The sequence below is a fragment of the Lampetra planeri genome, chromosome 38, assembly GCF_965212315.1.
Source record: "Lampetra planeri chromosome 38, kcLamPlan1.2.h2, whole genome shotgun sequence".
In the NCBI taxonomy this organism is placed as follows: Eukaryota; Metazoa; Chordata; class Hyperoartia; order Petromyzontiformes; family Petromyzontidae; genus Lampetra; species Lampetra planeri.
Genome location: NC_136144.1, coordinates 4,868,242 through 4,919,220, shown reverse-complemented (window position 1 = coordinate 4,919,220; position 50,979 = coordinate 4,868,242). Strand labels below are relative to the sequence as shown.

The 50,979-nt window shown below is 51.8% G+C and overlaps 1 protein-coding gene across 3 annotated transcripts; it reads left to right on the top strand.

The window, feature by feature from the left end:
• The first annotated feature begins 4,119 nt into the window (after positions 1 to 4,119).
• On the top strand, positions 4,120 to 37,601 carry LOC144731224 (inter-alpha-trypsin inhibitor heavy chain H4-like). 3 transcript variants are annotated; one of them, XM_078612232.1, is made up of 17 exons: positions 4,120 to 4,391; positions 6,373 to 6,536; positions 7,809 to 7,919; positions 9,745 to 9,849; positions 12,280 to 12,422; positions 13,859 to 14,028; positions 16,102 to 16,218; positions 17,134 to 17,305; positions 18,401 to 19,240; positions 19,880 to 19,954; positions 21,857 to 22,099; positions 24,706 to 24,732; positions 26,871 to 26,921; positions 28,805 to 28,855; positions 29,685 to 29,792; positions 35,193 to 35,540; positions 36,889 to 37,601. In XM_078612232.1, exons 1-17 carry the CDS (start codon positions 4,308 to 4,310, stop codon positions 37,083 to 37,085), a joined length of 3,006 nt encoding a protein of 1,001 aa, XP_078468358.1. In that variant the 5' UTR covers positions 4,120 to 4,307; the 3' UTR covers positions 37,086 to 37,601. The 3 variants fall into 3 exon arrangements, with proteins under 3 accessions (XP_078468358.1, XP_078468361.1, XP_078468360.1); XM_078612235.1 differs by lacking the exon at positions 19,880 to 19,954; XM_078612234.1 differs by lacking the exon at positions 26,871 to 26,921.
• Positions 37,602 to 50,979: the final 13,378 nt, after the last annotated feature.

Here is a 50,979-nt window from a genome sequence, read left to right as displayed (position 1 = left end):
ATGAAATAATTAATATTATTACTTCTATTAATTATTTTTTTTTACCTACGTGACTTTGCCGAAAAAGCCTAAGAGTATGAATCCTTGCAGTCACGAACGCTTCAAATCTAGAATATGATAGGTGAGGCTCTGCCTCCCCTACCTCCCCTGACCGCACGTCCCTGGTGTCGAGGTGTTATCGGCCAACGAATCATTGCTTCGAGGTGTGTGGATGTGGGAGGTGGGAGGGGGGGGTGGTTAACCGGAGCACCTGGAGAAAACCCACGCGTGAGAGGGGGCAACATTCAATCCCCGTAAAGATGGCAACAGATGGAGATGATCTTCTTGGTTCTTTCGGTAAATTCACGTAGAAGGGAAGTAATAAAATAATAAAAATAAAACATAATAAAATAATTCTCACGACGTTTCGGCCACAACGCAAGCAGCCGTCCTCAGGTGAAGACCAGGTCTGTCGGGGAGACAGCGTCTGAATGAAACAGCACCATGCTTGGAGCGTATATTTAAGCCGGGTGGGAAGGGGGGGGAGGGTTCCTTGACAAAATAATTAGCATATCAAGAGGAATTTAGCATATTTATGGGAAATGCAGGTATGTGATTAGTACTACTTATGCCCGTGCATTATGCAGGATTAGCAGCATCAAAGGGAGGGGATATGGGAAATGCAGGTATGTGATTAGTACTACTTATGCTCGTGCATTATGCAGGATTAGCAGCATCAAAGGGAGGGGATATGGGAAATGCAGGTATGTGATTAGTACTACTTATGCCCGTGCATTATGCAGGATTAGCAGCATCAAAGAGAGGGGATAGGGGTAGCATTAATAAAGGGAAGGAGTGTTAATAGTAGATGGAGATGAGTTCACTCGACCACCCCCCTGACGAGCCAATGTTACAGGATGGCACCCTCCTCAAAGCCATGGGAAGGGAGATGCAACAGATTGAAATTTGCCTGCACTCTCGGCTTGCTACACTGCCTTTTACTGGCGATCCGGGGTGTACGGCGACTCCGTAGTGCCCACCCCGCGGGAAGGAAGTCTCACAGCGACATCTGAGTGTTTTGTGTTTCTCGTCCTTCGCCCGCACCTCCGATTAGCTATATATAAATGTTGTGTCGTTAAACCCGCCACCACCCGACACAGCCAACTACTAGTAAGGGTTGTCACGTAAACAGAACGTGCCAATTCGTCGATAGTACAGCACACTGGGGTGTTGGAGAGCCAAGCCACAACATTTACAATCCGAGTACGATTTAGTGATGATATTGTTGTTTTTTTTGTGGCTAGGCGGTTGATGGTATCTCTGTTGATTTTGGTATAGCTGCCATCATAAAGAAGGTCCTGAATTTTGTTGTTGTAAGTGGTTTTACCCATGATGACAGTGGCATTGCCCTTGTCGGCTGAGAGGATGACAATGCCATCTCTGTTTTTTTAATTTAGAGAGTTCAAAACGCTGGTCCTTGCTAAAGTTGCTAATGGGTTTCTTAGCGTTTTTGAGGATAGCAGCGATTTCAGATCTAGCAACGTCTGCCGGGATGTGTACCAAACCTTTGAGGGCTTCGTCGACCTGGGCAATTATATCATCCACTGGGATGTGTTTATGGGTGACTGTGAAATTCAACCCTTTAGCTAGTACCGATTTTAGGCTGTCGGAAATTGGGATATTACTATGATTGATGACAATCTTGTTAACATCTAATTTTTACAGGTAGGAACAACAGTTCCACACTGCCCACCAGGGATGATTTGTCTGTCGTGCATAGCCACGCCCTCGATTTGTTATTCATAGAGCGCTTCGGGCGGGCTCAGCACCACGTGACGCGCCGCCCCACGCAGCTTGCGCCGAGTGACACAGATCGCACGAATGCGTTGTCCAACCAAGTTCCTACCTGCCCACCCTGAAGGAACGTGTTTAACTTGTGGCTCTGGCTTTAACGTGTGGCTCTGGCTTTATACCTACGTGACTTTACCGAAAGAACCAAAGAGTATGGATTCTTGCAGTCACGAAAGCTTCAAATTAAAATTGAACCGCCTCTACGGGGAGAGTTTACACACATCTTTTGGAGTTTTTAACAGACCGCGAGACAAGAAGGCTCATCTGATCGAGTCGCTAACCTTTCTCAAGAGATGCCGCGATAACAAGGTAATACCGATCACATTTACACTCACATCTGCTTCAATTCTCCTAATGCTAAATGGATCTTGTTCAAAACTAGCCTATCGCTTATCTCAGAGAGAATAAGATTTCTCCGATTTGAACTTGATAATTTAGACAAGACTCTCTTACAATCACACTTGAAATTAACAGATTAAATGTCCACTTCTGATTGGGACCATGTAGATGACATGATCGTTTCTTCTGCTACTTCAATGTCAACGAAATGTAAAGTTAACTTGTTCGCTAAATTCAAGCTCCTGTCAAAAAAAAGCCAGAGCCACACATTAAAAAATTTGATGTTAACAAGATTGTCATCAATCATAGTAATATCCCAATTTCCGACAGCCTAAAATCGGTACTAGCTTAAAAACACATCCCAGTGGATGATATAATTGCCCAGGTCGACGTAGCCCTCAAAGGCACATCCTGGCAGACGTTGCTAGATCTGAAATCGCTGCTATCAACAACGCTAAGAAACCCATTAGCAACATCAGCAAGGACGAGCGTTTTGAACTTGCTAAATTAAAAAACATAGATGACATTGTCATCCTATCAGCCGAAGAGGGCAATGCCACTGTCATCTTGGATAAAACCACTTACAACAAAAAAATGCAGGACCTTCTTAATGATGGCAGCTATACCAAAATCAACAGAGATCCCACCAACTGCCAAGCCACAAAAACCAACAATATCATCACTAAATCGACTTCTCTAATTGATCAGACCAAGCAGAGCTCCCTAAAGCCTTCGGCTGCTAGACCACCCAGATTTTATGGCCTTCCAAAAATCCACAAAGAAGGTACCCCGCTCTGTCCTATCGTCTCCACCATTAACTCACCCACCTACAAACTGGCCCGATTTCTGTCAGAGGCCCTGCTTCTTTTCACGGGCAAGTCCACCTCAGCTGTACTTAGCTCACTTGGTTTCTCTAATCAAGGACATCTCACTGTCTCCAGATGATTTGCTTGTCAGTTTCGATGTATTCTCTCTGTTCACCAATGTATCTGTACCGGACACCATTGCAATCATTGAAGACTTGGTCCAACAAGGACTGAATCCAGATGTACCAACTTTGGTAAGGCACTGCCTTACCAACACATACTTCACCTGGAATGGTACATTCTACAAACAAAATAAGGGTACCCAAATGGCTTCTCTCTAATCGCCAGTGGTAGCGAATGTTTTCATGGAGAAATTTGAGACAGATGCCATCCGGACATCCTTCCTTGTGGAAGAGATACGTAGATGACACGGTCGCCATCTGGCCACATGGCCTGCCAGCACTGAGCCAATTTCTCAATCACATCAATTCCAGACACCCGTCTATCAAATTCACCATGGAAGTGGAAAAGGATGACAAGCTACCATTCCTGGATGTTTTGATCGAGAAGAGACCTGATGGCTCGTTGGGACATTCCGTGATGTCTTGCTTAAACGAGCATTGAGGCATTGGTGTTCACCTCCTGCTTTACAGTCCTGCAAAGCCAGTGGTGGAAATTCCACATTCCAAGGACAGGGGCGAGTCTCTTCATAGGAACAGCTTCCCCGTTTAAAGTGGCGCTGACCTTGAAGCCAGGATTCTGACTGTGAAGAGACGGAATTAAGTGTTAAATCTTCACAAAGAGGTGCCCACCCCTCAAGACTACAACAGCACTGAGCCCTCGGCCAAACTGAATCCAGCCCTTCTTGTCAACAGCGTGGGTTGTGGCATGGCAGGCAGCCAGTGTTGGCCTTGACTGGTATCTCATCTCAAATATTGACCCAGTTCCTCCACCTCCTGCTCCCATCACCCCCAGTGGTCCACGTTCCCATCTAAAACTGCGTGCGCGGGGCTTTTTTTTTAATTCCTGACAAAACAGCAAGCACATATCCCCTTTATGGGAAACGTGTGCAATCCCCACGCCGATGTAAAATCAACATTCACCCCCCACCTCCCAACCCCGTGACCACACACACACAAACAAAAACCCACACAACAGATCACTCTTTGTACTCGCGGTTCGGTAATCCATAAAACGAAGCGAGCACGCGCGTGTGTGTGTGTGTGCGCGCGCTCGAGAGAGAGGGAGCGAACGAACGAGCGAGCGATCGTGAGTAGGAACCGAGAGAGACGCTGCAAGAGGTGGGGAAAGCAACACGTGAGTCCAGGAGCCATGGCGAGACTTCGTCTGCTGGGCTTGTGTCTCGCGCTCGCTCTGCCGACGTGGACTGGAGCGGGTCCCGTCGACGGGAATGAGGTGCGTGTTGTGCTTTACGCAGTTCGTTGAACCCCTACTTAAAACTATTACGCAATTTTTTTTTTCTTTTACCAGGTAAGATCCCCAGGTTTTTTTTGCAGAAGCGACCCTAGCCATCGCAAATGACAGCTCGACGAGGTGGCAGCTCATCGTCATCACGTGGACATTTATAGCAGCATCCAAATACTCTAAACGCGTGACGTTGATTCTAAATGTGGAGGGGAAAACCGGAATAATAACTTCACTCCAGTAGGTGACATTGGTGGTGCAATGGTTAGCGCACGGCACACTTTGTACCCACCAACCTGGGTTTTATTCTTGGCCATGGCTAACGTCATTGGCGAGTGATATCCAAACCAGTCCTCTTGGGTCGATCCCCTCCCCTGTACTTGAACTGATCGGTGTGGTGAAATATGGTCAAAGAGCCCCCCACGACGAACACGAAGTGGGGAGAACCGGCGTTGGGATATGTGTATGTTCATAAGCTGTTATTGGCCACACTCAAGTTGCCTTTGAGCCTGGAACCTTCAGATTTAACTGGAGCCCAACGTTGCAACCTTTTTTTTTTAACTACTTCGATCTTTTCCTGGAGCTCATTGCCAACTCGTCGTTACTATTGCTGTGTCATCGACAAATGGGGCGCCACGGTGGCTAGGAGATGTTAACTACCTCGCCTGGTATACAGGAGGTCGTGGGTTCTATTCCGACCCTGACGCCTGCTGTATATTTAGAGTTTGCGCGTCTCTCTCCTCGTGGTCGCGTGGATTTTTCTTTGAGTCCTCCGGATTTTCTCTCCACATTTAGAATCAACGTCACGCGTTCAGAGTATTCGGCTGTTATAAATTTCCACGTGATAAGCCACTTCGTTGAGCTATCATTTGTGGCCAGGTCGCTTCTGAAAAAAGAGCCACGTGTTCCTTACCTGGTAAAGAAAAACAGGTAATCGTTTTTTTTCATAGTTTAAATCTGACATGGCTCATACTTAGCCCATTTTATCTTCTTGTCGCTTTTGTTTCTCAACACCATTTGCAACGAACATTTTCGCACGTCGCTGTCAGGAACTTTCTCGAAACCATGGCACCGCTTCCCGAGTCCCCTTCACGTGTGTATCTTGCAATTCCATGCCATTTCTCAGTGGAGCCACTCCATTTTCGTAAACGGTTTTCAAGTGTTTTTGTTTTGTTTTTTAAACATGAATCATTACATTTTATAACACCGCGCTGCACGGTTGTTCGCTCCTCGCTCCCGAGGAGAGAGAGAGAACGACTTAGGAGGCGCAAGAAACCGCAGACAAGTGGGAAAGGCAGCCAGGCGCTAATACGGTGCCAAATCCGCCCCCCCCCCTAAGGTCTGCGGTTCTATGTATATTAAGGTGTTGTTCCAATTAATTAGTTTTTATACGTGTGGGATGAAATTGGAGCACCTGGAGAAAACCCATGCCTTGTGCAAGGAGGCTGCACTCCATCCCCGTACAGATGGAAACAGGTGGCGATTAGTCCATATGCTGTACGCCGTCGTTTTGAAAGACATTGTATTCACTGCAGAGAACTGTCGCGACACGACCACCGCACTCGATGATAGCAGGCGCCAAACTGTGCCACACACCCTCCCGCATGGCCTTGTGGGAGCCTCGGTACGCCTTCTAACCTGAAGACGTACCGATAAAGATGTCATTTCAGGTCTTCTTCTTATTCCGTTCTGATGAGACGTACACGTACGAAACAACTGATGACGTACACGTACGTACACGTACGTCATCGAAAGGGTTAAGTCTGAAGAAACGTTTTCATTCCAACTGCTGCACAAAGGAGCCGAGTCTGTGTGCATTCAGCACAGGGCGGGCAATCGGCCTTTGCCCGACATTGGTGCCCTCTTAGACTTGGGACTTTATTTCAGCCGGTAAGACCCACTGAGCGAAACAGCTCTCTTTACGCGGACCGATCCTCGCTCACTGCGGCGGTGCGTACGTCCCCGCTCGCAGGACGCCACGCCGAAGATAACGGAGATGAGCGTCGTGTCGCGGATCACGTCGCGATACGCCCACACCACCATCAACAGCTGGCTGCTCAACACGGCCTCGCGCGGCAAGGAGGTCACCTTCCACGTACAGCTCCCGGAGGCCGCCTTCATCTCCGCCTTCTCCATGTGAACTTTCATTATTTCCGTCGTCGGTGGTCTGCGGAGCGGCGGCAGCGTCGCCAAAACAACGCGTAGACTGTCGACGTTTTGCCGCTGCCGTTACGCTTGCGTCGACGCGGAGGGGAAGCCTCGCCGAGTCTTCAGTCTCCGTTTTTTCGGGAGGGTCCCGTTTGCGCAGGAGGGGGTGGGCGGGCGGGGGGCGACGATTGCGATGTGTGAAAAAATTAAGAATCGGTTTTGCGCTTAGTGACAATAAAACAGAAGGTGTGAAACTGTTCAAACGCCAAATGGATACCTTTTGCAAGGAATCAGGTCCGCGTTAACGACATGCACTTTGTGGCAAAAACATGCATGCTAACAAACATGCTCACCGGTGTCACACCAGGGAACGCCATAAGGTGAACAGTACAAATCAGTTTCAAAGACAATACATACATTATTATTATCATCAGAGCGTGTTTGCATGTTTTTTTCCACAAGTACGTGTAGTTAATACAGACTTGATCCCTTGCAAAAGGAATAATCTATTGGGTGTTTGACCATCTTAACATCTGTTTCATTGTCACAAAGGGGAAAACCTGTTCTTATTTTTTCATACTTTGACACTGGCAAACAGTTTTTTTTATACGTATAAAAAATGCCTTAATACATTGATGATGTCTACAGTGTCATCATCATTAAGGTTTTTCCCGATACCCTGATTGAGCCCTCATATATGGCTGATAGGTACACAAATATATATTGCACTGTCAGTAACGCATCTCCATTGGGACCGCGTTATAGCGACCTCCTACAGCGCCGTTTCACACAGTGCGACGTTTACCAAGAATGCATCCTGAGCGCCGTAAGAGGCGTGGCCGTATTTGAATTGAGCAAGGTGATAAGAACCCAGGGAGGGGGGGAAGGCGATGGGTAGAATTCTATAGTGGAGGTGCGCGAGGGAAGAATCAGGAGGAGAAGGCTGTGTGTGGCTTGCTGTGTGGTGGTTGAACACCGTTGTGTGAACGAGACTCGCCAATGCCGATGGGACATGTTAAGATGATGAAGTAAGAAAACACGGACATAATTCTAGTAGTTACCGTCACGCATCTTGCGTGTGATCGCGGACTGCGCTTTAGCACTACATTGTACATTATTTATTACAACGCGATTTTTCCCATCATGCTGTGCTCTTCCGGAGCGCAACGACCGCCGCCGCTATAGGAGAACGCAGCCTGTAAGGCCCGCTCGTGTCGGACGATGAGGTGACCCCGTTTTGTGTTCCGCCGTGTTGCTCAGGACGGTACGGAACAAGACATACCCCGGCGTCGTGAAGGAGAAGGAGCAGGCCAAGCAGGTGTACTCGGCGGCCGTGGATCGGGGCTGGTCGGCCGGGCTCGTTGCTACCAGGTGAAAGCCTCACAGATGTCACCCCCCCCGACCCACCCACTAACTCACCCATCCACCCACCCACCCACTCATCCACCCCCCCACCCACCTACTCATCCACCTCTCCACCCATCCACCCACCCACCTATTCATCCACCCCTCCACCCATCCACCCACTCATCCACCCCTCCACCCATCCACCCACCCACCTACTCATCCACCCACCCACCCACCCCCCCACCCAACCCCCACCCACCCACCCAACCCCCACCCACCCACCCCCCCACCCAACCCCCACCCACCCACCCACCCCCCCACCCAACCCCCACCCACCCACCCCCCCACCCAACCCCCACCCACCCCCCCACCCCCCCACCCCCCCACCCCCCCACCCACCCACCCACCCCCCCACCCAACCCCCACCCACCCCCCCACCCCCCCACCCCCACCCAGCTGTGTGATTATACACACAGCTGAAACCCGGACTCGACCTCAGCAGTCTCGCTACCATGGCTACGTCCGGAGTTGTCATCCGTTCACCGCAATGGATGGTGAACGGCGGTCAATTCACTCCCCCTCTCTCCCCTCGCCTTGCCCCACACGCACTGTTTCACTGTCTCTCTCCTTATCGCTTTGCCCCTCGCAGATGGCATGCGAGGCTGGTGATCATTTGCTGAGCTGTGAGCTTCTGTCCACTAACCTTATTTGCCCACTACTCAGGTCAGGTTACGCAGGGATAAATCGACGGGTCCTGCGTTTATGGAATGTATTTTTTTCTAGCGGATTTTTTTTCCCTTCGGTGGCACTCTCGTTCTTGTTTCAGGTGGAATGATGGCCAAACACACGTGAAGGAAACATTGGGCTAGATAGATTCTATATATATGTGTGTAGATTGGGCTACATTAATTTATAGTGGTTAATCGGATTGGTTTGTTCATGTGAGGTCACAGACAGTTATGTAAGAAGCCGGGTCAGGTGACACACGAGATGGTGACTTCCTGTATCTTTTTCCGATGATGTGTGGCGCAGTTTAAAACCTTAATTCGTAACTAAACGCTAAATGTGGCTTCAGGGATCGTTTGTCAGTCAACTCAACCCGCGGCGAGCGAGCTGAAAAGATAAAAATAACAATCGTTAAACGCGTGTACAGTACACCACGTGATAATTGGATTTTTTGGCTGCATCGGGTGGTGGAGGGTTATTACGACACACATTTGGTCAGATCGTGACCACGTGGCCGAAACCGAAATTATATTATGAATCTGAACATTTGCTGCGAAAATCTACGCGTTACATCTCAGTGAATCGGCAGCAGCAGACGATACGACATATAACGACGCGAAGCCCGATCCACAAAGGTGAAGGAGACATTACAGCAAAGCACCACTCTGCTGCTCCTGATGCGGTTATTTGGCTTGACCACCTGAGTGTGAAATAGAAGTCGTTGCTCTGCATCTACGTCAGCCGTACGGAAGAAGAAGATGCAGCAGCAGTACGACAACAACGACGATGATGACAATAACGATGATGATGATGTTCGATGATGATGACAATGATGATGATGACAATGATAATGACGATGATAATGATGATGACAATGATGATGATGACGATGATGACAATGATGATGATGACGATGATGACAATGATGACGATGATGATGACGACGATGATGACAATGATGACAATGATAATGACGATGATGATGACAATGATGATGACAATGATGATGACAATGATGACGATGACAATAATGATGATGACAATGATGACGATGATGATGACGATGATGATGACAATGATGATGACGATGATGATGATTTGACCCCCGTGCCCCCGCGTGCAGAGAAAGGGAAACGGACAAGTTCACGGTGAGCGTGAACGTGGGTGCTGGAAGCCGTGCGCTCTTCACCCTCAGCTATGAGGAGCTCCTGCAGCGGAAGCTGGAATGGTGAGCGAGCGCCATGGCCAGCACGGTGACACACGGCACCAATTCACCACGACGCTCACCACAACAGGAGCACACGCCACCAACTCGCCAAGATGCTCACCACAACAGGAGTAGATGCCACCACATCACCAACTCACCATGACGCTCTCCACAACAGGAGTAGACGTGACCGCATCACCAATTCACCACGAAACTCACCACAACAGGAGCACATGCCACCAACTCGCCAAGATGCTCACCACAACAGGAGTAGATGCCACCGGATCACCAATTCACCACGACGCTCACCACAACAGGAGCACATGCCACCAACTCGCCAATATGCTCACCACAACAGGAGTAGATGCCACCGGATCACCAATTCACCACGACGCTCACCACAACAGGAGCACACGCCACCAACTCGCCAAGATGCTCACCACAACAGGAGTAGATGCCACCGCATCACCATCTCACCACGATGCTCACCAGAACGTTAGCACATGCCACCACCCAACTTGCTACGACACTCGCCAGTACATCACCATATGCCTCCACCTCACCAACTCAACCACGACGCTCACCTGCGCAACTTTTACCATAAAAGCACTTGCCGACAACTAAAAAAACTCACCACAACACGAACCAGAAGGCAGCGGCACCTCACCAAAACCGCCACTGCAACATCAACAACCCACCGCCGGTGTTGCCAACTCACCACTCGACCCCATCTCACCACGGGCAACACCACTCACTACCGCCCCCCCCCCCCCCCCCCAATACTCGCCAAACGTACTGATTGCAGCCGTTGACTTTTTCGATTCGGTCCCCCGCATGGCGGTTTTCAAGCCGGATATCTCCCGGTGCAAACAAATTACGGAAGATCGCAGAGCGGAGAGTAATTCGCTTTGGAAATTTGGTCGGGTTAAATGCTCGGCAGCCTACCGCACGAATGCACGTATTATGGACTTCTTTCGCACCGTATGTATTCAACCGTGTTATTCGGAGGTGCGGGGGAAGGACATCAAACAAGACACATAAAGCAGTTCTAAAGTAATACGTTTCCAATATAGATGCTTTAAAAGTGCGTAGCTCCAGTGGCTTCATAATATCAGATGGGGAGAGCATTCCAGACGGCTGCAGAAGCCGGTGTTGCGGTGACTGTCTTTGTTCGATGGCGAGCCAAAATCCGCTGCGGCGAGGATGACTGGAGTTTGCGTGATGCTTCACGCTTCTTGACGACATCAGCAAGGTATTGCGCTTCAGGCTAATCTCCTTGCGGCTCAGGGTTTGACAGCCTTACCGCCTTCACCATCGCCTCACTCCCACTGTTCACCGTCACCCCGACACCACAGCGAGCCACATCGCACAACCGCCAAGTCAATCACGGACCCCCAAACCAAGGCTCGGTTACTCTGTGGTGCCATTCACGGGCAAGGCCTCACGGCGCTCTACAGAGAAGTGCCAAACCGTGAACGACCCCTCACAAATATATTGGCGAATACAACTAAAAATGATAATTGTTTTTTTACCCTTTTATCTGGCAACAAAACTGACACCTTTTTCACAAGGAGTCATGTTTGCATAGACCACAATACCTGCAGTCATAATGCAAACAAAAAACATAACTCTGATAATGCATGCACTGTCCTTGAAGTTGATTGGTCCACACCCGAGACAGCTTTCCTTAGAGCCTAATCTCACATGGGTTGGACCAGATGACACCAAAAGGCGCACAACTCAAAGACAATGCACCATCAGAGTATGAGAGCTCGGGTGAAGCATTTACACCATTGGAACCTCATTTGCCAGTAAACTGGCAAATGAGGTTCCAATGGTGTAAAAAACATTTTTCTTTTTTTAAAACGATGTAGAAGGCCACGGAGCCTCCACGGACAGGTGGTACGCGCCAGCGAGAAGAGATACATTCTAAAATGGGGGCCCGAAAGACTCCACCGACCAGGAGTCCCTGGTGATGTCCTAGGGAAGAGCATTGCCCCACAGACAAGGCTCCTGGCTGCTACCGAAGGCTCTGTCGCCCACTGACTGCAGGTTTTAAACTAAAACTATTAAACAATGTTTTACTTCGCCAAGTAAGGATCACTGAGCTACGTAGCTCTATTTCGGATGCAACCTGGCCAAAATTGTTCACGCAACGAAGTGGCTTATCGCGTGGCAATGTACAGCAGCCACATACTCTTAACGCATGTGGAGGGAAAAACCGGATGGCCCAGAGAAAATTCCATGAGAAGAACATGCAAACTCGCAGTATACAGCAGGTATCAGGGTCGGGATTGAACCGACGGCCTCCTGTATACCAGGCGAGGTAGTTAACATCACGTCACCGCGGCACCCCTAGTCCTCGGCACACACAGCAGGCGACCGGATTCTCGGCTAGACCCGAACTCGCCGACTGCGCGGTAATAAAAGGCGAACCGTCGGTCCCTCCAGGTACGAGCACGTGGTGAGCGTGCGTCCCCAGCAGACGGTGGACAACCTCACGGTGGAGGTGTCCATCGAGGAGAAGGCTGGGCTGTCCCGAATCACCGTGCCTCCTCTCCGCACAAGCAACCTCATCACCAATGACGTCGGTGGTGAGTGAGGTGGTTGAGGAAGGCCTCCCTCCCTCCCGCGCGAGCACCCCAACACGACCTCAGCACCGTCGTTGTCGTCAGCACGGTCGGGCACGTGCCCTGGGGTGCAAGAGGAGTGAAGCTGAAACTGTGGTCACCGCCTGGACGTTCTTGCCAGCGCCTTAAGCAGTGGAAGCCACCAGCTCGGGTCGGGTCGCCACTTGCAAGAGAGGCGGCGCTTCGTGTGTCTTGTCACTGGGTTTCATTCCATCCGCTGGTTAAATTCGATTCCGTTTTTGCGCACGATGGCACTGAGCGTGGCTCGTGAGGTCTGCTTCGCCACGACAAGAGGGCTTAAGGAGAGAGAGAGTTCGTGTCGTTTTGCTGTTCCACACACAGTAAACCTACACACAGTAATCCCACACAGTAAACCCACAGTGTGTTTACTGTGTGGCTCATAGCTTGGTTTGCATGACCACAGTCTCACGACCATGGCTTGCCTTTAATGTTACACGTGTGACGGAGACGAGCGCATACACCTGCTGACCTTCTGATGCGGTGGATGGTTCCGCCAGTGTCTTCGAGTGCGGCGCTCCATCACACGTGAGTGGGCTTGGCGCAGGCCACGTTACTTATAAGGGACGAACGGCCAATGGTTCAGAATAATGATGGAGTGGCAGCCATGGGACGGACCATGCTCAGGAGAATGAAGGAGCGTCCGCTGTGGACATGGAGCGGATGGCGTCAGCTCATGTGCAGGAGCTGGGTGGATTGTTGCATCCTGGAATCTTGAGAGAGAGCAGCGGCTTGGGGAGGCCTTCATCCATTTGTAGATAATAGCTGATGATGATCACGATTTTGTTGAAATGGAGGCGCAATAATGATGGTACCTCCTTAGATGTGCAGATAGTAGTGTAAGGTGTTGTTTGATGTCGCGCTCCGTACATCTGGATCGCAGCACCCTTCAGATCTCACGTTGGACATCCTGCATCAAGTGCCCATGTCTCGTAACTTAAGGAGCTACCAAACGTCCTGGTCTTGGACGGATAAACCTAGATTTGAAGCTTTCGTGACTGCAAGGATTCATATTCTTAGGTTTTTTCGGTAAAGTCACGTAGGTAAAAAATGTTAATTTAAATTAATAAAAGTAAAATAAAATAAAAATCACGACGTTTCGGAGGATTTTTATTTTATTTGTATTTAACTTTTATTAATTTGAATTTTTTACCTACGTGACTTTACCGAAAAAACCTAAGAATACGGATAAACCTGTTTTTTTAAAGACTGTCCTGGTGCCCAGAAACGTTTGCAAAAAGAAAAACCATGATTTTCTCCCAGATTATCATTGGGTCTAATGACTCGTTTTCAGGAGGGTCCTGATGATGACGAAGTCGAAGATGATGATGAAGACGATGACGATAATTAATCCACGTGGTGTTGTGATTACCCCTCTGCAGTTGTCGCGGACCCTCCGCCTGCCACCTCCATCGTGCGCACGGCCACCTCGGTGGTCGTGCGGTTTCAGCCGAGCGTGGAGCAGCAGCTGGCGCTGGCGCAGGATGGAGTCCTCGGGGATTTCATCGTCCGTTACGACGTGGAGCGAGCGGAGGAGGCCGGGCAACTGGAGGTGAGAGAGAGAGGGAGAACAACCCAACCGATAATATTAATCGCAACACGACCACGAACCGCGAAGGGAATCGCCGCTCGCGGACCTCGAATCGCCATCCACTCGCTGTCAAACTCGAACCGCTCGCCACTCGCGGATCATGGACCATGAGCCACTCACCAATGATGGACCATCAATAACGATACACTCACAGTCAAACTCGAACCGCTCACCACTCGCGGATCGTGGACCATGAGCCACTCACCAATGATGGATCATCAATAACGATACACTCACAGTCAAACTCGAACCGCTCACCACTCGCGGATCGTGGACCATGAGCCACTCACCAATGATGGATCATCAATAACGATACACTCACAGTCAAACTTGAACCGCTCACCACTCGCGGATCATGGACCATGAGCCACTCACCAATGATGGACCATCAATAACGATACACTCACAGTCAAACTCGAACCGCTCACCACTCGCGGATCGTGGACCATGAGCCACTCACCAATGATGGATCATCAATAACGATACACTCACAGTCAAACTCGAACCGCTCACCACTCGCGGATCGTGGACCATGAGCCACTCACCAATGATGGATCATCAATAACGATACACTCACAGTCAAACTCGAACCGCTCACCACTCGCGGATCGTGGACCATGAGCCACTCACCAATGATGGATCATCAATAACGATACACTCACAGTCAAACTTGAACCGCTCACCACTCGCGGATCGTGGACCATGAGCCACTCACCAATGATGGATCATCAATAACGATACACTCACAGTCAAACTTGAACCGCTCAACACTCGCGGATCGTGGACCATGAGCCACTCACCAATGATGGACCATCAATAACGATACACTCACAGTCAAACTTGAACCGCTCACCACTCGCGGATCGTGGACCATGAGCCACTCACCAATGATGGATCATCAATAACGATACACTCACAGTCAAACTTGAACCGCTCACCACTCGCGGATCGTGGACCATGAGCCACTCACCAATGATGGACCATCAATAACGATACACTCACAGTCAAACTCGAACCGCTCACCACTCGCGGATCGTGGACCATGAGCCACTCACCAATGATGGATCATCAATAACGATACACTCACAGTCAAACTTGAACCGCTCACCACTCGCGGATCGTGGACCATGAGCCACTCACCAATGATGGACCATCAATAACGATACACTCGCAGTCAAACTTGAACCACTCGCCACTCACGGATCGTGGACCATGAGCCACTCACCAATGATGGACCATCAATAACGATACACTCACAGTCAAACTCGAACCACTCACCACTCGCGGATCACGGACCATGAGCCACTCACCAATGATGGACCATCAATAACGATACACTCACAGTCAAACTCGAACCACTCGCCACTTGCGGATCACGGACCATGAGCCACTCACCAATGATGGACCATCAATAACGATACACTCGCAGTCAAACTCGAACCGCTCACCACTCGCGGATTATGGACCATGAGCCACTCACCAATGATGGACCATCAATAACTATACACTCAGAGTCAAACTCGAACCGCTCGCCACTCGCGGATCACGGACCATGAGCCACTCACCAGTGATGGACCATCAATAACGATACACTCGCAGTCAAACTTGAACCACTCGCCACCCGCGCATCATGGACACACCAATGATGGACCATGAATCATGAACCACTCGCCAATCACAAACCGTGAGCCACTCACCAATCACTACCAAAGATTCACGAACCGCCCACTAATCATTGACCAAGAATCACGAACCACTCACCAATCACCGATCAGAGGCGATGTACCATTTACCAATCACAGATTACGTATTCACGCACCGCTCACAAATCAGCAACCACGGGCCACGGACTGCTTAACGCCTGACCACCCCACACCCCAGCGGGGGGTTCAGAGTTTAAAAAAATATTTCCGCGGTCCGCCGACACGTGTTGCCAAAGTACCGGATCAGCGTGCGCGTGAGTACGTCGCCCCGGAACCGTGTGTGTGTCCTGCACGTGGTGAATGTGGCACTTGCCGTGTCCTTGCATTTCAGATAGTGAACGGCTACTTTGCGCACTTCTTTGCGCCAAAACGGCTGAGCGCTTTGCCGAAGAGCATCGTGTTTGTGATTGACGTGAGCGGGTCGATGTCTGGGACCAAGATTAAGCAGGTGAGACGCCGAGACAGCATGGGACAAGGGATACCTGATGGAGGATGTCCAATGTAACACTTAAAGCCAAAATGCGTTGAATTTTTCCCTAATTCTAGCCTAACTGTGCTCTCCGTGTTAATGCCATGAAAGGAATAGTCCGTTCGTATGTCTCGCGGAGCAGCGAAGCACTTTGTGTCAGAGAACGGCTCGTGAAAGCGGATATCATTGAGCTACGTCTGAGATTCCGCCAAGTGATTTGGTCCATACGGTAGGAGACAGCCCTTTCCTGCTGGCCGTGCCGCGAAGAGTGCTTCGAGGTGTTGGTAAATGGCTGTAGAGCAACGGGTGTGGGCCACAGATTTGGCTAACTCACTGGTTTGAGTCAGGTTGTAAATTGAATCCGTATGTTGAGTGTTATCCCCTCGTGTGTGTGACGGGCTTTCTCCGGGTCCTCCCGGCTTCCACTCCCATGAAGCCAAACTCTAATTGTACGTATGTATGTTGAACTTCTTTCGCATCGTACGTAGCCAACCGTGCGAATGGCAGGTGCAGGCAAGGGTATCAAAACTAAATGCAAAAATCAGTTCTAAAGAAATTAGTTTTCAATCCAGATTCAAAAGTGTATAGCTCCAGTGGCTTCCTAATATCGGAAGGAAGAGCGTTCCAGACAGCCGCAGAAGCGCATCTGAAAGCGTGCGATGCGGTGATTGTCTTCGATGGACAGCCAAAAGCCGCTACGAGGATGACCAGATTCCACGTGATCGTTTATGCTCTTTGATGAGATCAGCAAGGTATTGTGGTTCATTTGTGACAAGCAATTTGTGTGTAATGAGTGATACCTTTTAACGTATTCATTCCTCAACCGGAAGCCAATGCAAAACCGGAAGCCAATCGTTAATGGCACATCACTAATCATTATGCGTTGTCATTTAGACAAAGGAAGCGATGCTGAAAATCCTGGACGACCTGAGACCAAAGGACCACTTTAACATTGTGACCTTCTCCTACGGCGTGAAAAATTGGGCCAGTCAAGGCCTGGTGAAGGCTTCAGCTGAAAACATCGAGGGCGCCAAGAAGTTTGTTTCTGCCATGGTGGCAGACGGAGGTGAGAGGCCAGGCACTGGTTGTTAGATGAGCCACCATGACACTCGGTTCCCCTGGGGGAGGGGAGGGGAAGGAGTCACGGGAGCCTCTCTATTGAGGACTAACGGGCTAATCGAGGCGTGGTGGCCGCGACACTTTTTCTGCCGTGGTAGGCTGGCGCATCAAAGACAGAGACAAATATCCCCCGTGTAGCCTTAACAGACTGTTGGGGCAAGTGCTGTTAGCAAGTAGCACCTATGATGGCCTGAAACGGTACACGAGGGGGTGGGTGGCCAGCACCACGCTCGTCCACCTTTGTTTCCCCCAGTGGCGATGTTTACACACCGCACCGGGTACTCAATTGAGGCCGAGTCGACCTAGGGGAGGTCCAGGATTGGTTCAAATTATCGTTACCGGCGTTGGCCACGAGTGGGAATCGAACTCGGGTCGCCTTTGTTCGTAGCGCGGCATAGCGCTAACTGCTACTACAGCACCGCTCCCCACATCAGACACAACCAGACACACGGCGGGCTGCTCGGGGCGGGGTAGGGCTCTGTGTCTCCTGTCTGTCTCCTATCTCCTGTGCGTGTGTCTGCTCTTCTGTTTCTCTTGCCCACCTCTCACCTGTGTGCCCCGTCCCTCCATCTCGTGCGTCTCTGTCCTGCGTCTCCTGTCTGCCTGCCTTCCATCTGCCTCGCGTGTGCGCTTCCCGTCTTGTGCGCTCGCTTCTCCCATCCGCCTCGCCTCCCCGTCCATCCGCCTCCTTTGCCTCTTACCTTTGCGCACTTGTCTGCTGCACATGACCCCACGCCAGAGGTCGCAACCGGGTACCCGATACCCGTACCCTACCCGATACCCGGCTACCCGTACCCGGCCAGGTACGGGTACGGGTACCCGTTTGCAACCCTGGTGCGGCCGGGTACGGGTATGGGTAGGCCGTGAGTCACTGGTGAGTAACCGTTTGTCACTCATTTCGGGTAGGGTACGGGTAGGGAACGGGTACCCGTACCCGGCCGGGTACGGGTACGGGTACCCATTTGCGACCCTGGTGCGGCCGGGTACGGGTAAGGAATCAAAACCCGTTTGCGACCTCTGCCCCACGCACAACCCCCCACAGGGACAAACATAAAGGATGCCCTGTCCGAGGCCGTGAGCCTCCTCAAATACCAGGAGGTAAGCAAGGAAATGAGCGTCCCCCTCATTATCCTGCTCACGGACGGGCAGCCGACGGTGGGCGAGACAAACGTGGAGGTCATCATCAAGAACGCACGCTCGGTCATCGCCGGCCTCTACAGCCTCTACTGCCTGGGCTTCGGCCAGGATGTCGAGTTCAACTTCCTGGAGAAGCTCGCGCTGCCCAACTCGGGCTTCGCGCGCAAGATCTTCGAGGACGTGGACGCGACGCTGCAGCTCAAGGGCTTCTACGACGAGGTGGGCACGCCGCTGCTGTCCAACGTCGTCGTCAGGTACACCGGCAACGAGGTGGCGGCACTCACGCGCAGCACCTTCCCCAACTACTTCAGCGGCTCGGAGATCGTGGTGGCGGGGCGCGTGCGGGGCGACACGGGCAGCCTCGTCGCGACCGTCGAGGGGCTGAGCGAGAGCGGCCCCACCTCGCTCGCGGTGGAGTGCGTCATGCCACCGTGGCCGCGGCCGTTCCCGCCGCGGCCGTTCCCGCCGCGGCCGTTGCCGCCGACCCCCGGGCCCCCCGAGCCGCCGAGCCACACGGAGCGACTGTGGGCTTTCCTGACCATCAAGCAGCTGCTGAAGGAGAAGGTGTCGGCGACCGACGATGCAACGAAGGGGCGTCTCGACAACGAGACGCTGGCGCTGTCGCTGCGCTACGGGTTCGTGACGCCACTCACGTCGATGGTGGTGACCGTGCCAGACGACGGTGAACAGGACAAGGGAGGCGATGAGCCCAAGCCGGAAACGACCCTCGAAGTCGAGGCCGAAGGCAAGTGTGACCCAACCGAGCACCAACCCGGCGTTGTTGGCTGGCAGCAGCGTGGCTCCTTTTGTAATGCCCGCGCTGCCGGCGCGGCAAGAAACCCGAGTTCAACTCACGACTCGGGCGCATTTCTGCCTGGCATTCGTATTTTCTCCACCTATTTTATAACCTAAACCAAGTTTCTATTTTACCAGCTATACAGTTCCTTTTGAGAAGCGACCTGCCCACAAATGATAGCTCAACGAAGTGGCTCATCACGTGGCAGTGTATCGCAGCTAAATACTCTTAAACACGTGATGTTGATTCTAAATGTGGAGAGAAAAACCGGAAGACCCGGACGGCAGGCGTCAGAGTCGGGCTCGAACCGACAGCCTCCCGCATACCCGGCGAGGTAGTTAACATCTCGCCACCGTGGTGCCCCATGGGTGTCCTCCGGGTTTTTCCTATTACCTTCCAGGACCCTCTTGAAAACAGAACCTTGAGACTCGGCGAGGCTTTCCTGGGTAAATGAGCACAATCGTTAATTACCTTCCTGATAGCTTAGTCGAAAGTAATTTCACGTTTGGTCACGGGGGCTGTCGTTAAAGCGAGAGCCGGGGAAGTGCCGCCCTCGCAACGTGCCGCCCCCTGCGAATCCGTCCGCAGGCGCCACCGCCACCGCCGATGATGTGGTCGATCGCCCCGTCGCTCCGGTCCGCGACACCAAGCTGCTCTTAACAGGTGCCTCACCAGCGGCGCGACGCGATCCTTGGCGCGGCTCGCGCCTGCACGCACCTCGGCCCACCGAGTTGCGGCTCGCTGTGCCCACTGCTCTCAGTCCCCGACGTTTGCCACTCCGACCCCTTATCCGATTGTCATCTCCCCTGGCGTGGGGGTGGAGGGGAGACAAAATAAGAAGCACGTTGCGGGACATCGGCAGTCGTCATCCTACGGAGAGACAACTAAAATTGGCCGTGGAAATGTGTAAGTCCGACAACCGGCTGAGTTTAACCGTGCGGAGTACCCGCCGGGGAGGTGGGTGACAGGACACAAGGCAGCTTCGCTCGATGGCCCGGCTTCGGTGTCTTTGTGTTTTGGTGGTGGCGCACATGGCCTGTAATCCGGCACCGTGGAGGCAGCGAGGGTTGGTGGATCACACAAGCGCTGTGAAATTCCCTTCCCGCGGGCGTCAAAGGAGGTGCCGTACCGTGGGTCGCCATGAGGATGCGGCACGAAAAATGTGAAACCCAACCGGTTCCGTCCGCATGGGATAGAGTGTTGCCCCCTTGCACGTGTGGGTTTTCTCTGGGTGTTCCGGTTTACTCCCACATGGAAACTCCCACGTGGACTAATCAGCTGATAACACCGTCATATATAGAGGACTACAGAGCTTGGGCGGGCAGGCGGGCGGGGGGGGGGGGAATTTGGGGTGGCGTGGCTGCCGCTGCCTTCCCGCTCGTCTGTGGTTCCCCCTCGCGCCTCTATCCTCTCGCTCTCTCTCCCGGCGAGAACGAGTGGACGGTGTGCGGTGCCGGCGTGTTACAGCTTGGGATCGTCATTGTCCAGGGAAGGTCGTGGTGGGGTAGGGACATGCACGGGGTGGAGGAGAATGAGGTAGGTGACTTGGGGGTTTGAATGAGGCAAGGAGTTTGGAGTCAATGCAAGTAGGAAGAGGGAGGAGGGTTGTGATAAGTGGGACACAGAAGCAGAATATGTATTTATGCTGGAAGAATCCGATGACCTATGAAGCTCTTTTTCACAAATGTCCAGTTGGGGCACGGGGTACGAACGTTCAAACAACCAACAGTTACAGGAACACGATAGTATTGCAAAGTACAAGAAAAGTAAACAAATCACACAAACGCAGACAAATACAACACTAAACAATCCCCACCCTACCAGGCAAAGCCCACTGATGTCTTAACTTATTTTCAGAAGCGACCTGGCCACAAATGATAGCTGAGGAAAGTGGCTTTTCACGTGGAAATATATAGCGGAAAAATGATATAATTAACTTTGATGCACGTTGCTAAACGTGGGGCGAAAAAACCGGAGGACCTGAAGAAAAAATCCACACGACCACGGGGAGAGAGAGAGAGACACGCAAACTCAAAATATACAGCAGGCATCAGGGGGGTCGGAATCGAAACCACGACCTCCTGCATACCAGGCAAAGTAGTTAACATCTCATAGCCACCGTGGAGATGATGAGAGAGAGAGAGAGAGACACGCAAACTCCAAATATACAGCAGGCGTCAGGGTCGGGATCAAACCCACAACCTCCTCCATACCAGGCGAGGTAGTTAACATCACAACACCACTATTACAGTCTCATCATCACCACCATCACATGCGTGTAGGGTTCGAAGAGGGAAAGTTACCGAGACGGGCATAGGAGTGGCAACCAGAGACTGACGACCAAAAGGGAAGAGAAGAGCTGAGATGGTGGTGGTGGTGATAATGATGATGATGGTGCTGTAATAGCGGTTCCTTTGGATGTCATCTCGGGTCTCAAGAACGCAACAACTCTTGGGATCTAGCAGAAGGAAGCGATGATCGAGAGGGTGTCAGGTTGAGCATCTCTCCCAATTTGCCGTGCCCCCCCCCCATCCCGGCTTTCAATGCACCGTGTTTTTTCGTCAGCTCGGGGAGGATCGAGCAAACACGTCGGCAGGCAAAGCGGCCGCTGGCTCTCCGGCAGCGGGCACATCGCCAGCCACCCCGGCAGCAGTCGGTCACGAGTGCATTCTCCACCAACGTCGCACAACATCGGCTACGCCAGCTTCGGGCAGAGGGGCCCACCTGGACCTCAACTCTTTTCAGTCCCTGGAGATACTTCTCCTCCAATGTGGTCTCCAGGGCTTCCATCCTTCGACACGATTGATGGTAACGATCACGCTCAGAAACTGACGCTACACACACACGCGCGCTGGCTTACACACACAGGCACTGGCTCCACACACACACATTGGCTTACACACGCTGGCTGTACACACACACACACCCCTACCCATTCACCCACACACCCCGACCCATTCACACACACACCCCGACCCATTCACACACACACCCCGACCCATTCACCCACGCACCCCGACCCATTCACCCACGCACCCCGACCCATTCACACACGCACCCCGACCCATTCACCCACGCACCCCGACCCATTCACCCACGCACCCCGACCCATTCACCCACGCACCCCGACCCATTCACACACGCACCCCGACCCATTCACCCACGCACCCCGACCCATTCACCCACACACCCCGACCCATACACACACACACCCCGACCCATACACACACGCACCCCGACCCATTCACCCACGCACCCCGACCCATTCACCCACGCACCCCGACCCATTCACCCACGCACCCCGACCCATTCACCCACGCACCCCGACCCATTCACCCACGCACCCCGACCCATTCACCCACGCACCTTGACCCATTCACCCACGCACCCCGACCTATTCACCCACGCACCCCGACCCATTTACACACGCACCCCGACCCATTCACCCACGCACCCCGACCCATTCACCCACGCACCCCGACCCATTCACCCACACACCCCGACCCATTCACCCACGCACCCCGACCCATTCACACACGCACCCCGACCCATTCACCCACGCACCCCGACCCATTCACCCACACACCCCGACCCATACACACACACACCCCGACCCATACACACACGCACCCCGACCCATTCACCCACGCACCCCGACCCATTCACCCACGCACCCCGACCCATTCACCCACGCACACCGACCCATTCACCCACGCACCCCGACCCATTCACCCACGCACCCCGACCCATTCACCCACGCACCCCGACCCATTCACCCACACACCCCGACCCATACACACACACACCCCGACCCATTCACCCACGCACCCCGACCCATTCACCCACACACCCCGACCCATTCACACACGCACCCCGACCCATTCACCCACGCACCCCGACCCATTCACCCACACACCCCGACCCATTCACCCACACACCCCGACCCATACACACACACACCCCGACCCATTCACCCACGCACCCCGACCCATTCACCCACACACCCCGACCCATTCACACACGCACCCCGACCCATTCACCCACGCACCCCGACCCATTCACCCACGCACCCCGACCCATTCACCCACGCACCCCGACCCATTCACCCACACACCCCGACCCATACACACACACACCCCGACCCATTCACACACGCACCCCGACCCATTCACCCACGCACCCCGACCCATTCACACACGCACCCCGACCCATTCATCCACGCACCCCGACCCATTCACCCACGCACCCCGACCCATTCACCCACACACCCCGACCCATTCACACACGCACCCCGACCCATTCACCCACACACCCCGACCCATTCACACACACACCCAGACCCATTCACCCACACACCCCGACCCATTCACCCACACACCCTGACCCATTCACACACCCAGACCCATACACCCACACACCCCGACCCATTCACCCACACACCCCGACCCATTCACACAGACACCCCGACCCATTCACACACACACCCCGACCCATTCACCCACGCACCCCGACCCATTCACACACGCACCCCGACCCATTCACCCACGCACCCCGACCCATTCACCCACGTACCCCGACCCATTCACCCACACACCCCGACCCATTCACACACGCACCCCGACCCATTCACCCACACACCCCGACCCATTCACACACACACCCAGACCCATTCACCCACACACCCCGACCCATTCACCCACACACCCTGACCCATTCACACACACACCCAGACCCATTCACCCGCGCACCCCGACCCATTCACACACACACCCACACACCCCGACCCATACACCCACACACCCCGACCCATTCACCCACACACCCCGACCCATTCACACACACACCCCGACCCATTCACACACACACCCCGACCCATTCACACACGCGCCCCGACCCATTCACCCACACACCCCGACCCATTCACCCACACCCCCCGACCCATTCACACACACACCCTGACCCATTCACCCCCTGATCTAGAGAGAGAGAGTGGAGTCAGTGTGTTCTCCATCTGATGTAGAGAGAGTGAGTGGAGTATGTACGTTCTCCCCCAGATCTGCACGAGTTTCCGAACCCGTTCTCCGATTTCCTCTCATAACTAAAAAACAACACCACCCCCACCCAATGTCACTGCTTTTGGCCGCAGCTTCCCATCGCTGCCCAGGTTACCTGCAAATTACTCCATGGGGCGGGGTTACTCGAGGCAATATTGCCCAATGGTGAAAGCGTGGCAGGACCCTCTTTAAAATAATCGTTGCAACTCAACGAGGCTTTTCTGTGTAAATAAGCAATTAATAATACTCACTGGCTGGCTCGTACTGGCAATCGTCGACTTATAATGGAGGGTGGGGGGGAATGGGGGTGATTGAGGGTTGGGGAGGCTCACACATCTGTCGTGTTTCTGTGATTTGCAGACGCGTTTGACATGTACGAGATGCAAGGTGATGACAGATGGACATCAGTCGTGGCTCGAGTTTAATAACTACACTCACCACTCACACTACACTCATCACTACACTCACCACTCACACTACACTCACCTCTCACACTACACTCACCACTCACACTACACTCACCACTCACACTACACTCACCACTCACACTACACTCACCACTCACACAACACTCACCACACACACTACACTCACCACTCACACTACACTCACCACACACACTACACTCACCACTCACACTACACTCACCACTCACACAACACTCACCACACACACTACACTCACCACACACACTACACTCACCACTCACACTACACTCACCACTCACACTACACTCACCACTCACACTACACTCACCACTCACATTACACTCACCACTCACACTACACTCACCACTCACACTACACTCACCACTCACACTACACTCACCACTCAAACTACACTCACCACTCACACTACACTCACCACTCACACTACACTCACCACACACACTACACTCACCACTCACACTACACTCACCACTCACACTACACTCACCACACACACCACACTCACCACTCACACTACACTCACCACTCACACTACACTCACCACTCACACTACACTCACCACACACACTACACTCACCACTCACACTACACTCACCACTCACACTACACTCACCACACACACTACACTCACCACTCACACTACACTCACCACTCACACTACACTCACCACACACACCACACTCACCACTCACACTACACTCACCACTCACACTACACTCACCACTCACACTACACTCACCACTCACACTACACTCACCACACACACTACACTCACCACTCACACTACACTCACCACTCACACTACACTCACCACACACACCACACTCACCACTCACACTACACTCACCACTCACACCACACTCACCACTCACACCACACTCACCACTCACACTACACTCACCACACACACTACACTCACCACTCACACTACACTCACCACTCACACTACACTCACCACTCACACTACACTCACCACTCACACTACACTCACCACACACACTACACTCACCACTCACACTACACTCACCACACACACTACACTCACCACTCACACTACACTCACCACTCACACTACACTCACCACACACACTACACTCACCACTCACACCACACTCACCACTCAAACTAAACTCACCACTCAAACTAAACTCACTACTCACACTACACTTACTTAGGGGAGGCCCAGGACCGCTTCAGATAATCGTCACTGGGTGTTGGCCGTAAGCGGGAATCGAACCCGGGTCGCCAGGTTCGCAGCGCAGCATAGCGCTAACCGCTGCACCACCGCTCCCCAAGTAAATTGTAAACGTCGTGGGTTTACTCTCCAACACACCAGCGTGCTGAACTCGGAACTAATTGGCACGGTTTGTTAACGTGACAAACCTTACTTATTGGCTGCGCCGGGTGGTGGCGCGTTTAACAACACGACATTTCAATTGACGCGGTCTAACCCCAACACGCCCTACCGTGGATAACCCTCCCATTATCATCGTCTCTCTTATCCCAAGTCCTTAGCGTTGCCTTGCTCAATTCAGTATCACACAAGGGTCAGCACACGTCAGGTTATTATATTTGTTTCAACAATTGGAAATTTTAACAAATGTTCAAACTTACTTCCTTTAACAATAAGGTACGCACAAAATATATTTTTAAATTAATTTAGGACTTAATTTTTTTTTTAAAGATTACAGCTGCCTTTATTCATCATGTGTACCTGCAAACTTATTCAACTCGTTCGTCTTCGGTTAATTTTATTTACATTTTTAAACACCTTCCGAAAATGAATAACATTTATGTTGATGATGACAGATATATATAAAAAAATTACTTAAAGACTAAGCAATTAATATGTTTTAATGCAACCGTTTAACTAAATTAAATCACGCTATGTATCCTGACTTTTGGACGAACCTGGGGCAGTGTACTCAGCAGTAGATATCTAACTTAAAATGTATTGTTTCTTTTCAATGTTGATGAAATAACCTCGTGGCGGCCCTAACAGGTGCTTGCTCACAGCACTTGCCCCAAAAGTCGGTCAAGGCTATACGGGGGATCTTTGTCTTTGTCTGTGTACAGCCACTATGGTTCCCAGCGTCACCACCTCTTCCGGAGACTCCATCACAGCAGGTAGGGCGCCACGGTGGCTAGGAGATGTTAACCACCTCGCCTGGTATACAGGAGGTCGTGGGTTCGACCCCGACCCTGACGACGCCTGCTGCTGCTGTATATTTGGAGTCTGCGTCCCTCTCTCATCATCATCACGGTGGCTAGGAGATGTTAACTCACCTCGCCTGGTACACAGGAGGTCGTGGGTTCGACCCCAACCCTGATGACACCTGCTGTTGCTCCTGTATATTTGGAGGCTACGTCTCTCTCTCATCATCATCACGGTGGCTAGGAGATGTTAACTACATCGCCTGGTGCACAGGAGGTCGTGGGTTCGATCCCGACCCTGACGAGGCCAGCTGCTGCTGTATATTTGGAGTCTGCGTCTCTCTCATCATCATCACGGTGGCTAGGAGATGTTCACTACCTCGCTTGGTACACAGGAGGTCGTGGGTTCGATCCCGACCCTGACGACGCCTGCTGTCTATTTGGAGTTTGCGGTGTCTCTCTCCTCGTGGTCGCGTGGATTTTTCTCCAGGTCTTCTGGTTTTTCCCTCCACATTTAAAATCAACATCACGCGTTTAGAGTCTGGGGCCGTCCATAAATGACGTCACGCGATTTTGGACGATTTTTTACCACAAGTTTTGTGGCTAATGCAGACATGATTCCTTGTAAAAGGAATCATGTCACACTACGCTCACCACTCACATAACACTCACCACTCACACTACACTCACCACTCACAATACACTCATCACTCACACTACACTCACCACTCACAATACACTCACCACTCACACTACACTCACCACTCACAATACACTCACCACTCACAATACACTCACCACTCACACTACACTCACCACTCACACTACACTCACCACTCACACTACACTCACCACTCACAATACACTCACCACTCACCATACACTCACCACTCACACTACACTCACCACTCAAACTACACTCACTACTCACACTACACTTACTTAGGGGAGGCCCAGGACCGCTTCAGATAATCGTCACTGGGTGTTGGCCGTAAGCGGGAATCGAACCCGGGTCGCCAGGTTCGCAGCGCAGCGTAGCACTAACCGCTGCACCACCGCTCCCCAAGTAAATTGTAAACGTCGTGGGTTTACTCTCCAACACACCAGCATACTGAACTCGGAACTAATTGGCACGGTTTGTTAACGTGACAAACCTTACTAATTGGCTGCGTCGGGTGGTGGCGCGTTTAACGACACGACATTTAAATTGACGCGGTCTAACCCCAACACGCCCTACCGTGGATAACCCTCCCATCATCATCGTCTCTCTTATCCCAAGTCCTTAGAGTTGCCTTGCTCAATTCAGTATCGCACAAGGGTCAGCACACGTCAGGTTATTATATTTGTTTCAACAATTGGAAATTTTAACAAATGTTCAAACTTACTTCCATTAACATCAAGGTACGCACAAAATATCTTTTGAAATTAATTTAGGACTTAAATTTTTTTTAAAATATTACAGCTGCCTTTATTTATCATGTGTACCTGCAAACTAATTCAACTCGTTCGTCTTCGGTAAATTTTATTTACATTTTTTAAAACACCTTCCGAAAATGAAGAACATTTATATTGATGATGACAGATATATATCAAAAAAATTACTTAAAGACTAAGCAATTAATATGTTTTAATGCAACCGTTTAACTAAATTAAATCACGCTATGTATCCTGACTTTTGGACGAACCTGGGGCAGTGTACTCAGCAGTAGATATCTAACTTAAAATGTATTGTTTCTTTTCAATGTTGATGAAATAACCTCGTGGCGGCCCTAACAGGTGCTTGCTCACAGCACTTGCCCCAAAAGTCGGTCAAGGCTATACGGGGGATCTTTGTCTTTGTCTTTGTCTGTGTACAGCCACCATGGTTCCCAGCGTCACCACCTCTTCCAGAGGCTCCATCACAGCAGGTAGGGCGCCACGGTGGCTAGATGTTAACCACCTCGCCTGGTACACAGGAGGTCGTGGGTTCAATCCTGACCCTGACGACGCCTGCTGTCTATTTGGAGTTTGCGGTGTCTCTCTCCCCGTGGTCGTGTGGATTTTTCTCCGGGTTTTCTGGTTTTTCCCTCCACATTTAAAATCAACATCACGCGTTTAGAGTCTGGGGCCATCCATAAATGACGTCACGCGATTTTGGACGATTTTTTACCACAAGTTTTGTGGCTAATGCAGACATGATTCCTTGTAAAAGGTTTCACTTGGGTGATGTAACATCTTAACACAGCTGTTTTAAAGCTTTCGTGACTGCAGGGATTCATATTCTTGGTTCTTTCGGTAAAGTCACGTAGAAGGGAAATAATAAAATAATAAAAATATAAAAACAATAAAAATGCTCACGACGTTTCGACTGCAACACAAGCAATCATCATCAGGTGTGAATTCCACAGCAAGAAAATTAGAAAAAAAAAATGTCTGTGGATTGAGAACATTTTATTGCTGTGGATTTCACACGTGATGATGATTGCTTGTGTTGCAGTCGAAACATCGTGAGAATTTTTTATTGTTTTTATATTTTTATTATTTTATTATTTCCCTTCTACGTGACTTTACCGAAATAACCAAAAGAATATTAATATCTTAACACCTGTTTTGTTGCCAGAAAAAAGGGGAAAACCTATTTTCAAGCTGTGCCCAGTGGGTGTCGCTGTGTGTGCGTGGCACGGCGCTGCAACCCCCTCGTCTACACATCTCCAGCCTGAACCCTGCCGCCTCCCGCCCTCTCCCCGTGCCACGCAGAACATCCTCCCACGGTTCTCCACCTTCCGAGCAAAGACATCACGCTCTGCTTCTCATCGCACGGCTCGGACAGACAGACAATCGTGCTCTTGGAGGACACCCAGTCAGGTGACACGGTCATGAATAAGAATAACAACAGTTGGTATGGCAACGATTTGTATTGCAACGATTGATTTTTCTTTGAACATATGCTCAAAAATCGATGACACATTGAATACACTTATTTAACGTACCGTCAATTTTATTTAATATGTTGTCGATGTTTGAACAAGTGTGTTTCGATTTAAAGCTTTCGTGACTGCAGGGATTCATCTTCTTGGTTCTTTCGGTAAAGTCACGTAGAATGGAAATAATCAAATAAAACATAATAAAATAATTCTCACGACGTTTCGGCCACAACAACGGCTGCTTGCGTTGTGGCCGAAACGTCGTGAGAATTATTTTATTATGTTTTATTTTATTACTTTATTATTTCCATTCTACGTGACTTTACCGAAAGAACCAAGAAGAAGTGTGTGTGTGTATATATATAAATTTTAAGAATCAGAACACAGCAACAAATACCATTGCCAGAGGTTGGTATTGGTGCTGGTCAAGCTCACGGTGCAGGGCCCCCACCACGAGCCGTTTGTCGCACACACGGCCTAGACTCACAATCACAACGTTTATACGGCAGGAGGAATCCGAGGAGCTATGAAGCTCTTTTCTCACAGACGCGGTAAGAACGTTACGACAACAGTTAAAAATTAACCCGTAAAAACAAAGTTTTTCACTATAAATCCTTTATATGCGTGGCGGCTAGAGTCCTCTCGTCCTCTGGCTTGAGATGGCTGCCACCTATGGGTCAGATGATTGCCTGCCACCATTAAGCAATTGGTAATTAAATAGAAAAAAATGTTTCCTAAAAAGTAAACTTTTGGAAAAATGTTTCCACGAAAATAAATTGTCACGCACAACGAGTCTGTGCAAAATGTCAGCTCGATTGGATCACGGGAAGTGGGTTAAAAAACGACCGAAAGATTTGCACGGTCGTAAGCGCGCAAGCAAGCAAGCAAGTGAACTTAATATAAATGATTTAAAAAAACAAACCAGAACGGTAGACCAAAGTGCAGGAAAAGGCAAAAACACATCACCTTTGTTAAATACATTGTCGATTATTTGAACACGCGCGTACACGTTAGCACGGTCGGCTACGTATGGTGGCGAAGAAGTTCAACGTACGTACACACACGCTGCACAGTTTTCGCAGTTTTGGTGGTGGGGGGGGCGACGTTGCGATGAGCGATCCCAGTTGGGTGATTAGCGGCGTCACGTTTGGAACGGGCTGCCCGTTTGGGACGAGGGCGGGGAAATCTATTAATACTCTTTGGTTCTTTCTGTAAAGTCACGTAGGTAGAAATAAAATAAAATAAAACAAATCACGACGTGTCGATCGCAACACAAGCGATCCTCATCAGGTGGAACACCCACAGCAAGAAAATACTGAGGTAGGCGGTAGAGCTGCCGTGGCAAGAGGTTATATAGGTAAGAAAGGTGGGAGGAGCAAGGGGGGGGGGGAGAGGGGGGGGGTGTGGGGTAGGGGGAGGGCCGTGTGAGCGCAAGAGGACGTGAGGCTGGGGGTGGGGAAGTGGGCGGGGCTAGAAATGGGAAGCTGAGTGTGGACACGGGGGAAAACATTCCTTGTCCCTCTTTTAATGTCAACGGAAGCCAGGCGGCGGGATCGAGCGTTGCCCCATCGCGCACACGTGGTGCTCTGGTCTCCTATTGCGTGTGAAGTGACGCCGGCACGTGTAATTATTTACGTTGCCTCTAATTCGGACACAGCGCTGTCTAGGCCCAGGCTTGTTCTTGTGGCTTGGACTTCGTCTCCCTTCGAACGTCCACGCTCCTTGAGCCTCTCTCGAACATTCCTGTCCCTGTTTTTCCCCTTAGCCAATCCCTGTCCTCCTTTCAAAAACGGATCTTCTCTCTTCTCACAACCCCCTTTTCCTCCAACCTCTTTTCCTCTAACCTCATCAAAGCCTGCCTCCCGACCAATCCCAGCGGAGGCCCCTTTCGGTCAATCGGGAGACCTTGGTTTTTTATTTTCAAAATAGCCGCCAGGCTGCTCGTTCGCATGGGGTCATTTTCAGACATTGCGCATGTATAAAACACTCACCGTTCACCCTTTCCCCGTTTCCGAGACGGACTGCAAGTCGCCGGGTGCTGGGTGTCCCGTTCCCCGCGAGCGGCTCGGCGTTTGTTTTCTTTAGGGGGGGGGGGGGGGGGGGGTGCGTAGCGCCAGCGCCGCTGTTTTTAAAGACGTCATTGCTCACCGCAGAGAACCGTAGCGACACGACCGCCGCCACACCAATGATAGCCGGCGGCAAAACTGTGCCACGCGCGGCCTCCCCCGTTGCCTTTTACTTCCGAGAAATGACTGAATGAAATGCACGCAATCATTAATGTCATCAACATCATTCTTCAGTCATCCTCAAACAATCGTCAGAATTATCGTAATCAATTAAACTCCATCATTATTCTATTATATTTAACGACTGGTATCTGTCATCCCAATGGTGGATCGTGAACACATCCAGCAATCATCGCTACCTAGAGCCATCATCATCATCTAAATATCATCGACATCAACATCTTCATCATTACCACCAAACCATCAATCAATGGCTTTCATCGGGTTGGCACACTTATCTCAGCCTCGCTGTGCGCTGCGTTGCACCACTGTCCAAGTAGATAACCTCGCATTCAATAAACCTTCAGAGCCAGGGTCAACATCCGACTCCAAACGTATTTAATTAATTGAACGAGGTAAAACTGATGGAAAAACACAGCACAAATACAGCATATGTTAATACTTGGAAATATCAATACAATGAATGAACACTACAGCATCATAACATTGTCTTAGATAACATGAAACTCAACAATAGATCCTGGATGGACCAGGCACCCACATTAGTACTGAACCACTATACAAGAGAGTAAGCTACTGTGTTAAGTAAGGGCACATCGTGTGATCACCATACTGCAGCCCAAATGTACAGTACCACACGTAACACTGAACTGTGGATGAGATATTTCGTCATCCTTGCTCTAAAGATCGCAATAAGGTTACATGGGTACGAGTCTGACTCGACTTATTCAATTACAGGTAACATTCACAATAAGGCAAGTGGCAGGCTTCGTTGTTGACTAGGCCTCATATTTATTATAACAATTTAACAGCATTATAAAGGCATTTACAGCATTATAACGGCCATTCTAACATTATAACAGCATTCCCAGTATTATAAGAACATAAACGAGCTTACAGACAATGCTTCTTCAAGTCCCACAATGAACAGTTGCACCTGTCTTGATTGGGACGCTGTTTGTGCCACTATTTTGTACTCTGTGTAATGACCGATACCCTGCCGTATGGCTGAGAGGCTGTCAAATCGTAACTTCCTGGTCACGTGACCAAACTCAACCTCCAAACAGGAAATTCATGTGTACACACACCCCCACACCTGTCGTTAGGCAGAACAACACTCGTGCCTCACAACACCAAGGCCCTGAGTTCGATTCTCTGACCTGGGTCACCTTCCTGTGTGGATTTTACATTTTCTCTCCCCCTGTTCTGCATGGGTTCCCTCCGGGTTCGCCAGTTCCCTACCACACCCCCCTCCTGGCGCCTGGGCACCGGGGGGGGGGGGTGCAGTTGCACCGCCTGCATACTCTCCATCTACGCCACTAACTGGAGCCCTAGGGCCAAGCCTTATTGTGAGCTTTACGAGCCTCTAGAATTAACAGTGAACCCGAAGGCAGCCTTAGCCTGGCTGCACGAGCCTCTGGAATGGAACCATGAGTCCAAGTGGTGGAGCACGATTGGCGTGGGCCCTGTGCAAGGAAGGAAGTGGGCCGCTCCCTCTCCAATTCCCCCCCCCCCCCCCGCCATACCTGGGCACCTCTGGCCCTCCGGCCACAGTTCCGGCTGCACCACACAATAGCTAGGCCACTGTCCTTTGGTCCGCATTAAAAATACAATACGCTTTAGGTCCGTTAACCTGGCCTCCCAGACTATTATGTGAAACCAGGGGCACATGTTCAAGCAGAGGAAATGCTGCAATGGCTTTGACCTTACGGCTCACCATCGGCGGAGTCAGGCTTTGTTAAACAATCGCCGCCGGTTTTCGGTGGCGATTGAATAGGGGCCCCCGTGAGCGCAGTAATCAAATGTGTTTTCTCGAATTTCATTTGAGGCGGCGTCCTTTGAGGCTTCGGAGGTCAGGGCTATGAGCTGGCGCAGCCGAGACGCCCGGTTCAGATCGATTAAACCCGGGCTCTCAAGCGCGACAATTGTACCCAAACAACAAAAGGGCAGCCCTATCGCATCCGGACTCGGTTCTGCATTTCACTTGGGCCAAACTCCAGCGCGGAGGATTCACCGCGTCGGATTGAGCGGCAAGCGGTCCGAGCGAGGGAGCACTCTTCCACAATGCGTGGACCAGGGTGTGCGTCACTTAGCAAAATAAGAGATTTCAGAAACACTTCTCTGATACCCGCTTTCCCTTGTGCCATTCGCAACGTAGTGGGGGCGGGAGGAGGGGTTGGAGATCTTTTACGGGAATTCAGAATGCTTTCTTCATATTGTGATATTACACAGATAGCACGGGAGAAAATAAATTGGGGGGGGGGGGGATGACGATCGTTTTTAATGGGGAAAGAACGGATAATAGTACACCGTAACGTGATAACAAATGTAGGTCAATAGCTTTAAAAAGTCAGAGTCTCTCAACTTGTTCGCTATCATTGTCAACGCGTGCCAGGTGGTCTCCAGAGTCAGGAGGCACATTTCTCGTGGCATTTGTTGCATATTCTCAAAAGTGTCAAAACATTGTTTTGAAGCACCCTGCGTGTATTATCACCACGTTACGGGGGAGGGGGGGGGAGGACGTCAACGTAGGCCTCCAGTCCGCGTGTTGTCCGCGGGGCCCTGGTCGGTTTGCTTGAGTCGGTGGGTAATCTGTGAACACAGCTGGGGGTGAGCCCAGCCTCACCACCGCGGTGATTCAGTCGACCCGGTGACCCTTGTATAGCCCCCAAGGAATTTTGTCTTGGAGGGCTGTCTTCGCCAGGTCGAATAATGTTGATTTGATTGAACTGCTTTATTGATTTGGTCTACTGACGTTTTGATTGCCTCGTTAATCGGTTAATTGAATGGTTAGGTAAATGTTTGATTGATTGACTCATTGATCTGTTGAAATATGCTCACTCAATTGACTTGTTTCTTGAATGATTTTTTGCATTGATTGCCCTATTGGAAGCAGAGGCAACGAAAGTAAGTCTGTTCCAAACTTCAGGAACTGCATAGAAGATAAATGTTCCACTGTCACTGAACGTTCCATCGTCACACCACTGAACGTTTAGTGTTACACCGCTGAACGTTCCATCGTCACACCACTGGACATTCCACTGTCACACCGCTTAACATCGCGCTGCTGTGCACATTCCGTGCAATGGGTGCAGGGGTGTCGGTGAGCACCAAGGTGGGCACCAAACGCAGAGGCAGCTGGCACGGCTATGCTGAGGTCAACATCCAGGTCCCGACCGTCCAGGGCAGCCTGAAGATCGGCGTCACCGCCACCCACCTGCACCTCAATCTGCCGCACAGCTTGAGCGTGTCCCTGCAGACGAACAGCAACTACCAGATCGACAACGTCACTGTTCGTGTGGAACGGGGCAAGGCGGTGATCGTGAGTGTCGCCGGCGGCGTGGAGATCGTGGTGTCGACGCACGGCACCCAGCGCCGACATCAGCTGGCGCTGGCCGTTCTGAATCCGCAGGGGTTGTCGCCAGCGACCACGGGGCTCCTGGGTGAGTGAGCGGACCGGGAGTCTTGCACCATTTGTCACAACTGTCATGCCGGAGCGTCGAATCGAGCCGGCGACCGTTGGGAACGCCAGTCCGATGTGCCAAACCTTACACCGCCGTGGCAGGTCCCAGCTCCGTATCGGCGCCCTTTAAAAAAAATGTATCACAAATTTCCCTTCGTCCGAAATGCGAAACATCGCAGCCGTCGCAACATTTCCCTGGGAGCCTCTCGCTCCTAAACTATGAAACTGAACTATACTATTTTATTTGACTGGGTAAGGCCCAGAGGTCGCAAACTGGTTTTGATTCCTTACCCGTACCCGGCCGCACCAGGGTCGCAAACGGGTACCCGTACCCTACCCGATACCCGGCCTGGTAGCCGGGTATCGGGTAGGGTACGGGTACACGATTGCGACCTCTGGGATGAAGCCATGTTGCAGGCGCGGGTGGGTTGATTCTAGGAACTTGAATTGTGAGAAGAGACAAGACGTTGGGAAATGAGTGACAAACGGTTACTCACCAGTGACTCATGGCCTACCCGTACCCGGCCGGGTACGGGTAGCCGGCTATCGGGTAGGGTACGGGTATCGGGTACCCGATTGCGATCTCTGGTAAGGCCCCACTGAGCTGCACAGATATTTTTCAGAAGCGACCTGACGATGACAAATAATGGCTCAATGAAGTAGCGGCGTATTGTCACGTGGAAGTTTACAGCAGCCAAATGCTCTTAATCGCGTGATGTTGATTATAAATGCGAAGGGAAAAACCGGAGGACCCGGATACAAATTCATACAACCACGGGGAGAGACACAGGCAAACTCCAAAATATACAATAGGTGTCACGGTTGGGATCAAACCCCCTATCTGTATGCCAGGCGAGGTAGTTAACATCTCACCACCTTGGCGTCTCAAGACGTTCCTCGTGCGACTCTCTGCTGCATCGACATCCCAGTTTAAAGGCGGCCTTCTTACACTCCGGAGGAGGACCCAAGAGAACTTGAGACGGACTCAATCAGAGAGCGGCCGCAACGGCGTAGAGGGATCGGGAGCGAGAGGTTAGGCCCCCGTGCCGATATAAAGGCGATCAGAGTGGCAAAATAAGTTCCCTGTGCTGCAGGAGGGGACTGCGTGCCCATCATTAGGACCTCCTGAACACAGCTAAGCCAAGGGAACTGGCGTGTGCGGAAACCGGCAGGGGTTAAAGGGGTGTGCCAGGATTGGCTGTCGAAACGTCCGGAGATGAAACGACCACGGCTACGGTCGGAGCATCTTCTTGTCGAGATCTCTTTGCCCCTTACCCCTATTTGTTGAGATGTCAAGTTCTCTCTCTACCCCTCCCCCCCCATCCCAGGCGTGCTTCTGCACCAGGACGTGACGGTGCTTCCTCCTCTCGATACTACCGCGTACCCCGGGCTGAGCACACACCTGGCCCCGTCCATCTCCATCGGCTCGCGCACGCTGAGCGTCCTGAGGAAGGACCTGGAGCCCGTGACCTCGGGGTCACCGTCGGAGTGCCTGCAGACCGACTTCGCGCTGCTGGGCGCCTAGGCTCTCGTGTCAGTCGCCAAGTCGGGAGCGAAGACATTTTTGACGATTTCGCCCGGCCACCGTCATCACTGCTCACTTGTCGTCGCCGAGTCGCGGGCGCTCATTCATTATAGGAGGGGTCCTGGCTACATCTCACGGATCGACGATTTCCGTGGGTTTTTTTTTGTTCATAATCGTTGAAAGTTTTTTGTTTTTCGTGGACCGTGTCGCCCACGATTCGCATCGTGGGGGGGGGGGAATCTTTAATGTCTACCATGAACACAAACCACGCGAGGCTAAATGATTAATAACAGGCGCTGCCGGTGGCGAGGTGCTAACTACCTCGCGTGGTATACAAGAAGTGGTGGGTTCGATCTCGACGCTGACGCCTGCTGTATATTTGAAGTTTGCATGTATCTCTCTCCCCGTGGCCGTGTGGATTTTTCTCCAGGTCCTCCGGATTTTCAGCTCCACATATATAATCAACATCGCGTGTTTTAGAGTATTTGGATGTAATAAATGTACGCGTGATGACAAGCCACTTCGATGAGCTGTCATTTGTGTCCAAGTCACTTCTGAAAAAGAACTACGTAGGTCAGTGGGCCTGGCCTGGTAACATAAAATAAAAAGTTAAAACAGTTTTAATACACCCGCAGTATAAACCAGGGTGGCTAGAAGGTTCGAACCACGAACCTCTGTAACAGCGGTGGAAACCGATTCGGCATGACCGCACGTCAGGGCACCTGCAGGCGATCGATATAATAACAAAAAAACGAGCGGCTGGTGGCCACAGTTGCTGTGTGGGATTGGCCGGGAGGTTCACCTTGGGGACGGCGGGGTGGGTGAGTGGGGGGGTAGAAGGCCGTAAGATGGGATGACGAGGTGTAAGACCGTCGGGGGCGGTTAAGTAAGAGAGAAAGGTGATTGGTGGAGAAGAGGGAGGAGGTGGGGCACGACAAGAGGACATTCTGGAAGGTTCTAAAAGAAAGGGAGGGGCGGCTCGGAGTATAAAAGGGGGAGGGGGTCGTGGAGAGAGCACACAGTCTTTTTTGGTGGCGGCGATTGCCAGAGCGTTGTGGTGTTGTGGGAATTTACTGACTTGCAGTGGTTGTTGTACGCATGTATGCACGTGTGTACGTTGAACGTCTTTCGCGCCGTACGTAGCCAACCGCGCTAATCGGAAGTATCTTGGCTGCAGCACGTGACATTTTTCATAAAATCCACGTTGACACCACCTGGGCAAGGTCAAATATAATGGAAACCTATTTGTCGTCATATCACTCAGTTCCCCCTCCACCGCCGCCCATGGAACTAAACGGATATATCCCTTGTTAGAGCTTTAAAGGACAACATGCAGCGTGTTCTCCTATAACGCGGTAGTAGTTGCCTTCCTGGAGAACAAGCAAGTTATGGAAAAAACGGCGTGATAATAAATAATAATATAGGGGGCAAAGCGCAGCCCGCGATAGCACGCGAGATGCGTGCCGAACAAAGACTGAGGCGCGTGGGTAGCATCTCAAAGCATCCAGCAGCATCCCAATGTCCTGTGCGACGAGGCTACGCCGAGGCAGCTGTACGACCCTTTGTTCCTACTCGTGCTGCGACGCAGTTCCATTGTGTCCAATTCATATCCGCGTTATAAAAACATAAATTCCCTAGTACATTCGTCATCGCGTTATATATACAATTCGCGTTATGAAAACACGCGGACTGTACTCACCTTTCTACATAAACTATTAGCGAAGGCACCAGTGACTGGACGGTTGCCAAGGGTCAATTCTCGATTACCTATATCTGCGAAATGGGCGGTCACATTTACCTAAACCTTCGGTGGGAGCAATTCTTTGCCAAATGCAAAAGTGGTCCGCCAAATTTCACCGAAAGCTGATTCATTTGGTGTGGAAATTGCCCCAAAGCGGAGAAAGATATGATGAGCTGGAATTTAAATATTGCGGGCAGGGTGGTGGTGGTCGTGGTAAACTCTCATGCGTTCAAGAGAATAGGTTTTGCAACGATGCATTGATTTTCCGTCAATTGAAATTGACCATTGTGGCCGTGATGCAGGTATCTGATCCTGTGGGAGAGAATCGCCTGTTCAAGAGTCATTAAAACGTTACATCGAGGCTCTGGGAGTGGACACAACTTTACAAATGAAAGGCAAAAACGTGAGCCAGAAGAGAACCCGATTCCTAACTTGAACCTCAAGGAAGATGTTTTTACAATAGTTGTGCAAGATCCATCTAAAAGTTTCTTATAGCTCCATATTTGTCTCGTTATGGTTGGGGGCCTGCTGCTGTTACGTGTGGGGTGGTGGCACCCGGTTCTGAACCTCACAGCACTTGGTTCTGAGTGAAGCAGCAGTCGGGGTGATTGATGATCCAGCAGTCAACGATTCACTCCACTCACCCACCCATTCACTCACTCACCCTCACACCCAGTCACTCAGCGATGGATGATCCAGCAGTCACCCATTCACTCACGCACCTACACATTCAGGGTGATTGATGATCCAGCCCTCACCAATTCACTCCACTCACTCACCCTCACACCCCCGGTCACTCAATGATCAATCAGATTCTTTAATTATAATTGAGGAATCCGATGAGCTATAAAGTTATTTTTCGCAGATGTCCAGTCGGGGCGGGTCAGCAAGTTACAACAACAGACAATACAACAACCGGATAGGAGTGCAAAGTATGTGAAAGGTAAGCAAATATTTAAAATAAATCCGTGTTTATCTTACCAGCTGAGGCCCACTGAGCTATTAGCTTCTTTTTCAGGAGCGACCTGGCTATCGAAATGATAGCTCAACGAAGTGGCCTATTATCATCATCACGTGGACATTTATAGCAGCCAGCAACTCGCTGTGGGGACAGTCAGAGACGGAGAAAGAGACCAAGGGACGGGGTTGGTGGAAAGGCGAAGGTTTAAGGAGAATCTTCTGGAAGGTTCCAGGAGGGACGGGGGAGGAGGGGGATGCCGAGGGGGGGGGGGGGGGTGGCTACGTAAGCGTGGGGCTGGCATGGGGAGGGAGCTACCTCCTCCGACGACGCTTACTCGAGGTAACGCGTGAGTTGTGCTGCTGAAGCAATGCAGGCGGTGGTGGTGGTGCCTTACCCGGCACCACTCATGTGGACTTTCAATAATCATCTTCTTAGGTTTTTTCGGTAAAGTCACGTAGAAAGTAAAATAAAATAAAAACAAAAATCACGACGTTTCGGAGGCAACGTCGTTTGTTTTTATTTTATTTTACTTTCTACGTGACTTTACCGAAAAAACCTAAGAAGATGATTCCTTGCAGTCACGAAAGCTTCAAATCTAGAATTTCAATAATCAATTAAATTGATAAAGCGCCCATAAACAATGGTTCTCGGGGCGCTATGCATGGGAAAGGCGGAACATGGTTTGAACAAGAAGCAAGTAAAGAAGACGTTTGCAAATAACTAAAAGAGAAAGCCATTTAAACATTTTATGCGTTTTCAGTCGAGATTTGAAGATTTCTTCTTTTTAAGTGTCCTGGACGTCCGCTGACCTCGAAAAGGGGACAAGGCATTCCAGAGTTTTGGTGCCACAAATTGCAAAGCCGCCGTCACAACCCCCCTCCAAGTTGTGAGGATCGCGAAGTGGGATCGTTGCAAATGTAGAGACATAAAGTGTCTCTGTGGCGTATAAGCTGACGACTACCACAACGGGTGAGTGAATGCGCACTTACCTCTTGATGTGGGCTGACGGGGACGCATCGGAGGAGCGGGCCCGCTAAGCGGGTCCCGTCGGAGAGATAGAGAGGACGTGCCGACACAGAATGGTAAAAGGGGTCCGGAAACGGGGGCCCGGGGGGGCCATGTCACGCTGGCTCCGGTTCCGTCACGAGAGACTGAGGAAGGGGCGTGGTGAGAGGCGGAGCGAGGCCACACTCGAGGATATAAAGGACGGAGGCGGAGCGATCGGGTTGGTCTAGCGGGAGAGCTATGTGTGGTCGCATCGGGGGGGGGGGGGGGGGGAGCTGGAGAACGTGGGTCGTAGGGACTCAGTGAGGCAGGCACCCCTTCTCCCTTTTTGGGGTCTAGAATAGCCCTGAGTATGGTTAACTTGTAAGCCTGTTAAAGTGTTAATAAATCGTGGTGCCTCCAGACTTCAGTGTGTGCCTCGTCAGATGCACACTACATCTGGTGCCAGAAGTGAAAATACTGTTAGGTTTGGCATAGGATTAAAATTTATACGAGACAACATATCAAAATGTCTTCGGAGGACGAAGATGCGGAGGGGGTAATCCCTCAGACATCCCCGAGAGAGGTGGGTCCGGAGACGAAATACGAGGGGTTTAGGCCTGCAGAGCAGCGCCTGGAACGTGACCTCACCATACATCGGCGGCGAGGAGAGACAGGCGAGCGCGTGGCCAGTAGTTGGCCGATCTGCTGTCTGCCGCAGCAGTACTTGTGGCGGAGATGGGCCTGGACGAGCCAGCCGAACGAGTCGGAGGATCGAGGCCACGAGGTGGGGACTCTGCCGTCGCTACGTCCGAACCGCGGGAAGCGCGGGAAGTGTAGCCCGCACAGGCGGCCGCCATTTTGAACAGTGCGCGGGAAGGGATTCCCGCCATTTCGGGCGTCCCGCCAAAATGGCGTGCGGAGGATCCCGAGCTGAAAAGGCATTTTCCCTTCGTGAAAGACTTCATCGCGGCAGGCGGAGTTTGGATTGCTTTCAGCCGCCGCTTCACTGCTTCGTGCGAAATGGTGGAGTGGACAGAGGGGGAGGCGCTGCGGGCACTCCCTACGGTGTTGGATGATGGCGCCTTGGGTGCGTTTTACTCCATTCCAGCCGAGGATCGGGTGACGTTGGCTCAAGCTCTTCAGCAGATGGCGGGGATTTTCGACCCGCCATCTAACATGCGTCATAAGTTTGCTGTGCGGCGACGTGAGGATTCCGAGACGCCTCTTGTTTTCCTCAGCGCACTTATTTAATTGGCCCAGGCGGCATACCCTAAAATGGACAAGGATGGCCTTGATGCATTGGTTTTGGACCGCATGCTGGGGTTGGCCCAACAGCTCGACATTGTGCTGCCATCCACCGATGACGACGACTTGACGTCGCTGAGTCGCCAGGTGTATCCAGGCCCACCTCAATGGCAAGCGCCGAGCGAAGGTGGTGGCGTGCGCGGGTCCTGCTGAAGATGAAACAGCCGATGGGGTCGAGTCCTCTCAAGCCTTTGCGTCGCTCAACGACGGCGGATGGAAGAAGACCGAGTCGGGGCAGAGGGATGACCGTGATCGATGGACGGGGGCCCTCTCCAGGCCCGCGTCATCCCCCGTCATGTGCTTCAAGTGCGGTCTTCCAGGCCACATCTCCAAGGGGTGCCGGACCGACCATGGGGGTACATCCAGGATGCCGTCATCCTCGGGGCGACACTCTTCCAGGTCGCAGAGCCCCCAGGCGAGTCATGTTGCACCTCACACCTGGCCCTCACACTCACCTCATTCATCCGGCTCGGGCGTTGGTCTTCATTCGCTCGTGCTGCAGGGCGAGTAGTTCGAGATTTAGCGGTCGCCGGGTGGCCACTGCGACCTGCTCAGTGGTCGGAGTTGGGCCAATGTATTGTGGCTGCAGCTGCGGCATCCTCGGCCGTCATTGGATTGGAGCAAGGGATGGTGTGAATGCTTATTGATACGGGAGAATCCACTACCATCATATCTGAAACTATTTTTGATTGCTTACCTGCTAAATCGGCTACCCTCTGCCCGGTTGACGTCCCATGTTTTGTGGCAAATGGCGGTTCGTTGGGAATTATGGGGCAAGTGTTGGCTACCGTGGCCATTGGCGACATTCAATTAATCGGCCTGGTATTAGTTTCGAAATCTTTGGCCGTGCCCTGCTTGCTCGGAACGTATTTTCTCGGGAAAATGCCCCTCAAGATTCTCATTGACCAAGGGTGGCTAGAATTGCCGTCCGGCTGTAGAATGGCGTTTTTGCCCTTGCCCACTCGACTGTGAAGTGTTAATGCGGTAATCCCTGCGCTCGTGCAGGAAAGGGTTAAAATTCCCCCTGGGGCTCAAATGCTCGTGCCCTTGTGCCTCAGGAGGGAACTCGATGGGGAGGCCACCAAGGGAGGTATTCTGTTAACACCATCCAATAAAATGAGTCGGGGACTTATGTTGGTGGGAGCCCAAACTATCATCACAACCAGCAACCTTTCATTCAAATTCTTAACACTGGTCTTGGGCCCACTGTCATTCAGGCAGGCACAGTCCTAGCTCACGCATCGCCTGCAGAGGGCGATGTAGAGGGGATGGGCCCCATTGAGATTATCGCAGCTGCGGAGTGGGGGGGGGGATAGCGACGAAGCATGAGTGGACACACTCTGTGCTGAAAGCCCTGACTTGTCGGAGGTGCAGAGGTCGGCGTTGCGTGCGCTCATTGTGGAATTCTCGGATGTGTTTAGCAAATCCAAATATGACATTGGCCGCACGTCGTTGGTAGATCATCACATCGACACAGGAAATGCGGCCCCCATTCGCCAGAACCCGTACAGGCTAAGCCTGACGGAGGAGCATGTTCGCCATGCAGTCGAGGAGATGCTAGCCGCAGATATTATCGCCCCTTCAACTAGTCCGTGGGGGGCTCCTATTGTCGTCAAGAAGCAGAATGGCACCTTGAGGTTTTGTGTGGATTTTCAGAAGTTGAACAAGGTATCTGTTGTCGACGCGTACCCGTTGCCGCAGATGTATGATTCCCTGGATGACCTGTCGGTGGCTCGATTCTTTTCTACCCTTGACTTGCTTTCCGGCTTTTGGCAGTTGTCCTTAGACGACAGTTCCAAGCCTTAAACGGCATTTTGTACTCCCCAAGGCTTGTTTGAGTTTAATCATCTTCCAATGGGACTCCATTCCAATCCGGCCACGTTCCAACGGCTTATAGAATTGGTTTTGGCAGGGCTCCAGTGGGATTCGTGCCTCATCTACCTCGATGACGTTATTGTCTTTGCACGGACGTTCGAGTAGTACCTGCAGCGGTTGCGAGCGTGTTTTCTTAAAATCCAGGCGGCCAACTTGAAGTTAAGCCGCAGAAATGCCATTTCCTGCAAAGGTCGGTGCGATATCTGGGCCACATTGTCAGTTCAGTTTCATTTATTTGGAATAACCCTGAGCCATACGGCTCTTGATTCGGGTGCAACCACAGTGAATCCCGGAATAGCGACCGACACCGACAAAACTGCATGTGTGCGTATGTGGCCGACCCCCAAGACGGTGGGTGAGGTCCGCAGTTTTGTCGTGTTTGCCTATTACAGCCGATTTGTGCCCGGCTTTGCCACTATCGATAAACCGTTCCATGCCCTTACTGCCCAAGGCCAAAAATTTTGTTGGGGCGTGGAAGAGGAGGCGGCATTTGTCGCACTACGGGAGGGATTGGTCAAAGCGCCCCCTTCTCCACTATCCGATTTCTCCCGACCTATTCCCCTCGTCACAGACGCCAGCAACACTGGAATTGGCGCCGTGCTGTCCCAGGTGGTTGACGGAGTCAAAAGGGTCATGGCGTATGGGAGTTGTGTTATCCCCTGCGGAACGGTACTGTGTAACGCGACGAGAATTTCTGGCCATCGTCTGTTTTGTCCAGGTATATAGTCCGTACCTCTATGGGAGGGCATTTCAGGTGCGGTCGGATCACGCGACGCTTCAGTACGCACTACGGGCTGAACAGCTCTCGAGATGCCTGGAGGTCCTGCAGGACTATACCTTTACAGTGTTGTACAGAAAGGGTGTTTGTCATAATAACGCGGACGCTCTTTCGAGATTGCCACTTCATGCGCGTATTTCATGGGTTCAGGACGCTGTAGAACCCTTACTGGAGAGTTGGCTCAGGCTATGGTGGCGTCTGCAGACGTTCTGCCTGACACGGTCCAGATGCGTGACAGAACGCTCGGCCTCACGCATGACGAGTGGGGGCAACTCCAGATGGAGGACGCTTCCCTGCTCAGACAGCGGAAATGCATCGGTAAGACAGAGGGTCGAGGAGTTTCGCCGGTGATTCTTGACAGGGGCATGATGATGAAATGGGATGAACTCCATCGATATGCAATTTTGTTGCCACTTGTTCTGCGGGGAAAGGTTATACGGGTGGAGCCCGAGCGGTTAATGCACCTCAGGGTCCATAAAACATTGCCTACTCTAAAGTTTAATTTGTATGGCCGGGTTTGGCCGATGACGTGTATAACGTGCTGCAGGGTTGCACGGAATGTGCTCGCCGCGAATCTCTGTCGAGAGCGGATCGCCCACCCCTGAAATCCATGTGTTTCCTGGGTGAACGAACTCGTCGCGCTTGATGTTCTCGGCCCGTTCCCCACCACTCCGTGGGGAAACAGATATTTATTGGTAGGGGTGGAATATTTGACACGTTGGCCGATGGCCTGGCCGCTACGGAACCAATCAGCGGAAGTCATCACAAACGCGTTCCTTCATGGTTACGTACTGGATAAAGACGCTCCTGAACGTCTCTTAACGGACCAGGGCAAAAAAAATTCGTCCAAATTGTTGGAGGTTTGTGGGTAATTGGGTACCCGGAAAGTGTGCACGTCACCCTATCACCCCCAGACAGACGGTATGGTGGAGAGACTTCGATGTTGTGCCAATGTGTCAATGATTCCCAGTCGGACTGGGACTTGCATGTTCCAGGTGTGCTCGCCGCATATAGTACTGCCCCACACGCATCTACCGGGTTTTCCCCATTCTTATTTATGTATGTGTAATAAAGGACTCTTTAGGCGATGTAGGTCTCCGTTTGTCCTTTATTGGGTTCTTGTCTCGCACCCCGCGGCGTCCACGGTCGGACCCGCGCCTTTTCTGTCGTGCACCCCGCGCACGCGTCGTGTGCCCCGAACACCCCGCAGCCACACCGCTGTTCCGTGTGCCCCGCACCCTCTGCAGCCACACCGCTGCTCCGTGTACCCCGCACACTCTGCAGCCACACCGCTGCTCCGTGTGCCCCACGCACTCCACTAACTCCTCACACCCCGCTAGCTCCTCACACTCCGCTAGCTGCTACCCCACATACACCGCTGGCCGACGGTGCCGTGACTCCGACCTCGTGGCAAATGGCGCCACTCCTCCGCCACCACCCAGCGTGGCTCTCCCCTATTTCCACTCTCTTCCATCTCCCAGATCTCTTCCAGCTCTCACCCTATATCCTCCTTCTCACGTGACCCTGACTCCTCCTTCCCGTACTGCCCCTGTCTCCGCCCCCACTCACCCAGACTCCCATTGGAGCCGAGGTGAGCAGTGGCTCCTCCCACACGTTCCGTCGACCAGGCTCCGCCTCCCCAATACTCCGGCCCGTGTGAGTGGCGTGGAGGCAGCACCCACCCTGGTCTTGCTCGCATTACATATGGAAGGGAGCGTGACCCACCAATTGATGCACAACTCAGGCCGATGCATAATTGTAATAATATTTCAGACCCCATGCGTCTTACCTTGCGACGGTTGGCCAAAGCTCGGAAGGCGTCTCAGGGAAACTCAGCCTTAAGGCAGGCAGCCAAAGAACGGCTTGTTAAGCCCCGCCAGTCCGCAACTATATGGACACCTGGGGACAAGGCGTGTCTCCACTGCCCCCATGTTCCAGTGGGCACCTCCCCCAAATTACAAACCATGGCAGGGGCCTGTGGAAGTGGTGGAAGTCAGGAGTCCTCAGTGCGTTCGGATTCAATGTGGTCGTCGCCGTTGGTTTGTGTACCCGTTGTGGCTGAAGCGTTTTTTTCCACTTGACGTTAGCTTGTCATCTCCACTCCCCGAGGGCTGGGCGTCTGTCGGGCCCGGCGAGCTGGGGCGCGCATCGGATGATGTCCTTCCTCAGGGCAGTTCGAAGGTTCTGCCCACAGGGTCCACGGGCCAAGCGCCTCTGACGTCGCTGGCGATTCTGGCCCGGGGAGAATGGGGGAGTCCGGAGACACCAGACACGGGCGTCTTGTCAGAGTCGTAACGCAATGGATGAAGGCCTTCCCAAGCCGCTGCTCTCTCTCAAGGATTTCTCAGAACCATTTATACTAGACACCAACACTAGCAATACTGGAATTGGCAGGGTGCTCTCCCAGAATATTGATGGCGTCGAGAGGGTCGTTGCTTACGGTAGCAGGGTGTTGTCTCCTGCTGAGCAACGCTATTGTGTGACCCGATGTGAACTGCTGGCCATCGTGTTCTTCATTCAGCAATACAGGCCGTACCTATACAGTCGGTATTATACCGTTCGGTCCGACCATTCAGCGTTGCAATATGCTCTGCGAGTAGACCAACTGTTCGGCCAGCTTTCCCGGTGGCTCGAAGTCCTTCAGGACTACAATTTCACCGTCACTTACCGCAAGGGTACACAACACACTAACACCGATGCGCTGTCTCGTCTCCCACTGCTGCAAAAATGTGCTTGTTTCTTGGGGTCGGGCCATTGCAAGCCGCCACTGACCGACCTTGTCGCGCCTCTCGCGACGGTGGCCATTGCACTTCCCTCCATATCGGCTCCGATGGCCGACCCCGTCGATCCGACGGCCTGCGATGACTTGCTGGGGTTAACGTTGGCGGAATGGGGTCGGCACCAGGTGGATGACACTTCCTTGCTGGCTTTGCGCCGTCGTGTCAATGATTCGGCCCCACGCCAGGGCTGGTTCGCTTCCTTAATTATACGTCACGGCTTCCTGCCAATACAAAATTGTTGTACCCTCGACCTTAAGGGGTAAGGCCGTGTGGGTGGCACACGAACGGTTGTTGCACCTGGGCGCCCATAAGACCATTGGCTTGTTGCATCTACAATTCTTCTGAACGGGCATGTTACGCGACGCGATTGACATTCTGCAGGGATGCACCCAGTGCGCATGCCGGAAACCGCCGGCGAAGCCTGCGTATCCACCCCTGCAGCCCATTTCGATGTCTCGCGTGAACGAGCTGGTGGCTCTTGACATTTTGGGACCCTTTCCTACTACGTAACAAGTACCTTTTGGTTGGGGTGGAGTATTTTTCTCGTTGGTCCATGACCTGGGCCCTCCCCAACCAGTCGGCAGCAGCCGTTGTGGACGCCTTTGTTCAGGGCTACGTCCTGGACAAGGGCGCTCCCGAACGGCTGTTGACCGACCAGGGAAGAAATTTCTCCAGTACCCTGTTACGTGATGTGTGCTGCCTGTTGGGCACAAAGAAGGTGCGTACTTCGCCCTACCACCCTCAAACCGACGGCATGGTCGAGCGCCTTCATAGAACCCTCACTTCTATGCTGTGCCACCAGGTTAACGAATCCCAGCTCGATTGGGACTTACAGGTTCCGGGGGTCCTCGCCGCATACTGCATGGCGCCACACGCGGCGATCGTTTTTTCTCCGTTTTTTTACGTATGGTAGAGATGCCATTCCCCCCGCCGACGTTTGCTTGAATATAGAGCAGCCACCGTGGAAATCTAAACTCACGGACCACCTGCGGTTCAATCTCCATGAGCTGGCGGAGGCGCGCGAGGCTGCCATCGAAAATTCTGCCTCCCGCCAGCGGGCCAATTCGCGGCTGCATGCCCCTCGGACGTCCACGCATAAGTGGACGGTGGGGGACAGAGCCTGGCTTCATTGTCCCCAGGTGCCGGTGTCCACATCAGCTAACCTTCTTAAACTATGGCGGGGTCTGGTCGAAGTTGTCGAGGTTGTTCGACCGCAGTGTGTTAAAATCTGTTGGGGAAGGCATCGCTGGTTTCTCCCCCCTTCCCGGTTGAAGCCTTTCATTGCGCTGCTTGTTCCCGTGTCACACACAGATCACGTGGGCCGAGCGTGTGACGCGTCCGACGAGCCAAGTGATGCCTTGTTGGTGCCTAACCCTCAGCGCAGATGTGTCATTCCTCCTGCAGGTGACGTGGAAAGGGGCCGGGCAGGCCACGGTCGCCCACAGTGGACACCGAGTCATCAGGGGTCTCCACGGAGATGCCTGCTGACTTACCCGACACGCTTGTCGATTCCCCTGTTCCACCTGCGCCGCCGAAGCCACCCGTCCCCTACGACGGCCCAGCGAAACACACGCGCGCTAACTCTCGAGGGTTCTCATGAGGGCCTCGTTGTTCCCTCACACGTGAGGGGTCCTTACCTTTCGTGACACGGTCCCGTCCCAAAATCGTTTTTCCTGCATTGCCCGTTGGCTGCTGTTGTCGCGTCGCGTGGATTCACTCGGGTGTTTTCGGTTCGCCATGTAGATATGTTGTGTTTGTGCGTGGGGGGTATTTATATTTGGGGTTCTTGTTGCGTTTCGCGAGGCACACGCATTCTGCTTGCATGTTCGTGTTACAATGTTTTTTCATTGTTACAGCCGGGACAGCTGTGGCCTCCAAAGGGGAGGGTGATGTAGAGGTGATTGCCACTCACCATTCAATAGCCCTGCAGTACCACTGGGTGTCAACATGGTGCAGCAGCGTTACCTCAAGGGGAAAATGCCAGGGGTCAAACAGAGGTAACAGCGGATCCCAATAACGGATCCTGAGGGGATGAGGTCACCTCCCAGGATAAACCAGAAGATTCCAAAAAGGGGGCGTGGCTATGGCGGAGCCAGCCACGATCCGGTATATAAGCAGGAGCGCTGAGAGCTCTGGCTCAGTTATCTCCACACCGAAGACTGAAGCCCGGGCTGAAGATAGGACCCTGGACCCCAAGCTCTACAGTCCTTCTCAGGGCTGGAGCTCAGTGAGGCCAGTGGTCGGGGGTAGAATAGGTCCCTGAAGATAGGACCCTGGATCCAAGCTCTACAGCCCTTCTAAGGGCCGGGGCTCAGTGAAGCCAGTGGTCAAGACCCACAGACCAAGTGGTCAGGTCAGTCAGCCTCCCCTAGGTCCCAGCCGGAAGACGTTAGGCTAACGGGTCACCAGTGTTAGATCTTGCCGAGTCCGGAGGCCATACCTCCCCAGGATCCGGGTAAGGGGACCGTCATACCCCTTGTGTGTTAGGGACTGTGTCGAAGAAAGACAATAAAGTAGTGTGCCTCATAAATAAGTTTATTCATCAATATTTACAACACTACACATGTTTGCGTACACCTTTTCCTCTAGTTCTTCTTTCCGAAGTGGAAAGGATGCCTTTAGATATGGTGATAAGTCCATCTATGCCATCAGCAAGAATTCTACCATTTCCAATATCAAGAAGATGCTTCAGCAAAGTTTCCTGCCTCTGGGTCTCCATGGAGATATACACGCATTTTTGTAGTTAGTCTCAGTTGCATTTCGTGCCTCCAGAGGAATGAAGACTTGATGCAGGCATTTAACTCATCAGCTTTGGTTCCTCGAAGTACTACAGGTAAGGTTTGTCGGAAGTCACCAGCCATGAGAAAAGTTACACCACCCATAATCCTGGAATTGTTGCGGAGGTCCTGCAAAGTTGTGTTGACAGCCTCAAATGCTCCCTTTTGGGACATGGTGCATTCATCCCACACTATTAATTCACAATTAACCGGGACTTGTGCAAGGGCAGTCCCCTTTTAAATATTACAAACAGGGGTTTCTTGTCGGGATAGATCTAATGGAAGCTTGAATGTGGAATGGGCAGTTCTTCCTCCAGTAAGCAGAGTTGCTGCAATCCCTGATCATGCAACAGCCAGAGTAATTTTCTGCCTCTGGCGAACCTTAGCCAGGAGCAGGTTGAGAACAAAGGTCTTCCCAATACCACCAGGTGCATCAAGAAAAAAATATGCCTCCATTTTTAGACACAATGTCCTCGAAGATTTTCGTGTAGGCTTCTCTTTGTACATCCATCATCTTTGGTTCATTTTCCTCAATACATTTAAGAAGCTCTAAATCATTATAGGATATTTCACATAGGATCTCTTGTGCAAGGGCATGCAGGTTGTCCCTGGAGGGTGTTGGTAGTCCGATAGACTTGAGGTCTTTTCCACCAATGGAGTGAAGTTTGTATTCAAGGTGGATGAGGGCCT

Excerpts from the sequence above, each read along its gene's own strand:
- LOC144731224 (XM_078612232.1), top strand. The coding sequence starts at position 4,308 with ATGGCGAGACTTCGTCTGCTGGGCTTGTGTCTCGCGCTCGCTCTGCCG. Across the intron at positions 14,029-16,101 it reads AGGAGGCCGGGCAACTGGAG|ATAGTGAACGGCTACTTTGC; the intron begins GTGAGAGAGAGA and ends CTTGCATTTCAG. Across the intron at positions 19,955-21,856 it reads CACCAAGCTGCTCTTAACAG|CTCGGGGAGGATCGAGCAAA; the intron begins GTGCCTCACCAG and ends TTTTTTCGTCAG.